The sequence below is a fragment of the Notamacropus eugenii genome, chromosome 1, assembly GCF_028372415.1.
Source record: "Notamacropus eugenii isolate mMacEug1 chromosome 1, mMacEug1.pri_v2, whole genome shotgun sequence".
NCBI classification, from domain to species: Eukaryota; Metazoa; Chordata; class Mammalia; order Diprotodontia; family Macropodidae; genus Notamacropus; species Notamacropus eugenii.
The window spans coordinates 159,312,559-159,384,647 of record NC_092872.1 but is presented as its reverse complement, the minus strand read 5'-3'; the positions used below and the strand labels follow the sequence as shown (position 1 = coordinate 159,384,647).

At 36.6% G+C, this 72,089-nt stretch overlaps 1 long non-coding RNA gene across 1 annotated transcript; it reads right to left on the bottom strand.

The window, feature by feature from the left end:
- Positions 1–29,831: 29,831 nt before the first annotated feature.
- Positions 29,832–54,392, bottom strand: LOC140509577 (uncharacterized). The gene is made up of 2 exons (XR_011968825.1): positions 54,112–54,392; positions 29,832–30,148 (listed from the first exon to the last, which is right to left on the bottom strand). It is a non-coding gene; the product is annotated as an uncharacterized lncRNA (long non-coding RNA).
- Positions 54,393–72,089: the final 17,697 nt, after the last annotated feature.

The following is a 72,089-nucleotide window of genomic DNA, read 5'->3' as shown; positions in this document are numbered from 1 at the left end:
CTTCTCCAAACTTTGCTGCTTCCTGTTTTCATATTAAATTGAACATTAATGCTTCTACCTTCATTTCAAGATCATTTATGATGTGGCCCAATTTTGTGAATCCAATTTGAGTTCCTATTATTCTCCATCACAGTGTCTCTGCTCTGGTTTTATCACTCTTCTTCCTATCCTCTGACTGTTAGATATTGAATTCCACCTTTATATCATGGATTATATTGTTCTTTTCAAAGAAAATAGTCTCATTTGCCTATTTTTTTCATGAAGGTCTACTTTTTGGATGAAACTTCCATGAAGGTTAGTAGGAAAAAGAGGTGACCAGGGGAAGGAGCTGATTACCAGCAATAGAGTGAATGAACAAAACTCTTTAACTTTTGACTTATATATTCAAATCAAAGACCTTTTCTACTACCCCACACCTAATCATTCAGAGGACAGCTCTTAACTCATTCATTCATTCATTTAACAAATATTTGTTGATTACATACAATGCATGTAGTATTTTCTATGTTAGTCATTGTGGAAATTAAAAAAAAAATAAGTCACTGACTTTAACAAGCATATAATCTATTAGGGAATCTAGATAAAATAAGGAATTCTTATGAAGGAGGAGCATAATGAAATTTTTTGGAACAGACTGAATTTAAGGTAAAAACAGAATGTCCTATTTTCAAGTAGAAATGTCTAGTATACATTTGAAGATATGAGGCTGGAATGGAACATTTGATATCCCCTAGTTTGTTATACAGAGGAGGCATATGCATAAAGAGGCTAAAGAGGGTTTCTAAACTTGTGCACCATTAGTGAATTTCGGGGGGGGGGGGAGGTTCATGAAGTTAGTCAAGAAAAAAATTAAAATTTTTTCTTCATTAATATTAATTAAAATTTGATATTTTCTTCAATTATGAATTTTGAAGAAAAATAAACATAATTCCAAGGAGTCCATATGCTTCAGTAGACTACCTAAAGGGTCCATGGCACAAAAAAAGGTTAGATGTGCTAGATAAACTTTCTAACTGAGAGAATGTCTTTAAAGAGGAGAAGAGGCCTAGGAATAAGTCTTCGGGAAATGTCCACAATAGGAAAAACAGGATTAAAGATAAAGAGGATCCCAAAGCACAATTAGAATTAAGATAGCGAGGGTAATGCAGAATGGATCTATAGAGACTGATTTAGTACCTACTGTGTGGCAAGCATTGTGCTATGCACTGTGGATACAAGTACAAAAAAATGAAGTAATTCTTACTCATAGCGAGTTTATAAATAGGGGACACTATCAGTACATATAAAAATATATAACATAAGTATAAAGTGAATAAACAGAAATATATAGTAGTCAAATGCACAGCCATTTGGGAAGGAGGGCACTAGCAGTTAGGGAAATCAGGAAAAGTTTCATCCAAAAGATGGTGCCTGAACATCATCTTAGTGGAAGAGAGGAACACTATGGAGGGGGAGGTAAAGAAGGAGTCCATTGGAGGATGGTCCCATAAAGATGGGACATAGAGTGTTGTGTTAAGAATGAAGAGAAGGATAGTTTGGCTGCATTATAAAGTGTAGGAGACGAAGTAATGATCAATGAAACTAGAAAAATAGGCTGGGGATGATTCTATAGGGCTTTTAAAAGATTAACAGAGGATTTTATATTTTAACCTAGAGGCAATAAAATGTATCTAGAGTAGGGAAGTCACATGGTCAGATAGATCTGTGCTTAAGGAAAATTATTTTGGCAACAGGATGTATGAAGACAAATGAGACAGGGAAATCAATTAGGAGATTTTTGTAATAATCTAGGCAAGAGGTAATGAGGACCTGAATAAAGATAATAGTGGTGTGTGTGTGTGTGTGTGTGTGTGTGTGTGTGTGTGTGTGTGTGTGTGTGTGTGAAGAGAACGGGTTGCATGTGAGAGATGTTGTGAAAATATTGTAAAACCTCTATCATTTTTTACCATTAACATAGATGAACTGTCAGACGTACTTCAGCACCTTTTCAAGACATGTGGGATGTTTCCTCTGTATTTGTAACTGGATTATAACTTCTTGTTACATGGGATGGATCTCACAATTGAAGACAATGATTGTGGAAGATTTCAAAGATAAATACTCTATAGCTAATTTTAATTTTAAGAAAAATATAGTTATTAAATAAAATATTGGCATGGATTTTAAGAATAATAATATTACATACTTAAATATTATGTATATATATAAATTATATACTTAAGTATTATATATTCAGTAATATAATATTTAATAAAAGTACAATTTAATAATAGTTAATATTTAATAACAACACATAATAAAAAGGTTATAGAAAGTAAGATACAATTTTGAAACTAAAATGGATTATAAAACCTAGGTCCAATTTTTGGCTCATCTTTATTAATACTGTGTTTATCTGATGTTTAAGTAAGTTTCTAGTATACTTCAGTCTTGTTATAGTTTTATCCTGAATCCCTTTATGTAGAATTGGTGGCTATCTGTATTATATTCACTCTAGAACTCAACAAGTCCCTGAAGCTCTAAGCAGATTTGGCATTATTTTTATCAAGCTGTTTTGGCTCTTAGAAGTTTTTTTGGACCTGCCTATTTCCGGGCATACCCTAGATGTGCTAACTTCTCTGATCACATCTTTACCTTCAGCTAGTTCTTACAATTCCCAGGAATCACCACTTTACCTACCAATTCAATTCAAACCAAAGAAGTATAGCATCTCTGATTCAGAAGGGATGTCAAATGTCATCTAGTCAAACCTATACCTGAAGGGAAATCCTTTTCTATACTTTGCTTAAACCACATCTAGTCTTCTATTATATTCCTACAAAATGAGCTTTATCCTTAAAATATTCCTTAAAAAATATGTCTTCACATATTTTTTAAGATAACCTACCAAAAACAGAACAACAATTTAGTGAAGAATTTGTATAATAGTTTTCCTCCAAAGACTAAAGCAGGTCATAGCTTCAAAAAGGAGGGGACAGTAAGGTCAAGATTATAAAATACTGAAGAAAACTCTAAAAGAGCAGAGACTGGAAAAAGGCCATTGAATTTGACAACTTATGGTTTAATGATAGTCTGGCCCCCAGTCTAAGCTTCAGACTGTTTTGAGCACTGGATACTTCCATATCATCAACTAAGAAAAACCATTTATAAGTTTTCATTTTGAAAAGATGAAAGGGAAAAAGTGACTTGCATACATTTAGTTTTAAATATAGTTTTGTTTGCAACAGAGTTTTGTCTTTAGATAGGTTCAGAGCAAATATTAGCGCCATTCACATGAATTTGAAGCGTCTCTATTTCAAAACATTATCACTTTCACAAAGAGCAGAAAGATAGCTTGAGCAAGAAATTCTTGATAGTTATAAATATGTACATTTCAAAAATATCCTGGTGAAACTCAATTGTATAAGAAAAAAAATCACTGCTATTGTTTTTTTCATTGATAAATGGCAATTTAAAACAAATTAAATGACAGTTTGAAGGGCTTTTAAAATATCGAATGCTCTTGATTTTCAACAGGCAGTGAGCCCATCCCTGTCTTAAAGGGACAGGCACTTTATTATACTTTCTAATTCTTCCAAAGTCTGTCTTTAGGATATATGAGCTGGCTCTAATATGACTACTTGGTTCCCATCCTCCAGTGGTATACTGTGGTCTCAGCTCATAAATCGAAAATCAAGGATCAGTAAATCAGGGTAAACTATTTCAGAAGGCCATTGTGAATTTCCAGTCAAATCTTCCAGTTTATCTTAAATATTTCATCTTAATGTCACCTTTAGAAAATTCTTTCATTCAAGTAAGTTACAACATCGAGTTCTAAACTCATTCTACTTCTCCACTGACCTCCTGCCAGAAGGCTTACATTTTAGCATCAGTGTGCCTCTCTGCTATCCTATTACTGTACCAAATGTGGGCCTTTTGCAACAGCTCAAATCATTCCAATGTTAACAGATTAAACACAATGCCAAAAGGCATTCAGCTACAGACCTCCTTCACTATCCGCACCTATAGTACAGCAAACAGTTGAAAATGTTCTCCCTTTGTTTATTATTCACCTACTCCCTGAATAACCTGGCTAATATTCAAACTATGCTGTGGTCTGAGGTGAACGACTCGGGTTAAACACTAAAACATTTATTTCTTTGAGCCAATTCTTGTTGCCAAACATCTGTTGTAAAAATTAAGGATATTCAATTTTACTCTCTCAGAATATGCGTAAGTACATGAACTTCTGCCAATTTTGATTGCCCTTAGATGGCTTTAAAAAAGTCTCTTTTCACTGAAACTGCTGCTCAACAGGTTCAATGAAGCTAAAGATATTTTCATGTCTGTTTGTTTATATAGGAATCAATGTATTCCACCCTTAATTCACCGTCTAACAAGTCTGATGTTGAATTTTCTTGTCAAATGATCTAGTATTTAAGAACCTGTCAGTTTGGAGGACTTTAAATAAACTTTTAAAAAATAATATTTAATACAATTCAATAGTGCATGCCCTTAGGCCCAGGTTGCACAGACAAGAGTTCCAGACCTACCTCCTAAGTAATACACGTATGCAAATATATACTCCATACATACTAATCCCTTAGTCCTTGAGACTTACAGGCAACAGTTCTGTATTCACCAGGATCCAAAAATAAATAGACAAGTTATATTATATGTGATTCAAGTTTTCACCTTTTAATTGCATCTCTCTAAGTGCTTTACATCCCCTTCACCCATACAATATGCAAGGAACAAGAGTATTTTATTTTGACAAAATAGTTTTATCACAAAACTTTATAATAAAAAGTTTTTTAGGCATATAGTTTTCCCTAACAAAAGAAACGCCATTTGGGACAAAGTTGAAGATCTCATTTCCTAATTAATGCCATATAGTCACCACTATAGCTGAAGATAGGGAAAGCAGATTCATTAAAGATGTATTTACTAGGCTGAGCTAGACTATAGACTGTAAAACAACCCATTAGCTTTCCAGAGTTAAGAACAACTGTGCTAAGAATAACAAAATGAATACATACAGATTACAATCATGAAGTTTTATCATGAAAATGAGTCATATTGATCTGGGTCAAACGTATTTTGCAAACCTTGATATATTTTTCCTATTTCATCTATATCCCACCAAAGGATGACTTATGTGCAGTTCAAGAAAGGGATGAGAAGACAGGGTTTTTTTGCATTATAATTGTCCACTTCTTTTGTCAACTTGTAGGGAACTTGTTTCTGCTATGAATAATCATGCCACAGAAATATTACACTCACATCATAAAATAGATGAAAATATCAATCTGAAAATTTATTATAGGAAAATTCACAGAATTTTGTTTTCTTTTATTTTTCTGGGAGAGTCCATAGTTCGTAACTTACACTGTTTGTTCCTTGTACTGCCTGAAGCTTATAGTCTTTTTTTTAAAAACCTTCCAATGCTCCACTCTGACACAGATAATTCTTTTTCTTTTCATTCTCTATACTTAACTTGCTCAAACCTCAAGCACTTTTTCCTTAGACCTCTTCCACTGAAGTTTAGGGGGAGACTAGGTAGCAATCTAATTACTATTGCATGGGCCCTTTGGAATCATGCAGCACAGAAACGTAGAAACTAAAAAGACTTTAGAGACATATTATCTAAAAATAAATCATCATTTTATATATTAAGGAACTTAAAGTTCAGGAAAATGAAGTTGCCAAAACTCAAGAGAATATCTATTCAATAAACAGTGATTATTATAAAATTTATATATTAAAAACATAACTAACATATACAAAATACAGGTCTTTTGTGGCAAGGCTTCAGAGATTAAAAATAGTACTGTGACTGCCATAAAAGGAAAGGAGGACATAAATATGGCATATACAGAGACAAATATAATAAGGGATAGGAAATTAAAACTTAATCTTCTCATGTTTAGAGTGAGAGCAACTGGACTCTTATCTTTTCCACCTCTGAATCTATGATCCTGTGATTCTATGGTGGGACAAAGGAGAAAACTAGACAAAAGACTTTTAGAACATTAAAAGAGGGACAAAGAGTTGGCATACTGAGTTCAAAAAACAAGAAGTTATATGTTTAGTTTTATTGAAATGCCTAGTACAGGAAGGTGAGTAATATGAAATGAGGTTGGAAAAGTAGGTTGATGCCAGATTGTTAAACATCTTGCACACCAAGCTAAGATTTTCTATTCTGTCCTAGAGGCAGTAGGGAATCCCAAAGACGTTTAGTCAGAGGAATGATTTAGTCAGGCTCATCTCTTAGGGGAAAAGAATAGCAGCTGTGTAAAGGGTGGAATGGAGGCAAGGAGACCAATTACGAGTCATTCACAATAGCTCAGAGAAGAAATGATGATAACTTGGATGAGGATAGTGACAGCGCGAGTGGAGAAAGGTAGATGGATGTAAGAGAGGATACGAAGGTAGAATGGACAGCTTGGCAACTATCTAGTTGGGGTTAAGGCAAAAGAAAAGGTAATCATTTATCAAGCTAGATTTATTTTGTTTTGCTTCTGTGACTTTTATTTTTTACTTCAATTTTATTTTATTTTCAGTTCCAAATTCTCTCCCTTTTACTTCCCACCTCTTGTTTCCATTGAGAAGGCAAGAAAAATGAGGCTTTATTACAAATACCTATAGTTATGCAAAATAAATTTCCATGTTAGTCATGAGGGAAGGGATGGGAAAGGAAAGGGAAAAGGGAAAGGGCAGAAAGGGGAAGAAAAAAAGGAAAGGAAAAGACAAAGAAAGGAAGAGAAAAAAGGAAAGAAAGAAGATGCTTCAATTTGTACTCTGAATAGATCACTTCTCTATGTGATGATGGATAACATGTTTCATTATGAGTCTTTTGAATTGTGGTTCATCATTGTGATCAATCTAGATTTCAATAGCTTGTTAAGTTCTCAGTTTTGGGGAAAGGAGTTTAATAATTAAATGGATCTGTGAACTCATCTAGATGGATACTCCTTTTTCAATGGTGCAAGTAATCTGTCCATGCCTTCTTGTCCTGTCCTTTATGGCTTCTAGTCTATTTGTCCACATACACCCTTCACAGGGGTTCCACTCAACAAAGTGGTAGCCATTCTAGAGATTGCTAAACTGCTTAATGTTGTAGTGCATACAAATAGAGCAAACAGGCTGTTGACCAGTTCTCCCTCCCTCTTGCTACAAAATGACAATTTTAAGACTTTTCTGAGGCTGTTACTATTTGTCACTATTCTGTGGGTAACCCACAACTGTTTCTCCAGAGACCATAGAACTTTATTGGAAGAATGAAGTTCGAAAGAAAGGACCTTGTTTGAAGGAAAAGCTTGGAATAGTTAGAAATATTGTGTACTTTCTCAAATGTAGTTCAACATGATCTTCATTTTCCTTCTCCACCTCCTTCTCTTCCTGCATCTCTTTCTCCTTCTCCTCTTCTTTATCTGGGCCCAGTTCCTCATCTGTGCAGGTGGCCTTTGTGAGATGTACTTATTACTACCAATGCTAAGGGACAGCTAGGTGGCACAGTGGATAGAGTGCGGAGCCTGGAGTTAGGAAAACTTCCTTAGTTCAAATCTGGCCTCAGACACTTACTAGCTCTGTGACCCTGAGCAAGTCACTTAACTGTTTGCCTCTGTTTACTCATCTGAAAAATGAGCTAGAGAAGATAACAGAAAACCATTTTGGTATCTTTGCCAAGAAAACCCCAAATGAGGTCACAGAGTGTTAGACACAACCGACATAACTGAACAACATAAAGTGATGAGAGAGTTCTATGACTGTCCTTCTGGTCATAATCTGGACAAAAGGAATCCTTTGTTCACTTGGCTTCCCTTGTATGTAGGTAGACTGAACTCTTTGGAGACAACAAGAATGTCATTTAAGAGTCTCTGCAGTCTTCCTGGCGCTGATTCAATCAGCCCAATGAGAGCTACAAAGAAGAGCACCTGAAGGACGTTGCATCTATAAAGAATTAGTTTTCAATTTGAACTCTGAATTGAATATCCCTTATAAGAATGGCAAATAACTTTGGTAGACTTCTTCCCATTTTATATCTTAACTAATATTCATAATTAAAGGTCATCAAACAGAGTCAGGTCTATTGTTCCATCTCTCAAGAAATCTTATGTTATTTTGACACATACATGGGAGTCCCCTTGTTGGAGGACAGTATATAAGGCAGTATTTTGCTTTATTAGATCAGACAGTCAACAAGCATTTATTTAGCTCTTACTCTCCACCAAGCACCATCGTGATGCTCCTAAAGGGCAGTTAGGTGGTACAATAGTTAGAACACTGAGAAAAGTCACAAAGATCTGAGCTCCTGGGCAGAGCAATTATCCCCTATTTGCCTCAGTTCCTCATCCGTAAAATGGGGACACATTAGAGAAGGAAAATGGCAAACCACTTCAGTTATCTTTGCCAAGATAAACCCATGACAAAAGTCCATGGGGTCATGTAGAGATTTAACAACAACAATTTACCAGGCCTATTGCAATAATCTAGGCAAGAAATGATGAGCACTTAGACTAGCTAAGCATGGAATATGTGAGGGGAGAGAAGTAGACACATGAGATATCATGAAGGTAGAAATCACAAAGATTTGATAATGGATTAAATATGTGGAGTGAGATGGAGGAGTGAAGAATGATACTGGGTGACTAAGAGGATGGTGGTGCCCTTGACAACAATTGGGAAAGGTGGGACAGTGTTGGGAAAAGATGAGTTCTGTTTTGGACAGTTTCAACTTGAAATATTGATAAAAGCAATTTGTGATGGGTGACTAGAGTTCAACAGAGAGTAGGGGTGAACTATATAGAAAGCTATGAATCATCAGCACAGAAGCAATAATTGAATCCATGAATGCTGATGAAATCACTAAACTACAGAGTAGAAAGGAAGAAGAGAAAAGGATTCAGGGTAGGTCCTTGAGGGATAACAGTATTAGAATGTATGATATGGATAATTAACCAACAAGGAAAGCTAGGACAGAGTGGTCTGACAGATGGGAGGGAAACCAAGAGAGACCTGTCCCAAAAATTGACAAAGGAAAGATTACCTAGGAGGAAAAGATGAGCAGCAATGTCAAAGACTGCGGAAGAGTCAAGAAGGATAAAGATTGAGACAAGACCGTTAGATTTGGTGATGATATGATCAGTGGAAATTTTGGCGGGGGTAGGTTCATTTGAATGAAGATATCAGAAGAAAGATGATATCAGAGAGAGCTCAGAAGAGAATGAGGAGAGAAAGCAGAGACAATAGACAACAGAAGGATTTCTCAAATTTAGCTATGAAGTGGAAGAAAAGTAAGGGACAATATTTAGGAAAGATGGTAGAATCATGCAAGGATTTTTTGAAGGATGAGTAAGAAATCTTTATAATTACATACTTCAAATTTGGTATTGTTTTATTTTTATAACAATTATTTCATTATATTAATTTGGAAGTGACTCCTACACTGAGAGCCAATCATGTCTTGTCTGTTAGAATACATATTCTAATATATATCAAATTTTATAATATTCTAAATTTAAACAAATTTTATTTTTGTGATGCTATTTGGTGCTTGCCTCTCAGGTGCACCTCAATATCTCTCAAAATTGAATACATATTTTATACATTCAATGAAGAAAATTACCAATGAAGAAAAGTGCACTACCAACGTAGATAGGAAATTTCTCTGCAATTAATTTAGAAAATGTCCTGGGCCATTGAAAGGTTAAGAGATTTGCCCAAAGTCATACATCAGAGGCAGGAACTTAAAACTCAGGTCTTCTTACTCCAAGGCCAGCTTCTTATCAGTTATACCATATATACTGCCTTTCATTTAAATTGTATTATTCTGAGGGGAAATATACTAGGATTCTCCAGGCTTCACTCATTGGTTGGCACTGTCACTTGATGACCCATTTAGATTATAATGAGCTACAATATTTTATTTATTTCCCTTCATTTACTTCCTCCCAATTTCTTAGATCTTCCAGCCAAAGAAAAAACAAGTTTATTAAAGATCCAACATATGGGGTAGACTCTTTAGGAGTCTGAACGTTTGTGACACATGTATTGACAAGTAGACCAGAATGAATCTGAGCACTGTCATGAAGACAAGTTGGACCTTATATACAGAAAGACTGTGGGAGGAGTCTAGGGGTGGTCAAGTAATCTGGGGTGACTGGAGGAGGGATCCAGGGGGGAATCTTCCATTTTTCAGCCTCATTTGCAACTCTACGTAATGGTACATCTTTTAAATACAAAGTATTTTTCTTTGCTTCGCACATAAGTATTACTCATTTCTTCTCAAATTCATATATTATCCTAATCTAAACCACTATCCCAACTCTGCTGCTAAACTGCTCCAGTTAGCCACATCCCATGGCTGACGGCTTGGGAAAACTCACCAAACTGAATTGTTGATGGCTTTAAAATTGGGGGAAACGCCTACTGTTGTTTCTATCTGAGCACTTCTGCTCTTTCGGATAGATACACACATATACACATATATACACACATACACACAAATATACATGTACACCATATATTTCATATATATATATATATATATATATATATATATGTGTGTGTGTGTGTGTGTGTATGCTACAATATTTTGCCAACATACCACAATAATAGCACATGTTATAACATATTGGACTAATGGTATATAATGCTGCAAAATCATTTTTTATAAGGATTTATCTCAGCAGGAAGCAGCAAGGTGACCTCCAGATGCAAAACTAATGGGCAACAAACAGTGGGGGTAAGATCAGGTTTTTCTCACAAGTCAACAGGGGCTTGTTGGCTGGAGTTGGAATCTCTCTAGCAACCAACTAACTAGAGTTCTCTACCTGGCTGGGTTTAATTTGTTATTTATGTCAGCTTTGCATATTTGTAAGGTTCAAGGGTTTATTGCCCTGGCCTGACCCTTGCCAAGTCAGAGTTAACATGTGGTTCCCTAGTAGCAATTTCTTTCTAATAAACTTTACTTGAAAGAACATATGTGATAGATTTTGTTCATGATTAAAAAGAATGACTCTATGTTCATTGTTACCCAATTTGGTTTTGAAGTTCTGTTAAAAGTTGCCTCTGTGCTTTAAAATATGCACACAAAATATTTTTCTCTTTTAAAGTTCATTGCAAACCTTTATTACACTTTGTGCTGTAGCATGTAGTTGTATTTGTGTCTGTTCAGAAGGATTAATAGGGCTCTGTAAAGCCAAATTAAATAATATGTTTCTAAGAGCTTAATAACATTTGGGAAATCGTTTATTTTTGTCATTAGAATTATTAAAGTTCATTCAGCTTTTCCAAAAAAAAAATAGCTCAGAGTGGCACCATATTAGTATGCAGATAACAAATTGTTTCCATCTAAAGACTATGCCACAGAAAAGAAATTGAAAATTGGCCTCTGCTTGCCAATTTTTGTTGAAATCATTTTTGCTAATGTTGGTTCACTGCTATTCAGTTCTTTTCTATTACCTCTAGATAGAACACATCTGCATTCCTGATGTCAAGAATCACACACTGGAATATATCTCTATACTGTCTGATGTCCCAAATGAATGGAGACTCAGCCACCTGCCATACAGGGAAGCCCCCATGGGTCTGTTTCTATAGTCCACCAGACTCAATCTGTTCCATTGAGTATAATGGGTACATTCAAAGCTGCTGAATTAATCTCATCAGATCAAAGGGTAGTTTGGAAGGGTAGGAGTCAAGTAAAATAGCTCTAACGGAATCATTACTGATATTACATTACTAAATATTTGCATGGGCAGGTTAACTGACAGGCAAAAGTGGACATCATAACCTTTGGGGAAACACTCAACTATGAAGTTGACCAGACAATTGAATACCAAACTCTAGGAAATCAGTTGGCTTAATACAACAGCCTCTTAGGTTTGGTACATTTACAAGTCTTTATTAATTGTACTTTTATGCCTGCCTCCCCACCTTGCTCCCCAAATCTCCTTGGAAAAGGCACGGACCAATAGCAGAGTAGACAATTTTAATGCTGGAGGAATGTTGAATTTGGAATCTCACAAGACTGGGTTTGTATTTCACCCTGGATATTTTCTAACTATGTAGTCATGGGTAAATCATTTAACCTCTCAAGGACCTCAATTTTCACATCTGTAAAATGGGAATAATATCACCCTCCTTACATAGTGCACACAGTTGTTGTGAGATAAAGCAACATAACATATGCTAAATACTGTGCAAACTTTAACATGCCATAAAAACTTTAAGTCATTATAATTAAAACAGAAGTTTAGCCATATCTTCACTTTGATGAAAGACAATCTTGGGAACTGTAATTCAATGCATGCAATCCAAGGAAGTAAATGGACAATATGTGTGAAATCGTTACACAGTTTGTAAATACCCTACTATCTCTAGTCAACCAGAATGAAAATGCACCTCAAGCTTCAATGGTCAGTGGCTTTGAAGCAAATTGACCACATGGAGGTCATGTTTGGACCTCTGTCTGCCTATTTACGTTCTGTATCATAGAAAAGAGAAGAATGATAATGATAGTTTCTACAGTCAAGATAAAATGACCAAGTATGAGGTATATCGTTTCAGCGTCTGGAGTGGAAAGTATTTTCAGAATATATTCAGTGAACTAGCTTTGCTGAGAAAGAAAAAAAACAAAATAAGTGTTTACCATCCAGCTAGAACAAATAAACATAGATTTAAACTGCAGCAAAATGGATTCAGGTTAGAGAAAAGAAAATGTTTTTCAACCTTGTTTGTAAAAGGTAGAAGAAACTATAAAAGGTATTAAAGGATTTTTTTTTCTAGAAAGATTTTAATAATAGGATATTCACCCATCTGTGGTATGATTTAGGAGCAATCCTGCCTGGGGACAAGGAAATGGATGAGGTGACCTCTCCCTGTCCTCTCTGAGCCTAGGATTTATGATCTTATGGCCTTCTTTTTGCTGCTGTCCACTCTCATGAAGATACTCCAAGTGCAAGACCACCTATTTAAATCATGGAAATGCAAACTCATCACAGTGTACATGTTTGCCGGAAGGGGAGAAGCACAACAGAAAAACGGAGGAGCTAGATGTGAATTGCACCATAAGTGCATTATTGGGGGTTTATATCTTCTTTGGAAGTATACAACATTAGCCATTGTCAGAGAGAAGATACCAAGCCAGACAGTAATTGCAATAATGGAAGCGACAAATGGTCTATGTTCCCATTAAAGTCATCAACACCTCTAATTTTTGAAAGGGGCTTTTTTGAAATACAGTAATTGTGATTATGTTGCCCATAAAGGCTATGGAAGATCAGCAATCGTCGGCATGCCTCTTGCTAAAAAGTTACGTTGCCTTTCCAATCTGCTCCTGGCTTAACAAACGCAAATCTAAATGCTAATGCTTAATTTATTTCCAAATACTCTTATAGATGAAATGTTTTATAGAATTTACAAACTATACATAGCATCTTATTGTTATTTTTCCAATTCTTTCTGATTTTTTAGATATCTGTGCTTTTGAATCCTATGTTTTGCAATCATTTTGGTCCTTTTTTGGGGTTTCCCTAACCTTAAAAAAAAAGCAATTATCTGTCCCAGTTCTTCCTTGATAACCTCCCCCACCATTTTTTATCTTTTCCCTAGTGAATCTCCCTTTCTCCTTCTTTTTCTTGGATTTCCCTCTTCCTTCCCAGTGATTGGCATCTCTCCATGTTCTTACTTGAAAAACAAGACACAGCACATCAGGCATGGAACTTTTCAATGGAGATATCCAATAGACTAATACCAAAGGCAGAGTGGTGATCCTTTTTAGGGGCAAACTCTTCAGCTCTTGTTCCCTACCCTAGGGTCTAAATCTATCCACAAACATGCATAGCTCCTATTAAAGGCAACAAAGCCACAGAAGTCAATCTCATTGGGGAGGTCACAGGGAGTTGTGCATCAATAGCTGAGAGTGGAATGTGGGCCATCAACATTATTAGTTAATGCCAAATCCATCCTTTCTGCCTGCTTCAATCCCAAAGGAACAAATAATTCTATCTATTGTAGGCTTCAAAATCAAAGGGTTGATTGGTTATTTTCCCTCAATTTCGAAGAAAAAAATTAAAGCATAGTATCACTTCATTATTCATGCTGCCCCTTTTTCAAGAGTGTTTAGAATTTTATAAGCCAACCACTCCGGCACTTCATTAACAAGATTCGTTCATTCTGACTCTCTCAGCCAATCAAAAGACAAGACTCAACTCTGCCTAATTTAATCTTTAACAAGGTTCTATTCCATTGAAAACAGTATGAAGTGAAATTTATGGACTAACATTCAACTGTTAAATTATTCTCCACATCTTTTCAGGTCTACTCTCCACTCGGCTGAAGAATCTTTTATTGGAAAGAGTAAATATATAAAAACCCACTGTTAAAACACTTAACAAATCTCTCCTGTCAAGGCTGTGAACTGCAGTGTGTCCATTCAGGTCTGAGGCCTCTGCTTCTCTTTTTTCTTTCTTTGTTTAAAATATGCTGACCACACAGTGACCTCTTCTAACCCATCGGTCGAAAATTACAACCAGCCATACAAACAAGCAGCTTGAGGTCAGAAAGAGCAGGGTCTGCTAAAAGTTAGTAATCATACATTAATTCCCTGACATAATTAATCAAAATGAACCACCGTTATCTAGCAAGAAACCTTTAACCTATTACAAAGGGGTCAATTTGCAAACCACTTGAGCCTGGGAGTTTGGTACAAATAGCATACGCCCTTCATCCAGGATGCCCTGAGTAGGGAAAAATGCCTTTGAAGTCCCAAATCTACTAGATCTAGATATAATTTCATCAGTCAAGTTAAAAGGCTAACTCCCTCCAAAAGGATTGCATGTAGGTCTGTCATCTAGTTCCATTTACTAGGTGACTGAACTATCCATTTGATAGACTTTTTTTTTTTTATCAGAATTGAGTAATCCTCAAATGGTCCCACCTACAAAAATAACAAAACCTATAATATCAAGGTCTAAAAGGAATGATTTGTATAAGAACCTGTTTGGGTCTATCAAGACCTATTGGAGGTTTCGTATACTGATAATCTTATAATATTTCTATCTTCAAGATTAAGAATACAGCATTCATATGATACATACAATTGCTAAAAATAGAAAAACCTGAAGTTTCTTTTATTTACCTATTTTGAAGACAAGTTCATAGGTACTTAGAGCTAGACATTATCTATTCTTACCACTTCATTCTACAGGTGAGGAAATTGATGCCTAAGGAGGTGAAGGACCCTATTCAAATCTTCCCTTAGGCATTATACATTAGTCAAAAAAGGATCAGTATCTATTCTATAAAGTCATTTCACTGAAAGGATGTATGCGATCACTGACAACATAAGAGATAGAATCAACAATGCTTTTACGTGCAGTCATCCTACCAACTGCTTCTTCCATATCCCAAGATTTATACGTTTTCCAGCATGCCAGATGTACTTAACTGGAAGGAATTCATGATATCATACCTTTTATTTGGAAATATCCACATTATAGCACTGTTTACTAGTTTGGGAATATTAAACACAAGGCTTAAACTTATTAACACAATACCAAAGATTGGAAGAGATCCAATTTATTCTTATCAACTGTCAAACTTGCAAAAGGAAAACCATAGTAAGTAGCTTTAGAGTCAATATTTTTTAATGCAGCATGATACTGCTGAATGTTCTAAAAATGTACATCTAAATAATATATATGAATTCTAAAAAAAAATAAAAAACATAGTTGGGAATTCTTGATAAACTGAATGAGTATGGCATTTCCTTGATAATCACAGGATTAGATTCTGGACCTTAGCCTGTAATGATATGTAACCAGTGGATCAACCTTAAAACAGAGCAATTTGTTCCTATTTTCAGCCTCTGGATCACTGATTTCTATGCAATTGGATTGTTTGCGTAGTCAGCCAGATATAATCATACAGGATTTTAAGGTTTCATATTTTAATCAGTGTGGGTAATCTTGCCACTGATACAGAACAAGCCCCCTCTATGTCTTTTCAGAAGTTCTTCAAGAATTTCTGTGGTTCAAAACTCCAGCACCCCGCAGTCATGGAGAACAAATTTTTAAAACATTGATCAGCTGGTTTTCAAACAAGAGATAAGGTTCTATCATCGTGCCATACTAGAAAGTCTTTCTAGATTTCAGTTCAGGCTTTGCTTGACCCAGACTTGACTTCATGTTATATGCCTCCAAGAGATAAGTTAGATAACTTGGGAAGGATACTAGGCAATTCTTTCAAGCCAACCACTGCACTTTAACTTTATGAGAAGGAAGCTAAGAAAATTAAGACTATGTCTTTAGTTCTGAAGAGTGATCCAGGTACAAGAAAAATATCCGAATATGATAACATGCCATCTGAAATGAAAGTCATCAAATCCTGCCTACATATATCAGTTAGCAAACATTTCATGAGTGCCTAGTAAGGGCACTGTGCTAAGAAGCACAGTGAAGATAACAAAAAAACAGTCCCTACTCTCAAGAAGTTCAACCTGATGGCAGAGACAAGATGAAAACAGCTTTGCACAAACAAGGCACATACAAGATAAATTAGAAATGATCAAAAGTAGTACTAGGAAAAGCTTCCTGTGGAAGGTGGGATTTTAGTTGGGACTTGAAAGAAGTCAGAGAAGTTAGGAGGTGAAGATGAGGAGGGGGAACATTCTAGCTTGGGGGACAAATAGCTGGTGAAAATACCAAGAGACAGAGTTTCTCATGCAAGAAACAAGTGTCACTGAATAGCAGAGTATGTGGGGATGAGTAAGACATAAGACTGGAAAGGCAGAACGGAGCCTGGTTCTGAAGTCTGTATCATCTCATTTTGTCTTGTTTGGACTGGCCTGTGAATTCAATGGTCTAGGGAACTCTTAGTGAAGAAACTCTTTCCTATCAGTGTAGATCAATGACTACTCTGGAAACTATAGTCATAGAGAGGTGCCCAGACCATGGAAAAGTTACGTAACTTGCCCAGGGTCACATAACCAGAATGTATCAGAGGCAGGACTTAAACTAAAATGTTCCTAACGTCAGTCAGGTCACTATCTACTATGCCCCTACTACCTCTTAAATGTAAAGGTGTATGTGTATGTACATCCAGTTTGGTTTAAATTACAAATATGAAATACATTGAACCTAAACATCACTTAATGTTACTTTGCTAATAGGTTGTCAAAGTAAGCCTCATGTAGGTTAACTACATTGAATTTCATGACAAAATATAAACTGCATGTATGTATGTATATGCACAGACCCAAAGGACCTCACTCATTGCCTCTCTTCTCACATAGAAGAGCACAGAACCAGAAAAGAATAATCCTTCTTCTACATCACTTTTGCGGTCTTTGCTCAGATGGATCTAGAAATGTACATAGCTGCTGGGAAGCAAACGTGTTTAAGTGTTTGGGAGCGGGCAGTCAGGAGTGGTCACCATTGTCCTGGAAAACTAGAAGGCAACGTTGCTAACCTTTTTATGATATACCTCCTATGGTGGTTTTCTTTTGGTGAGCAAGGCCACTGCAGAGAATGCCACTTCACCTAGGTAGGAGGGAACGGTCCTTCTCTTCGCTTGCACAGAGCTAAAGATGACTTCAACTTGCAGGTTTATTAAGCTCACTATTCTACATGCCAGTTGAAGAGTCACACTCTTCTCCAAATACTTCCAGAAGGCAACAAGATACAGCGGCTGCCACAGTTACCTAAAAGTTAGACTCAGCTAGCACGATACTGCATAAATCCAAATGACCTCTCTGAGTCTCAGTTCCTTAACCATAAAATAAAGATAGCAAGACACAACCTATTTACACAGTGTTATCCTGGAAAATGGCCTCATAAACCTTAAAAAATAAGCAAATATTATTCTGTGTTATTGTTATTAATAACGTATATTCATAACCACAATGATGATTAAGAAATTGTATCTTTAATCACACCGTTACAGAACAATTAATTAAGTTATATCAAATGAAAGATAAATCCTAGATATAAAATATTTTGTGAAATAGCATCCCCTTAAGCAAAATATTGGTGTGCTATTTTCAGTGAAGCAACATGAAATCAGGACCAGCCTTAGTTAGGAAGGCCTGGGTTCAAGTATCACCTCCGATCCATATTATCTGAGTGATCACTGGGAAAACAACCTCTCAATGCACTAGACAACTCTCCAAGACTATAAGCTATGGAAGTGAATGAGGAGGGGATTCTTCCCACTGGGAACTGTCTATAACTGATGAAAAAGAGGTCCAGACCCTTCTCCTCTTAAAAAAAAGAAAACAAAAAAGTAAAAGAATGCTATGAACCCCAATAATGCATCTATTAGGGGAAAACAATGGACCTTACATTCAAAAACTATAATATTCTCAGCAGTTACGCAGACATAGAGTTCAAACATGCCCATCCCTATACGCATAGCACTTTCTGACAGCATTCTGCATTCCCATCCTAATTCTGTCTCCAATAGCAAGAACTCTGAAGTGCTCTGAAGTTATTTATCATGGTAAAGAGCTTGAATGAATTAGTACCTTAAACTGACAGTGTTTCTAAAAAAGGAATAAGGGTCAGTCACTGGAAGCTTGCTCTCTAAAACTGCCCCGAACTCCAAATGAATCATTTTAGAAACAATGCAAGGAGGGGGCAAAACCTCCCATTTTCCAGGCCAGTCACAAGTACTGCTTCAAGTCGGAAAATCACACATGGTCCATTGTTCCCTCCCCCAGGCTGCCTCCTTAAGCTCCCACAGGATGGTGAGTTTATTAGCTAATGCTTTGGTTCAAGCCCTCATCAGGCAATGCGATGAGCAACCAAACCCCATTTTCCCTTGTCCTGTGAAGCTCACACACTCACACACACACACACACACACACACACACACACACACACACACACACACACTTCACTCCAGCCTTCCTGGGAGAGATGAATCCCTGCTGGGGAAATCTGAAACCTGGGCCACCCTGTTTGTCCTTCAAACGGTAAAGCATCTTTCCTGAGAAAATGTGTAGTTGGAATGAAATACACTGTTAAGCAACCTCCTCAGAGCTGTACAAACACGGGAGGGAAAGCCAAAAATGCCCAAACTCCCCACCCTAAGATAACAATAAGACGTTGTTTGCATCCTCAGAGCAGGCTTGTGGCTTTATTCTTACTAATGTTAGATACTTTACAAGGATACAAGGCAGGCGACATGACTTTGTAAATATGGAAGGCCTTCACACCTTGAGACAAGATCCCCATTGTAGGCTGGAATATGCAGAGAATGACAAAAAATCCTAAAAGCAACTCCAAAATTACTTCTATTCTCAAGGAAGACACAAATCTAGGCCAAAAAGACTACTTATTACAAGCTCATAAGAGCCCTTCTAAAAATTTCTTGTCACATGTGAAATCTTAGTAAGGAATGAGGAAACCATATTAGGTTAAATTTATATCATCTTTCCCCTCCCATTAAATCCTTTATTTATTTTTAGAAACCAACTTGGACATTCCTCTAAGAGAGCCAGCAAAGACAGACCAAAATATTGCTCTCCATTTCCTCTCCTCAGACTGTGACCACCTTTTGCAAAGAGAAGTCCCAACCCAAATAGTAAAATGTTAAGCATCTCATTCTGCAGTTTAGTTTTGGGGAAGGATCAGTCTAACTATTCTTCATTTCCAAGGAGAGATGCATTTTGCAGATAATACCACTAGTTTAGAAATTAGGAGAATCCTAAATCAATTTGTATTACAAGTTGCACCAATGGCTACTAGGTGACCTACAGTAAGTCTGGATGTGCCTCAATTTCCCTGTCTTAAAAATAGACCTGTGTTAGTTGAACTAGTAAGGATTAATTGTAGAGGTCTTCAGTTTTCAGCTGCTTGAAGAAGTTTGTTGTTGTTGGTTTTTTTTTTAATTCAAATGCAACTTAAAATGATTCCATTTGGGAAACACTGCAGCTATCTCTCAGAACTCACAAACATTTCTCTAAAATAAATTCAGATTCTGATCCTCCTGGGTTTTTCCATATTGTTTTAATTTTTCACAGATGAAAAGTTTGGATCTGAATCTAAGCTATCATACCCTAAGGGATTTATCTGTAGTATAAGGACTTGGCCCGAGGTCTTTACAGTCTTTTTCCCCCTAGCATAGAGATTCTCAGTCCTGGTTGTCTGTAATTCTTTGTAGGGGTGACTAGATATTTTAAAATAAGATTTAAAATAATAAAATATTTTCTCCAACAAAAATCAATTTGAATTCACTAATTTAAAAACAAATATATGCCATTCAAATCTTTCAGGGTGGGTAACATTATGTGAACACATGGAAATGAATAATATCCCAACTCCGAAAAAGTTGGCAGTGTACAATATTATAATGGAAACACAGCTATTTAAAAAAGTAGATTCCTACTTGCTCTGCAGAGTTGCCTATTTTTCAATTAGCTTAGTCTAAAGTAAAATGAGATACAAGATTGGAAATCTCAGATAAAGCCATAAACTTGGCTAGGGAGTCCTTTAAACAAAAAAGGGTAGCATTCTCTCTCCCTCTCTCTTTTTTCTTCCCTAAAATAGAAGCCACTGGTTATGATAAGTCTCCTCATGCGGATGAGAATTACTGAAATAATAAAGCCATCTTTCACTAGTCCTATGTGGGGTAATGGAAGTAGATTTACAATTATATTCACTGCAACCGACTTTAGGTGAAAGGTACAGTGTGTGTGCAAATCTCTCCTTTTTCCTTCTTCCCAGGGTTCTTTGTACAAAGCTTTCTTTGGTGTTTACCTTCACACAGTAGGCAATTGAGCCTTACTACTATTGGTTGTAAAATGTCTAATGGGATGACTGCTCAGGCAGAAAGTTTTAGCTTCTCTCAGATGAAATTCTTAGCCTCTCTTGTGTCCCTTAGCTACAGTGCTGCCACCTCCAAACAAATGCAACCATCACCTTTCCAAAAGAAAACCTGAAGCAATTAGCAAAATCAAACAAATGCCACTCACAAGCAAGAAACATTCTCCTCTCTCTCAAAATAATAAGTTTACGTGATGATATGTGCTAGCAAAGAACTCTCTAAATTAAAAAGTAATTCTAATCCTAAACAGATTGCTGTGTTTTTCAGAACCAGGAGAAGCTAATTCAATGCCCAAGATAGATCCACATCCATTCTTCAGTTGGTGAGTTATCAACACTCATCTTTTCCACAAGTCATATATACTGTATGAGGAAAGTTCTAGACAACTGCAAAGAACTAAAGACACCCACTACTTTAGTGATGTCCAAAATGAAACATTAGCACCTTGGACTATTACAAAGAATGCAAAAGGTCACCCTGTTTAGGATCTCAAGAGACTGCTGATTCAGAGATGATCATCATGTTTCCAAATTACTGAAAGAAATTTTCCTCTAGCCACATGCCAAAACATGCGAAACTCATTTTACGGAAAAGATGTGGTAGAAATAGTGTTTTTAGAATTATTATCCTCAAAAGAATCAAGACAAGGTAACTGGTAGAGAATATTAGTTTTTTCATATATAGATGATTAATTTTAATAAAGGACACACAAAATCTGATGTCGAGTACTTATTTGGTGGGAATTGTAAGAGGGTGAAAATGGATGGGGAGGAAGATTTTAGACAGAAAACCATCCATTTATTTATGTTTTTGTCCATCTTTACTATTCTAGCCTCTAAGTTGTTGTAGATCTTTAAAAAGTTCTCCATCATTTTATTCCCCTCCCAAAAAGACCTTACAACTTCTCTGTACTCTAGTATCCTGGCTCTTGCTGGTTTGTGTCACAAGTTCAATTAGGTTATTTAGACACTTTGGACATTTAAATTCCTTGTTTGTGTATGTTTAAAATCAAGGCAAAGTGTCAGGGAAGGTTACCAAAATCCATGTAATTTACCTAAGAAACTAGTCTACTGGGTAAATACATATTGAGGCAATTTTTTAAAGTCATATTTATTTACTCTGCACACCTCTGTCTGTGGAATAAATAAATATTTGAGATGTGCACTTTGTGTGTTAAAGTTCCTCATGAAAATGTATGTTGAGGCTGCATGTGTGAGAAGAACCTCTTTCCAAAGTTTTATATCTGAGCTGTTTGACTTGTTTGAAAAAAGAGCCAATGGAACCATTTTATGGGCATAATTACTTGCCAACATTCTTCTCTTTTTTCCCCTTTCAATTAAAGCATTTTCAAGCTGCACATCTGAAACTGTCAACAAAATCTTTTCCTTCCTTATCAAATTCAATTCATTTCACATGCACCAGAGAGTATGTTTTATGATTCTTTCCAGCCTGCCTCCCCTGTCAAGAAGGCTGGCAAACAATTTTAACTTGGGCAGATGCGCAGATTTAGGTACGTTTAAATGGATGAACCTTATAAGCTGGTGCCATAAAGCTCCTTTCCTTTGTCCTATTCTGGAGACCTGTGAGTAGTACCCTTCAGACATTTTATTGATCTTTCTCCCCCTCTAGCTCATACATGCTAATTGTACCTCTGTAGCAAAACAATCTTATTATCATGTTAATTAGTGGGAGGGCTGTTGAGGTTTTCCACTTCATTACCTGCTAATTTCAAGATAAATGAATCCACAGGTTACTAAGTAAATAAGGTCACCTATCAAAGTACTTGTAAACGTGTTTGTAAACAAGGGGAGGGGGAGAGTGGAAAGGATACATGTTTGGTTTTCAAATGAGTGGGATGGTCGAGAATGGCTTTGGATGGATTTGGCCATCCCATGCTGGGGTGGCTGCTTCCCTTGAACTCATTTGTAATGGAAAGTGAATGTTTGCTGTCCACCTGGTTTCCCAGTGGGACATTTCCTTTACTGCAACTACTTTGTCCTCTCAAAGGGCTCTTTGTGAGAAGCTTACTCATTCTGTGGGTTGGGCGGGTTGTTGTCGCTTTTGTGGTGAGAGCCAGAAGTAAGGACATGCACTGGGCACAAGAACATTGGGGGTGGGGGGCCTCAAGTACAGTGATTCACAATACTCTCCATTTCCCACCTCCAACTTCAGTCTGTGCAGTTCATATTTTCTTTTTAGGTGGCAGGAAAGACTTCCATGGAAAGAGAGGGAGAAAATAAGGGCTAAAGGAAGGCAAAAATTATATAGGCAGCAGGTTTCATAGGCAGGTAGGAAAAAGAAAATTGAGAGGAAGTGGAAGAACACAAAATTTTGCCAGCAAGCTATTTAGAATCAAGAAAGAAATGAAGGTTCTAAACGAAAACATTGATGAGAATTCAATATATGTGGCCGTCTGTCAATTTCATCAACAGTGTCACAAAACAGAAGTAAAAGAATTGTTTTACTTTGAGCGTATTATTGACGCTGGTGCTTATTTTTTAAAAAAATTATATTTTTATTAGCAAGGGGCAATTATTTTTGGAACCCTGTACATGTTCACACTGCTTTGTGTGTGGATCCTCCAGGGGCATCATCTCCTAACAATCCAACTGGCATCCGAAACATTGAATTCTCTCTTCTTTTTTTTAATTAAGATAATAAATTGGTCTTAAATTATCCCTGAAATCAGACCAGTGTTGATTACAATGGGTCTCATGCTGTGACAGCTCAAGATGATGTTATTTTTATCCCTTTTCAACGAGATCTTAATCTCTCCCTGCGTGTAAACAAATTGTCACAGTAACCTTGTTCTCTAATCTCCCAGTTGAAGACCTTTAAAGCATTGGGAGATAACAGATCTGACTGAGATTTCATCAGCTCTTGGGCTTTTACAGATATGCCACATCTCTCTCCCACTGCCCAAGTCTTTAAATGTTGAAGGAGAGTAATAAATACACATTACATAAAAAAGCTTTGCTTAAACCTTTGAAAACAGTATCTGTCGTCTAGTTAGAACCACTTACTTGGAAATGAAATACAGTTAGGTACAATAGGGATGATCTCAATCAGCCCCTAGCTTCCATTACTGATTTTCCTTTTCCCAACTTGCCTACTTGGCCATATTGGCTCCAACTAGGGTTAACTTTAGGCAGAAAGAAAGAGGAAATGGCTGGCTCTAGCCTGAAGTTCACCAGGAAAATAGTTAACAGTTTACCAGCAATAGACTAAGAGAAAAAACACGTATTAGAGAAATGAGAACTATTCTTATTGGATTTTTCTTTTTGTTTTTGGTCACTTTGCTTATATAAGAAAAACATTACACAAGGGGAAGTTCCCAGTTTTTTTGCTAGTCATTTCAATAAGCACAGTTTTTGTTTTCTAGTGAAAAAAAATTAATATTTAAAAAAACACTTTTTTTATAGTTGCCAAAAACTTCAGTACTTTCAAAATAAATTTGTGGCATCAGGGAAATATGATGCATTAGATTTGGAAAGAATTTCTTCTCTCTCCCCATCCTCAAATATACATATTTGTCCACAATTAAATAGCTAGACCATAGATCATAGATTTAGAGGTCATATGGTCCAACCTCCTCATTTGCTATATGAGGAAACTGAGACTCAGAGAAGTTATGTAACTTGCCCAAGCTCACACAGGATAAAAGAACCAGATTCAGGATTTGAATCAAGGCCTTCAGTCTAAAAATTTAGCATTCTTTCCATTGGACCACACACAAACTTTCTGTGTATAAGTTTGGCCAGATGTTGTAAAATTATGAAGTAAAATTTTTCCATATAGGAAAACATGGGAAACTAGAGAACTTCTGTTGTTCCTCATGTACAGGTGGGGAAAGTCATGTTCAGGTAAGTGAAGTGATATGGCCACGAAAGAAGTGATATGGCCAGGAAAGAAGAAGGAAGAGAAACTTATCTGAACGCTGGCCCTCTGATTCCCAGACAAGTGAGACACACACAGAGAGAGAGAGAGAGAGACAGAGACAGAGACAGAGACCCAGAGAGAGAGAGAGACAGAGATAAACAAAGAGACAGACAGACAGAGAAAGTGAGGAGAGACAAAGAGAGAAATACAGCAAGAAGAGGCACCATCCCGGAGGAAGGGCTAAGGTCAGAAATCAAATGTCAAAGGGCTAAGGAATAAATGAGAAAAGAAGAGGCAGTAAGAAAGGACAAGTTTTTTTTTTTTTTTCAAGGATTTGATTTTGAAAGAAAGGGAAATATTGAATGATAGCTTAAGGGCAGGGTAGGATAAAGTGATGGTTTTATTTAAATATGAGTGAGACCTTTGACATGTTTGTAGATGGCAGAAAAGGAGCCTGTCCAAAAGGGAATTAAAGGTTAGAGAAAAGGGATGATTGGGGTGGCAATCTGCTGAAAGAGACAGGAGAGGGTGGAATCAATGGTACATGTGGGAGTTTATTCACCTATGTGAATAAAAGGTCACCCCCTTTTCATGTGTGTGTTTTGTCTTTTGTTGCCAAAGAAGACCATGCCATCAGAGAAACGATGACATGACTTGCACTTGATTTTGTTTTGTGTGAGGGAGGGCTGTGCAGGTCACCAGCCTCACTTCTCCTTCAGAGCCATCTGAATCCAGTGACCAGATACTCATCAGGATGACTGGAGATGACCCAGGATGAGGCAACTGGGGTCAAGTGGTCACACAGCTAGTGAGTGTCAAGTGTCTGAGGTGAGACTTGAACTCAGGTCCTCCTGACTCCTGCACTGGTGCTCTATCCACTACACCACCTACCTGCCTCTCCTTTTCATAAACTGATGTAGAAGAGGAGAAAATAGGGGATAATATCAAGGAACTTAGAGAAGGGGAGAAGAAGGAATTCACTATGAATGATGTCTATTTTTTTCCTAGTATATGAGGCAAGATTTTCTGGTAGGGGGAGTTATATGGGAGACATGAAAAGAGAAGACTTGATTTTGAATCATCACTGCGGAGAGTGAAGTAATCAGTGAGGAATAAAAGGAACGCCTTGTCACAATGAGGGCCTAGTTGTTAATAGATAAATTTGTGCTATGTAATACAGATTAGTAGCAGATCCAGACAACATAGCTGCATGACTTCTTTCATCACTGCTAAGCAGCACATGGGTAGAAAAGGCAGATGGTAGGAATAGTCTAGGATGGAGGGTTAGCAAGGAATAAGCCAAGTAGGATGAAGGAATTCAGGGTACTAGGGAGATGTGGGAGATATTAATCAAGTTCTACTTTGGACATGATGAATTTGAGATGCAGATTGGATATCCACTTAGAGGTCTCCAGTACATATTTGACAATCTTCTTCTAGGACAGCTTTTCTTAAACTGTGAGTTCTGACCCCACATGGGGTCAAGAAAATTTGGCAATAGTAAAAGGTTTCTGAATATGCAACCACCAAAAAATTAATTAAAACCTAACACATAAAGAATCTCAGGTATTTCTGTTAGCGCTTCATCATGTTGCATTGTATGACTTCACTGCAGCCTTGCTTCTGAATACAAAGCACAAGGACTTGGCACTGCACATGCAAAGTCAATCAATGCTGCCAACCAGGAAAGAAGACCTCCAATGGAAAAAAGTTTAAGAAGCCCCTTTCTAGGAGACAACTGAATCCATGAGAGCTATTAAATCACCAAGAGAAAGTGTAGAGTAGAGAAAAGGAGACAAAACAAAGCTTTAAGAGGCACTCATATTTAGAAGGTAAGAGTTTAATAATGCTGAATCAGAAGAAGCAGAACTTCACAGGCAGATAAGAGAAACCCCTTAGAACAGGCACAAAAGTCATGGAAGGAAAAAAATATAAAGGAGGTTGATAGTGTCAAAATGTGCAGAAAAATCAAACAAAATTAGAATGGAAAAGGGCCATTAAATTTTTTTAAAGTATATTAAAATTTTATAGAAGTCAATTGACCAATATACGTGTTCCACAATAAAATAATCTTCCCTTAGATGGATTTTTACCACATAGTACCCATAAATTAGCTAAGACCATAGGATTTTGACATTGAAATCATTGATGATCTTAGAGAAGATTCAGTTACATGATAACATCAGAAATCAGACAGTAAGGGTCTAAAAAAAATGAAACAGAAGTAATGAGCATAGACAACCCTTGCTTAAGAGTTTAACTTTAGAGAATGGCTTGGTTTGGTTTGGAAACGACCAGGGAGATGTCAGTGAGTAAGAAGAGGATGAAGATGAAAGAAAGTGAAAGAATGAGGACTCTTTGTGCAGATAAAAACCTCTAAGTAGATAAAAGTATAGTAAAGATGCAGGTTATGTAAGTTAAGGAGATTGGTGAAATAGGTCAGGATGTTCAAGTGGACCAATCAACGTGTTTAGTACATTCCCCACGGATGATGACAGGAGTTTTTGTGGAAAAGAAGAATAAATTCCATGTCCTTGAGATAACAGGGAGAGTTACCTAGAGGGTAGTAGATGATTGTGACTGAGTGATATACTATAAATAGTATGAGATTGCTGAGTTATGACAAGGAGGAATAGAGGTATTCCAAATTCCTCCTCCTAGTCCAATGTGTTAGGAGAACGTAAAAGGATCACCCAATTGAAGAAAGTAGTGTTCTGGAAAGAGCCAGATTTCCATAACTCAGAAAAAAAGAAAGAAAGAACGTGAAGTAAACAGAACTAGGATAATGAGAATATTTTAACACCAGAGTTGTTTCCTAAAGACACAAATGAAAAAGAAAACTGAGGAGGATAAAAACAAGACTGATTGCAAGAAAAGGTGGGAGAGAGAACAATAGACAGTCATTTCGAATCCACAAGGATTAGGTGACAAAAAGCTTAAGCCTGAATATTGCCCACTGAGAACTAGGGAATCAGGGTCCTCTCCTTCAAAGTCCAAGGATGACAGCATGAAATTAGTACAAGCCAATGCAGCTAGTTCCTTGACTGGTCTCTCCAAACACAAGGGACATAAGGATGGAAGCAAATGGACAAAGGAATGAATCTGTTCAGATATCTGAGTCAACAACAGCCCAATCTCATGCCAGATGCCAGACTTGCAACTTTTCAGCAAGATGGTGAAGAAAAGATTCACCAAGAAGATACTTTCTATTTGATAAACCCAAGGACCCCAGCTTCTGGGATAAGAACTCACGGTTTGACAAAAATTGCTGGGAAAACTGGATAACAGTGTGGTGGAAATTAGGCATAGACCCATGCCTGACACCGTACACAAGAATGAAGTCCAAATGGGTACATGATTTAGGTATAAAGATTGATACCACGAATAAACTGGAGGAGCAAGGAATAGTGTATTTATCAGATTTATGGAGAAGGGAAGAATTTTTTACTAAAGAAGAGACAGAAAGCATTATGAAATGCAAGATGGATAATTTTGATTATATTGAACTGAAAAGTTTTTACACAACCAAACCCAATGCAACCAAAATTTGGAGGGATGTAGTAAACTGGGAAAGAATTTTTATGGCTAAGCTAGGGGATAAAGGCCTCATTTCTAGAATATATAGAGAATTGGCTCAAATGTATAACCATACAAGTCATTCTCCAATTGATAAATGATCAAAGGATATGAATAGGCAATTTTCAGAGGAAGAAATTAAAAATATCTATAATCATATGAAAAAATGCTCTAAATCACTATTGATTAGAGAGATGCAAATCAAAACATCTCTGAGGTACCACATCACACCTATAAGATTGGCAAACATGACAGAACAAGAAAATGATAAATACTGGCGAGGATGTGGGAGAGTTGGAACACTAATTCATTGTTGGTGGAGCTGTGAGCTCATCCAACCATTCTGGAGAGCAATTTGGAACTATGCCCAAAGGGCTACAAAAATGTGCACACCCTTTGACCCAGCAATAATGCTACTAGGACTGTATCCCCAAGAGATCATAAAAATGGGAAAGGGTCCCACATGTACAAAAATATTTATAGCAGCTCTCTTTGTAGTTGCCAAAAACTGGAAGTCAAGGGGATGCCCATCAACTGGGGAATGGCTGAATAAATTATGGTATATGAATGTAATGGAGTACTATTGTGCCATAAGAAATGATGAGCAGGAAGACTTCAGAGAGGCCTGGAAGGACTTATATGATCTGATGCTGAGTGAAAGGAGCAGAACCAGGAGAACTTTGTGCACAGCAACGACCACAGTGTGCAAGAGTTTTTCTGGTAGACTTGGAACTTCGTAATAACGCAAGAATTTATTAAAAAAAAAAAATCCCAGTGGTGGTTTTCTAAGGCAAAATGCCTTCCACACTCAGAGAAAGAAATATGGAAGTCATTGGCAGAATGTAGCAGATCATGTTTGTGTGTGTGTGTGTGTGTTTTTGTGTATCATGTTTTGATTTCTTATATGATTTCTTCCATTTGTTTTAGTTCGACCACATAGCATGACTATAGTGAAAACGTACTCAATAGGAAAGTATATGTAGAACCTATACAGAATTGTATGCTGTCATGGGGAGGGAGGGGGGTAGTGGGGGGTAAGTGTAGGGGGGATAAAATCTTAATTTTATGGTAGTGATTGTAGAACATTAAAAAAATAATAATAAAATTAAATTAAATTTAAAAAAAGGTGCTTTCTATGTGGGGAAGCACTCAGTTCTCAACCTTCAGTTCTCTGGAAACCGGGAATCTATGATAGATTCAAATTTCTTTAACTCGTCATGAAATCTTGATATGAATTCTTAAGAACAGACCTTCTGAGAAGACTTCAGTCTCCTAATACATGCTCAAGTCAGGTTGGCACATTCTCATCCCTGACCCTACTTCAGTCATCCTCCTCTAAGGACTGTGGATGCTTAGTTGTCCTCTGATGTCAATCAAATCAATTTGCAACATCTCTGCATGTAATATGTAATAATATGTAATATTACAATGTAATATTTCTACTGAACACAAAGGCTTCTTTATTATTTGGACAGTAGGGGTAAAGGGTGAGGTGGGAGTAGTTAAGAAAAGACAAGTGAAAAATCAAACTCAGTACTTTACTTCTACTGACTGAAGCAGTTCAGTGGTCTGCAAGGTTTCTTTATTAGCTAACAAAATCCTTTTTGGGTTCCTTGTAGAGCAAAAGGATGATATGAATCAATCTGGAGTGAACTCAAGAGGTCCACAGACTAATTGATTTAAGGGACACTCCAGAGGAAAGGTTTTTGAGGGAAACTGTGATGTATCTAGGGATCCAAAAATCACTTCTGTCCCTTGTTCAGACTTTCATCCCAAGGTTGAGAGCTAGAGGTGGACTTTGGGGGGCGCTATTTCAGTGGAGTTTTCCAGGCTTCTCATCTGTCCCTTGAGACAAAAAGGTTGATGTAGGTTCCAAAGGTACCTGGATTTTAAAAAGAAAAAGAGAATTAGGCATGGAAATAATTTGAATGATTAGATTTATTGATGTATACATATATATATGTACAAATACATATATATATATATTTTTCTGTTATACAATCTGGAGGAAACTGTGATATTGTATGGAAACACTAGCTTTGGATTCAAAAGAAAATGCTACTATTTATTATCTTGGGAATATCACTAACTTCCCTGGGCCTCAGTATCTTCATTTGTAAACTAAAGGATCTACACTAGATGATCTGCAAGGTTCTTTCTGTCTGTTAATCCTATGATCCTTTTTTTCTAAAGCCTAGATTTTACCATGTTGACTCAAACAAATCAAATATTTTGTGTACAGCTGATCCTGCTGAAGTCATGTAGGTAGAGCCTAAGTTCTGTGAAATATAATAGCCACTGTATAGATCAATGAGAAAGGGCATGATGTGAGCTCTTGTGAAGTTTACATCCCAAGGATTATCCCAACTTGAGCCTGGATCATTTTTACAATAGTTGTATATCAAAATAGACCTGGAGGGAAATGATCTAAGAATATGCCTACAACTGCAGGAAAAGTAAAGATTTCAGTTAAGTTGCTTATTTGGCATCATTACAGATCTCTCAAGCCTGACGATTATATGACAGAATTCAGCTGTTTTTGTTATGATTAGTAATAAATTCATTCAAAATAACATCCCAGATGCAATGCAATAGAAATTTGGCATGCTTCTAATTAAGATGATTAGGGAAGCTGGGTGGCTCAGTGCATAGAGTGCCAGGTCCAGTCAGGAAGAGTCATCCCTTGAGTTCAAATCCAGCCTCAAACACTTGTTAGCTGTGTGACCCTGGGCAAGTCACTTAACTTAGGTTTGTCTCAGTTTTCTGATCTATAAAATAAGCTGAAAAAGAAATAACAAATCACTCTAGTATCTTTCCTAAGGAAACCCCAAATTGGGTGAGGAAAAGTCAGACACAACTAAAACAAGTGAACAACAATACATATGAAAATAAGATGGTAGCATGAAACATCATAGAGAATCCAAGTTGCTTTTTTTTTGTTTGTTTTCACACATATACTTCAGCAGTGATCTAAAAGGAAAAACATCAATAAATTCCTTCATCCAGTCTGAGATTGAACAACAAGATAGCCAGAAATCAATAGAAGAAGTGTCCTGCCAAGAAATCCAACACAAGCTAGGGTAAATAAGCTTAAAGTCTGCAGAAGCACACAGGCCAGTGAGGCCCCATGGGGAAACAAAGCCTACAGTAAAACCCTGCCCCAAGCAGAGTTGACCCTAGAGCTCTGATCAGACCATTGGAACGTGTCATTACTCTCAGTGCACACACATTAGAGTTTGAAATCAGTTGCTGGAATCCTGGAAATATAGGTAGGGACCAAATGAGCTCTAACCACCCCATCGAAGAGTACAGGAGAAGGTAGAGCCAGACCTTGACAATTAAAAAAATAAAAAGGAGAGGGGAGGGGAGGTGGAGAAAGAAGAGGATAGAAAGGACAAGGGGAGGGGAGGAGCAATCAGGTTCTGATATTGGAGACAGGAATAAACAGAATACACTGAACACCATGGAGAAATATATTATAAGTCAAGAGGTAAAGCCAGAAGACGAGAGTGATTACAAAAACAATTACAGAACAGTAAAGCAAAAACAGGCAGCAACAAAGATACAAAGAAAGGTTTGACTAGGATGAATACACAAGTCGTCCTAGGGGAAAAGAAGCAAGATTGAGAATAATACTAGATGGGACAAATTGCATGTTCAATGGAACAGACATATTTAAGACCTTCCTTTAAAAAGACCAGAGCTGATTAGAAACTTTTAATTGCAAAAATAGGAGTCAAGGGAAACGTAGGAAAGCAAATACTTTTAAACAAAAAAAAAGCAACACGAGAACAATTTATATAACATCATTATAAAAAAAAAAACTTTAGGAGTTAAAAACTTAGTAATATAGTGACCAGCTATGACTACACAGTACTGATCATGAGGCATCCTTCCACTTCTTGAGGGAGAGGTGATGGATTAGAAGTACATAAAACACTTTTGGACACGGTTAATATGTAAATTTGTTTTGCTTCACTATGTTAACTTGTTTTAAGTGACTGAAATGTTGTGGGGGGAGTTGGTGAACGAGGGGAGGTTAGTGACAATTTTTTAAAATAATAACAAAGAAACATGTGGCAATGATACTTTTGAAGAAAATACACAGACAGCAGAAAGTTCAGAAGGCAACACAGAAGTAGCTCTGGCTTTAACATACTAAGTTGAATAAATACTTTTTTAAAAAGTCAACGTTACATAATGAGGTTTGATATTCTGTATAAAGGTTTCTTTGCAAATGGAAATTTTCATGTTTAAGGCTAGGATAACAAAACAAGTTGTTGTTGTTTTTTTATACCCCTCAAATCCCAGGTGAATGAGAGCTCATAGGTCATCTAATTGGATCAATTAATTAAAGTCTAAAATCCCTCTAACAACATATCTGGATAGCTGTTATCCTACCTCCACCTAAAAACCACCAATGTCACTACCTCCTGAGGCAGTCCATTAAACTTTGGAATGTGTCTGATAACTTCCTTACTGAGATGAAACCTTTCTGTAGTTTCCTTCCATCAGCCAAGCAGAATAAGTTTAATACCTCCTTCATGCGACAATCCATTATGATTCCATTATACAATGTAGCATAGTGGGATGTGTTAGATTTGGAGTCAAGAAGGACCCTGAATTCAAATACTGTATCTGATACTTCACAACCATATGTCTATTTAATTTCTCTAAATCTCTTTCCTCATCTGCAAAATAGTAATTGCTGTAGTATTTATCTCAAACTTATTCTAGAGATCATAGGGAAGAATAAAGCCTATAAAACACTTTGCAAACTTTAAGACGTGATGAAATTTCAAGCGCTATCCTTATTATTCAGCTATTTTAAGATAGGAGTTATATCTCCCCCAAATTCCTCTCTTCTCAAAGCCAAACATGTCTAGATGTTTGTATCTCTAGAGAAGGATATTGTTGGAGAAATGCATGAGTAAAAAAAAAATTGTAAAAGGGCAATCACATAGTGAGAGCAGTGCAAATCCATTAATATCCATGAAACTTCAAGAGAATGTAGGGACATCCTCTAGAATACTGGGGGAGGGGGGATACAATATGGATTTATGGAAGAGTATGAACTAAACAGAATGACAGACGTAGTTGGAAGAGGTGCTTATATTGATAAAATCACAGATTCATAACAGTATAAAAATGTGATCTATTATTTTCCCTCCTTTAAAGATCACAAACAGCAGTTCAGTAATCACTTCTTCAAATTCTTTTAATATCCTTGATGTTTAGAATCAGTGTCCTGAACTCATTGAGGACATGAGGTACTCTTACCTCGGGTTTCAATTTTTTAACCTCTTACTCTATCTACTCTAGTTTGAAAAGCATCTTTCAAATATTCGTGCACCCCAGATTATTGGGACATATTGCCACCTCACCTGCCTGCCACTGCTCCCTACCTCGGTCCTAATCTAGAATAACATCTTTCTCTGGATCAGAAACTAGTTGTTACCTTCTAGAATGAGCTAATCCACTGTGCTTTGGAATTCTTCCCTAAGACCAAGTACAAACTCATCTAACTGATTACATATAGTTGTACCAGAATATGTATCATTATCAATTTAACCCAGATATGTCACATTACCTCTCCATGGTGCACATACACTGGTTCACCCACTCTACCCCCCCACAAACATGTATCCCTTTCCACTTTTTACCTTGAAAATATTAAACTACTATCACAAATGCTTCTGGAAAGGGAATGTTCTGTGGCTCAACTCACTATTTCTATAACTCTCCAGACAAAAAACTTTCTCCACTCACAGACCCTCTCCTTTCTATATCACCTCCCCCATTAAAATATAAGATACTTGAGGACACTAATTTTTGTAATTGTGTCTCTAGAGCTTAACACAGTGTATGACACATATTAGATATACAATAAATACTTTTATATTCAATCATTCTCATAGAGATTAAGGAATTAATTTGGTCAACCTTCTTTTGGTCTGGTTAGTCAAGTTCCATAACCTTCAAAATGTGTCTTAGGTAGCCAAATACATGTGCATAGAAAAATACATTTTCTCCAGATGCCTGGGGTGAGAGGGGAATTCTGGGGATAGAATGCCTTTATCAAATGCTTAAGTACCAGTAGAATGTCTAGGACTGGGGAACTAGTTTTGATCTCAGACACATATTTTCTTTCCTCTTTTCCCCCTACACACTTTCATCTTTTTGAAACGTAGTGGCAAGAAACCTTGGAGAGCAAGAGGGAAAAGAACTCCCTGTGTGACTAGAAATGAAATCATAGATGCTTTCTATATGTTTTCTAAGATTCCTGAAATCTCTCATATTCAAATATGGTCTATGTTCCTTTTCTTTTGTCTATACCTACGATATCTTTGGTACCAAAAATTCTTGGTTTATAAATTCCCTCCATGGATACAGATCTATATACATATCCAGATACATATAATTTCTGACTTAGAGGCAATCATTCAGGATGAGTTTATTAAGTACCTACTGTGTGCCAGACATTTTGCTAAACATTAGGGGCACATGTAAAGTCTGATAGAGGAGACAAGTACATATAAAAATACAGACAATGTAAATACATATGCACAAAGTAGTTTTAAAAAAAGGTAGGTAGGATACTACCAGTTGGTGGTGTTCAAGGAAAGGCTTCATATAAAAGATGGAGTCTGAGCTGCAACTTAAAGGAAAAGAGGGATAGAGGGAAGGAGGGAAGGCATTCCTGGAAGAGGGAGTGATGGCTAATGCAAAGGTATAGAGGCAGGAGATTGATTGTCCTGTGTGAAAAATGCCTGGGACATTGAGAGGTGAAGTGATTTGACCACTCCCACATACCTCTTATGAGTCAGAGATCGAACTGGAATCTAAGTTTTCCAGTCTCCAAGGTAGATACTGCCTACCTATATCTTGGAAAAGAGAGAAAGAGGAAGAAAGAGAAAAAAGAAAGAAAAAGAGAAAGAGAGAAAAAGAGAGAGAAAGAAAGAAAGACTATTCCAAATAACCTAGTGAAAGCTAGCATTTATATAGTACATTTCAAAACACTTAACTATTATATCTTCACAACATCCCTGTGAAGTAGGTGCTACTATTATCCTCATTTTACAGATAAAGAAGCTGAGATACATAGAAGCAAAGTGAACAGCTAATAAGGTGTTGAGGCTGGATTTAAAATAAAATATTCCTGATGGGTTTAGCATTTAATGGACTGTGCCACCTATCTGGCTATGAGTAAATCTGATGATCCGTAAAATACAAATTATCCTTGGTATATCTTGACCCCTCAAAGGCATACCTCAAGGACCAGTCCTTGACTCTCTTGTACCATATTACATTGTTTTCTCTTTGGAATCTTAAAGTGCTTACTATGTGTGTATGTATAAATATTTCCGCATAGTCCCTAGCTTCTCTTTTGGACTTTTTCTACTTCTAACTAAAGTAGCATTTTTCATACCCTCCCCATCCATAACTTTGGCGTTACTCGTTTGGTGACTCTCCTGTCATCTTCCCCTCTCATCAGTTAGCAAGTCCTGTCATTTACATTTCTGAAACATGTTTCTCATCTATCCCTTCCTCCCTAATCCCATTGCCACCCCAGGAGTACCTTTATTAGCTCTCTAGAAAATTAGTGAAATCTCCTTCCTTCACTCTCTTCCTGACTTTCAACCTATCCTTGATATAACTGTCAAAATAACACATTTGGTTATGTCCTTCCACTCCTCATAAATCATCAGCGCTAATTCTTGTCTCCAGAGTAAAAGTCAAGTTCCTTTACTTGTTATTCATAGCCCTACATAATCTCAGGCCGACCTGCCTTTCCACACTTTTCTAATGTTGCTCCTCTCCATGCCTACTCCAAGTTACAGGCAAACTAGACAATTCTTTGACCCCAATAATTTCCTCTGATCTCTTGCCCATATGCCTTTTCTCTCACCTTTCCCTATGTTGGAATGTCCTCCCCGCCCATCTTCATCCGCTGAATTCCTACCCGTTCTTTCAAGTTCAACCCATCTCTCTCCTCCTCCATAAAGTCTCCCTTCCTGATTCCCTTTTCAGCAACAGTCCTCCCCTTTGGACTTTACATAACACTTTGTTTTGCAACTATCTATTATACTGGTCTTGAAATATTATCTAATAATTGACTAAACTCTATGAGGGCCGGGAATATGTCTTATCTACATTTTGAATCCCCAGAGCCTACCACAATGTTCTTTCCATATTAAGTGCTCAAACTTTTTCAATGAAAGAAAATTAATCTTTGAATAAAATAAGAGAAGGCTTCAATGATCTTTTAGTGATTTAATATATAAAATAAAGTTTTTATCATTTAGTAGCTTCATTAAGAAAACATCATAAGAAGTTATAAAAAAGACTATTCATATCTTACAAAAAATACTTTTATTTGGGGTATTTCACAAGATCTCAACCAGCCTTTGACTTTGGACATAAGTCCTAGGGAGTTACCCAAATCTCGTATGGGTTAAGTCATGTGGCTAGTGTCAGACAACTAGTAAAATTCAGAAAATTTGAAATTAATCTTGCTGTTACCAATTCTAGAACTCAATGCATCATACTGTGCTGTTTCTGTTCACCATTGCAGGCCAAACTAAAAGCATATAATAGAAAACCTTTTATTCTTCATACAGGGAGAAAAGAAACAAACAATAAAGAGATGATAAAATGGTCAGTGTATCTATATTTGGCTAGAATAGGGGCTCTTGTGGGTGTCATGGAACTCTTGGGCAGTCTGGTGAAACTATGACCCTCTTTTCAGAATAATGTTTTTAAGGAATTGAAAGAAATACAAATTATCCTTTATAAGTTAGTAAAAAATAAAGTTTTATTTTTTTTTTTCAATTCAAGTTCACAAATTGTCTAAAATCTCCCCATGGATCCCGTTGCATGCTGGACTGCCTCTCACGAGGCATTGTTAAATTCTCATTGTGAACATTCATTCATACCTTAGAAACTAAAATCAGCAAATATTATATGCCAAGTCTTTATTATATTGTTGATCACTGAGATTTTAAAAAATCTCAATTTTTAAAGTGAGGTAGAAAAAAGGTGGAAAATATTAATAATGCTAATTAAACTTAAAAGTGCATTATGTACATTCCCATCTCAGAGACCTGGTTGTTGAATATTTACTACCAAACCCATGTGTGGAATCCAAGTTAAGAACTCCAGATTAAAAGAACATCCACGTCTACTAGAACATAAGAATCATACAAATAAGGACAACCTTTAAAAACAGAAAAGGCATCACATGTTTTTAACTTTGTAGGAAATTAAGCACTATGAAAATATCTGAATGGCAGTATTTTAAAATTCAGTCATCCAAGTATTCTGTGACGCTGGATCTCTAGATTCATTCAAGTAGTTATCAAGATATTTGATCATAACATGCCACATTACAACATTTTGATCCATTTCAACTCTAGGTGAAACCTCAGAGGACTGAATTAGCTAAAGGTTTGCATGGGGATAATGGAAAATATGACCTCATTAGCACCAGGTTTGTGTTTGTTCCCTAACACAAAAGTAAATTACAAAGTATTAATGTAGTTAGTGTAGTTTTAATGTGCATTGGGATACAATAAAACTTTTTATTAGAGAAGTGAGATGGCATGTTTGCACCACTGTATTAGCAGCCACATTCTGATAGGACAGCCAATCGTGTGGCCCAGTGGAACCCTCTTATAATGATGCTGTAAAATTTGACTCTGATATAGTAAAATCTGTTTATGGTAAAACTGCTTTTTTTCATATGGTCCCATCAGGGCAGGTGCCTAACCTATTATATTTTGTAGTCCTATTTGTGTAGGATTTTGAAACTTGCAAATGCCTGAGTTTAAGACTGGATGAGGAAAAGAACACACTATAGGATGCTATGATGCACTCACTGGATTTACTCCCTCCCCTCCCATTTACACTTGGCACACAGTCACCATCATTAGGGTCCAGAGACCTGGCCTAAACAGAAGTATTGTAACTTAACAGATTTTAATAGGCTTGTTTTGTATTTTTGCACTACCACTGGGCTATTATAAAATAACCACAGGTGCACTTACTTCTGTAGGGGGAAAAACTTCAAAAACTCTTTTTCCTTGCTTCTCCATGTTCAATAGAGTGCTACCATCTTGCTTATTTTTTGCCCTTTCAAAAATGCTGGCTTCTAGTTCTTCTGTCCATGAGTCATTATTAAGTGACTAACTACATGTTTTTAGCATTAATGAATGACTGCAGGTGCTCTGGGTCGATAGCTTTGAGGCCTCTATATATAATTTTCTGCTTTTGCAATGGACAAGGGATTAAAACAAATCTCTTAACACAATTTAAATGTATCTAAAACAGCTCTGGGCAGGAATGAAGATGCCAGAAGTTCTTAACCTTTAGGGCCAAACCCTAATTTGTAGATTTAAGCTATATCCCATATACCTTCTTTGTGTCTTTACTCAAAGTAAAGTACTCAAAACTGGATGTAAGTGAACATAGAAAGTGACCCCTATCCAGTCTGAAGATATGCAAGGATATGGAGCTAAAATTTTTGAAGGACGACCATGGGCTAGTACCTAGGTCTCTAGATATTCAGTGTAGTACAATATATTGTCTCTTGCAAGATAGTACTAGAGAACCAATGATCCAAACATTGATTAATCAATGGGGTCAATTATTTCTCTAAGTGACTCACTACTTTATTATTCTTTAGTGAAACATTTAATTTTAAAAGGAATATTTTGTATCTTCCTCATCTATTAAATTAAATAATATCACATTTAATAGCTTATATTTATTTTTTTCCAAAATACAAAGGGCCATCCTCATTCTCCAAGTTTACAATTTAACTATAATAAAACTTTGATTAAATGGAATCCTCAGGGAATAAGGGATTCTGGTTAATTGCATTTTATGATAAGGTAAACTAGAAAAAACCCCTTTTATCCCCAACCCTCATTGTTGAAAAATCTTTCTAAAACATTATAGGTACATTATTCTACCAGTAATGCTAAACGTAATTGAGTTTTTCTTTGATGACTGAGGATTGTGCAATGCCTCAGGGTCATCACCTCTGAGCACCACTGATTCTGACTGTACAGGGCTGAAGTTTGAGATGCAGATGACACCAAAAGACTGTGATTAAGGTAGGACAACTTCCTGAAACTTTATTTTCAATTAACTAATTATTTCCCTAATTAGTTTATCTTCCTCTCACTTACTTTTCTTCCAATAATATACCACAGAGAAAAAAAATCTTCCAGTTAATCCAATATTCCCTTTTGTGGGTTTAGATATCTGAGGTTTTATTGTGCTTTCTGTTTGTTTACTTGTATCATAGCAGATTTAAGCAATTTTGTTTCTATTTGCTCCTATTCTAATTGTCATATCTCTTATACTGCATTACAAATTCCATGACAGCAGAGATTATATCTGATTTTTCTTTGTTCTGTATTTCCCTAATGCAGTATAACGCATTATGATTACTTAATATGTTTCCTATAAGTGGTTGAAAAATTCATCGTTGTTTTGTTCCCCTCCGCGCCCCCAAATGGATGGGTAAGTATAGAAACAATGGTTGAATTCAGTCAGGCCAAATGTTTTCAAAGTTCTTTAGTTTCGATACTGTTGCCCCAAATGGTTTATGTTTTTAGGATAGCCAGGATTATTTATCACAGATAGCTCTCTATTCTCTGATTTATTTTGTTTTGTAATAATATTCTCCTTCCTATATAGTACTTCAAGAGTTACAAAGTATTTTCTTCACAAGTACTCAGTAAAATAGGCTGCCAAGTATCCTTATCATCACTTTGAAGATGAAGGAGCTGGCTTTTTGTGGTGGCCACGAATTGGAAATTGAGGGGGTGCCTATCAATTGGGAAATGGCTGAACAAGTTGTGGTATATAAATGTAATGGAATAATGCTGTTCCACAACAAATGATGAGTAGACAGACTTCAGAAAAACCTGGAAAGATTTACATGAACTGATGCTGAATGAAGTGAGCAAAACCAGAATATTGTACATAGTAACAGCACCATTGTGCGATGACCAGCTTTGGTAGACTTAACTCTTCTCAGCAATACAAGGATCTAAGACAATTCCAAAACAACTCATGATGGAAAATACTATCTACATCCAGAGAAAGAACTGGGGAGTCTGTATATCAAAACATACAATTTTCTCTGTGGCTTTTTTCTTTCTTTTTCATAGTTTTTTTCCCCCTCTGGGTCTAATTCCTCTTTACAACATGACTAACGTGGAAATATGTTGTAAAGAAATGAAGGAGCTAGGGTTTGGAGATTAAGAGAATAGTCCATCAAATATTAAAAGATATGAACCAAGGACCTCTGAGTTTCTTCATCTGAAAATGAGAGACCAGTGTTAACTACTAGGCTATACTATTAGATGAAAAGATTTCTAAGCAAGTATGAAAAATATAAACTCTCCAATTGAACTAGGCATAGTATGGGCATGGATGAACATAAATTCATTACCACACTGGGAAATTTCAAAGACCATTTTCTTCTGTTGGTGAGTCAATAGTAACAGCTTACCATACCAAGAACAATACATATACTTCTCTGGATCAATGATCTAATTAATGTGGGTATTTCCTCCTCTTGTGATGATTTCAATCTATATCTTCTAATTCTGGGCAATTTTTGTCCATCCATTCTTTTTGTAAAGTAAGTTTTTACTGATATCTTCTATTTCTTACATCATCATCGTTATCCCAAATCTCTCTCTCCCTCCTCAAAAGCCCTCTCCTATAACAAATAGCAATTTTAGAGAGAAAAAAAAATCAGCACAATGGATCAACACACTGAAAAAGTCTGAAAACATGTACATTGTGTAACACCTGTGGACTTTTTACCTTTATTAATGGGCGATTAGGTGTATCCTCCCATAAGGAGTAAAATTAAAATTAGGGTGGAAAATAAAATTATTGGACTTACAAGACTGAAGAAAGGTCATTAAGAAGACTTGAGTATCAACAAAACTCTTTAAATCTATGCTACTTGTAATGCATAACATAAAGCTTACTGGAAAACTAGAGCTACAAAAATTACAAATGGTAACGCTCTTATTTGGCATATAGTTGCCAAAGGCATTCAATATAAAGATTTTACAGAGGTGTCAACTGATATATAGCAAACACACAAACAATCTCAAACACTGTAAAATATGCAAGGAGAGCTGGAGCTAAATATTAAGCATATGAATTATATATTTTGCAATGTGAGCTAAGAAAATGCTTGCTAGGCACCATAGTTAAAATAAGCAATAAATACGAAGTTAATGTTCGTAATGTTGTGCTGTGGTGTGCTCCCCTCCTCTGCAAGTTTGGTTTTAACCCATGTTCTGGTGCTTTGGATAATGAAGCTATTAGAGTATTCCTTTCTGTTCCATATTTAAAACAGGTTTCAGTACTGCCTCATTTTAACAGAAGGACTTGTTCTGGGTGCCATACACACGAACCATGAATATCAAGAGATTGTTTTTCCCTCTGCCAAGATAAGGGTTTGCTGCAGAGGCCAAACATATGTCATTCCTTCTCCTCCCTTAGGACATTTCTGGATAAGGAGAAGGTGAGGACAGTATCCCACATTGACTTTAGACGTCTTTAAGATAGAAGAGACTTTTTCACATTTTCTTTTTGACAAAATCACTTTCTTTAAGCAGCAATTTTGGTTTGAACTTGAGATTCAACCACTCTAAGTCAGATGACCTGGTCAACATGGAAATGGCATGAGAAATTATCTAACTCAAGAGTTACCCAGAATATCCATTTTGACCTCATTTTCAGAATCATTTCACTTTAGGATTAATCTCCTTGAAAGATACTTTCACCATTCAAACTCACTGAAAAATGATGTTAAGGAGAAAAAAATGATAAAGAAAAAAACTGCAGGTATTTTGGAGAAATAAATATATAAACACAATAGAGATACTGACTGACAGATATATGCCATGCTGCCTTTGAGATGTATGTATATATTTGTATGTATATATTCACGTGTGTGTGTATTAAGAAACAATGGATGGAAGGATGTCCTTGTAATCACTACAGACCTGAGCTGACTATGGCCACCTCTCAGTGCCTTAGAAAATTCCTTAAAATTGTAAGTTGCAGAATTTCAAAATGCTTTGAAATTATAAGTGGCTCATTTCCATCAGTGCAAGGAGTTCCCACATTGGGAATTGTGTACATCAGTGAAATTGCAGGTACAGAAATTTCTTTATTATTATTATTACTAAAAGGGAATAGTGTAGATAACGCAAAATTAAAGACATTTGTTTTTGGAGGCTTGGAGACTCTAAGTTCCTTGAGGGCAGGGAATATCTTACTTTTCTATTTGTTTCACTAGCACCTACACAGAATCTGGCACATATTAAGCATTTGATACATCCCGGTTAATTAATTTGGAAATGAATTATATATTTTCCATTTTGCACTGTATATTTACTTGAGAAAGATAACATTATTCAGTTTGCATTCTCTGACCACGTATTATTTTAGTAGAGAAATTTAGCTAGATTCAGTAGAGAATTTTAGCTTTCTTTTAGGAAGGCTTAGAATTTAAAGTCTAAAGCATAAATTATTAAAAAAAATAACAAGTGACCTATTTAGCACCATGAAGCATTAACTGTACTGGTGTGCCTCACTTTAAGAAACCTCAGTATCCTATCACACGCAAAATCCTTGTTTACAATTTGAATAAGCTAGGACTGTTATCTCTTGCTTTATCTATTTTAATTAATGAGGTTGCCACAGGATTTATTTAAATGGTAAAAGGTCCCTAAAATTTGATTTTGAAGTATAATTTCTTGTATCAGCCAACATTCACTCATATCATTATTTCACAGAATACAAGAATGTTAGAGTCTATCGCTTTCATTTTTCCATGTTTCCAAAGGTGAGTATGGCAGACATTTAGCTACTTACATGCATCTGTATTACTGTATTAAATATCATAAAATACTGTTACTTCAGTGAATCGCTTCTAAGTCATTTGACAGTTATGTTAATGTCAATAATGAATAAAATTAAAATCAAAGCATTAGCATCTTCATAGATAGGAATGCAGTCAGATCAATTTTGCCCAAATGAAGATAACTTTTGCCCAACAAATTGTGAATGAAATGTAGCCAGTTGACATAAATGGAAATCTTGAGAATATGACCAATAAATTATTAGCATAACATGATGTAGTGTCCAGGCCAAGAGGGTTATCAGGCTATTACCTCATATCATTTCTTCACTTTTATTTCCAAATCCGAGTGATACACAAAACTATTCTAATAGGTACAAAATTCATACCTTTAGCATAGAGAAAATTTAGTCATTTAGATTCCAGCTAATGCATCAATGGTATAGGTATTCTGTGCAAGCATGCACAAAAATTATTTTGTCTCTCTATGCATCTACACGTGTGTGTATGTGTGCATATCACATGTGAGGGTGAGAAAGAAAATGGGGGAGAAGGCGAATAAGAAGCAACCAGAAAGAAAGAACAAGAGAGAAAATGAGGTGGGGGTGGGAAGGCAAGAAAGATCCAACAAGAGGGGCACATGTAAATTATATTTCTTCCCCTTGTTCACAGGGTCATAGCGGGAAAAAAACATAACAAAACACAGCATGCAACACACTTTCACAAACGAGACCTCTCCTCAGTCTCTCTGCCTTAGGCTCATGAGGAGTCTGAAACAGCCTATCAAGCTCATGATAAATAGGGACGAAAACCATGGAACTAAACTGGGGGGCCACCAGTTACCAAAACTGAACACTGCTCCAAGCAGGGAAAAATCACCAGTGCTAGGAGAGGAAATGGGCACAGGCAGCCTCTGTTGTCAGGCCCTTATTGCATGCCTAAGGCTTGAGTGCCTCTGACAAGCTGTGGGAAGAAAAAGCTTTATCTACATTTGGTGTAAAAGGGAGAGGAGTAACTAGAGAACAGGGATTTTTTTCTTATCTTCTTTCTGATGTTTGTTTTTTTGTTAATTTTCAAAGATAATAAGTATAATTAGAAGCAAATTAAAAAAGGACTTCAAGGGATCAGCCCTTTCCCTCCTCCAGACTATCAATATTGTCATGAACAACAGCACTGAATCCTTGATTTTGGGATTTTCATTTATATTGATTGAATTTAATTGTTTATTTTTATAATGTTAATGTCATTTCCCCAAGAATGTTTTTATTAATAATCCTTAATAAATCTGAACTTGACATTTGGTTCCTTTTTTTTAAGATACTTCATGGGAATATTCTGATTTTCTACTGTTGGATTTGTGAATATAGGGTTGATCAGAAATGTTGCAAACCTTTATTTTTTTAAAGATTTATTTTGAATAGCTGAACTTAGGAAATATACACTTTTTGTTGTGTCTACATAGAAGAACCTACATTTAGAAAAGGAATTAATCAGTGCATAGATGAACTGATTTTGTCACATTGTCTTTTCTTTTTTATACCAGAATTCTGTTTCATACAGGCAGTTTTTGATTTATTTAGAAAAGTTTTTTCCCAAAAATGTCCACAATGGCCTATCACTGAGCTATACTCAGGTAGATTTGCCTCACTCCACTGAATAAGCGCTTCTTAAACTGGGTACTATGCAGGATCCTGGGCAAACAAGGACAACAGTGAAATAGCCTGTACTCATTCATAAAGTGCACATCTCCTGTAATGCAGAGTTAAGAACACTGACTTGGAGGTACAGGGACTTAGTTTAAATTCTAGTTTTGCAACTTACTCTTTTTGTGACTTTGAATAATTTAGGTAACTTTTCTAAGCCTCAGTTTTCTCATATGTAAATAAGAGGGTATTACCAGTTAACTTGTAAAACCAAGATTACATCTATAATTGGTTGGTTCATGGGAAGAAGGGAGATCAAGAAGGGCCCCCTAAGAAAAAGACAGAAACAAAGAATATGGATGGAAAAATGTGATGGGTACCAAAACATATAACATAATACATGGATTACAGCCTTAGACATCAAATAAGTCAAAAATTTACAGTGAGATTTCTGTACCATTTTCTAAAACTATTCTAATATTTCAAACCATTGAAATTCTAATAGGAGATGGGGTCTATTGAAGATTAACATCCTTATGTTGAAGAATCTGATCTGGGCTTTCCTAGAAAAAAGGCCCAACCTTACAGCCCTACATTCACTTGTTCTAACTAGAAGGATCATTGGAGGTAGTACCCAAAGGGGATCTAGTAGATAAAGGATACTAGGAATGCAGATACTTTAACTATCTCACTGGTTCCCAGGTTGACTCTGGAAAGTGAAACCACACACACGCTGTGTTACATTGGTTTAACTTTAATGATTGTGGGAACAGAATTGCTCATTTTTATAACATTTTGAGGATTATAATCTTCTTTCCATCACAACAGCTCTAGTTGGTAGAGTACAAATATTGTCTCTATCCTACAATTTGCGCCATCACAAAACGTGAGAGCTGGAAGGGACCTCAGTGATCACTTTGGTTCAACCCATAACAATCCACCGACAAGCATTTTTTTTAAGTATTTCCCGTGCACCAGAAACTGGAATAAGGGTACACAAGACAGGATTCCTTACTATAACATATCTGACAAGTAGTCATCGATTTTTAGATGAAGAAACCAAGTCTCAAAGAGGTGAATTTATTTCCCCAAAGTCATGCAACTAGTAAGCAACAGAATCAAAATTCGGACCCAGGTTTTCCTGACTTTTCACCTGTGATCTTTCTAATGTACTATACCGTCTCCCCATTGAAGATCACCAAGCTCTTCTTTAGCACAAACAACCAAGGCCAGATAAGATCTTATTTGGAAACATCAAAAGGCTATCATCCACCTCATCTCCTCGTCTTTCACCATTTCTTTTGTTAACACACTATAACAAGGTCAAAAGCAACAAGTAGGTAGCTAGTAGCTAGTAGCTACGGATTCATTGCAATTATTTCACCATCCAGAACAATCTCGATAAAGGAAAACAATACTCTGATTTGCTGATCTGTTTGTTTTTAGGTCCAAGATGTACCACACAGAATATTGAAAATATTTTGGCCACCACTTTCAGTTCCTTGTGGTTGAATAGGAGAAAGAAAAAGGAGATTTCAGAGAAATGATGACTCTTTTCTGATCCAGCACCATTTTTGAGTAGCTCTAAGGTTGATGAGACCTAGTAGTGTTGTAGTGTCATCTCTCTAGCATTTTAAGGTTTGCAAAGTGCTTTGTAAAGTCTCATTAGATTCTCATAAAAAAACCATTTAAGGGAGATACTTCAGGTTCTTTTATTTCCATTTTACTGATGACTGCACAAAGATCTTGACTCTCATTCATTCAGGTAACATAATGTAGTTATTTATTGTCAATGAGCTCAATGGATAGAGCACTGGAGTTAGGAAAACCTGAGATCAAATCTAGTTTCAGACACTTACTAGCTATGTGGCCTTGGGTAAATCACTTAACTTTTGCCTGCTTTGGTTTCTTTATCTATGAAATGGGAATAATAAAAATAAATGCTCTCAGGGCACTTGTGAGGATAAAATGAGATAACATTTCTAGAGCACTCTGCAGATCTTAAAGCACTGTATACATGCCGACTATGAGTAATAACAGTAATTATTATTAACAATAGCTGGCAGTTATCTAGTACTTTGTGGTTTTCAGAAATAATTTACATATGTCAGTTAACTAAATTCTCAAAGAGAAGAAGAAAACAGTTACAATTTGATGGTCATGCTTCTTGTCTTAGGTTCATTATGTTCAAAATAACCTGGTGCAAGAGAAATTTTTGACTGCCTTCAAAAGAAGTGGCCAATCAAAGACAATATGGGTTATAATTGCATGGCTTTAGTTAAGTTATTTAACATCTTTGGACATGGGTTTCCTCATATTTAAAATAACAGTGGGGGTAACTGGACTATTTATGGGAAAGATTTCAAACGTAAGTCTACTTTTAAAAATTGTTCTCTCCATATTCTGATGCCAACAGACTCTGTTTAACTTCCTTGTTATCCTTGCTTATCTTCATAACAAGCCTCCAAACTCTCAGCTATTGAAGCTAAGGGCAAGATATTCAAATCATTGTATATTTAGTTCATATGTATCGTGTATTTGCATTTCTGTGAACATACTATGTTCACAGGTGGCGAAATATATAAATAAATAAATATTAAAAATAATAAAATAGGTGGAGAAATATTAATTGTTCCTGGGTAGGTCAAGCCAATATAATAAAAAAAATTTAAAACTAGGATCCAATGAGATAATACTTGTAAAGCTCTTAGCACATTTCCTAGGACATAGTAAAGGCTATATAAATGTTAGCTCTTACTATTGTTACTATGTATTTTTTTTTAATTTAGTGCTATACCAAACTCCCAAAAGAATAGATTATAAGCTTTTTGAAGTCAAGGTCAATTTCATTTTTTGTATTCATATCCTCAGGACTTAGCACAGGGTATTGCAGAAAGTAGGCTTTTACTAAATTTTTATTGACTGACTGAGGGCCTATGGGAGTTTCATTGTTATTGATGTGTTTGTCCTTCATTCTTGAAGAGGACCATGACATCAGAGAAATGATGACATGACTTGTACTTGACTTTGTTTTGAGTCAGGGAAGGCTGTGCAAGAATACCAGCCTCACTTTCTCCTCCTGAGCCATCTAGATCCAGTGACCAGATATTCACCAGGATAACTGGAGATGGCCCAGGATATAAAGGGAGACCTTGGCCTTTTTAGGCTAGGCCTTTTGACTTACTTCAAGGGAGGTAATGTCCATTGTGTGAATAGGCAGGGAATGACCCTTTTAATGAGCAAAGGGAAAAATAAACTAAATCAAACTGGGAGAGAAAGAGCAACTCTTACTATTGATAATCACTCTAAGCCATCCATGAAGTAGATCTTGGGCAGGGACCTCTTGTGGTACAACCTATGGGCTTCAGAGTGCACTGAGAGGTCCACTAGAACACTATGAAACAGGATGTTACAAAGACTGCTAGTCAGCTTGGACCCTCAGGCATTCACCTACCCCAGAATACCAAGTCACCAAGAATAAATTTGAAAGCCCTAAGGAAAGCAATCATACTCCATCCTAAGTCCCCTGAATCATCATTGGTTTCTCATTTGACCTAAAAAAGGCAAAGTACGTAGCAATGGCTCACAAGCCACTTAGTGCTCAAGGCAAGCTCTACTGTCCCAACAATTCCCTGACCATTAGTATTAATAATAATCAGTATGCTGTCTTGAACCCCGTTCCCCTCTCTTGTGCCTTTCTTTCTCTCCTACACCTGTAGGTATCTGAACCTGAAACTTCCATAAAACAAAATCAGGAAACTGACTTAGAGCAAAGTCAGCAAACTATGGTCTAAGGGACAAATTCTTTGAGCTATAGGTTGGCATTCCCTGACTTATACTATAAACTGTTGCCCAGGCCTAGGTGGAGTCTTCCTACCAGCCTCACCTCAAAACTCCTCCTTTAAGGGAATAAAGAGCTAGACCAGGAAGATAAGATTTGTGCTCCAATAGCAGGGACATCTCGCCTTTCAGGCAACAGAGCTTTGGCCAGGGGGCTCACTTCTTCATTTAGTGCTCCTGAGGCTCCCTGCCCGTCCCTCATGCTTCCACACACAACACAAGTAACAAAGGGAAGAATGTTTTTTCTATTTTTTTCTTTTTTTTAAATTTAGACTCAAATACCAGAACACCAGAGAAAAGCAAAAGAAGCATATCATAAGCTTAAATACAGCGTAAGAAAATTTTAAAAGCATATTATGCTCACAGCAGAACATAAAAGAGGATTCAAAATATGTAGCAATAAATTTTCATTTCAAGAAAGCCTACATGCTGCCTTGAGATCTGAGCGGAAGAACATTTTACAGATACCTTTGTTTTATCTTTGGTAAAATTCTGTTTTTTCTTCGAAATTTCATATAGGATAAGAATGTTTAAAAGATCAAGACGTCAGCAAGTGAGAGAATAGCATGTGGGACCCTCTCCAAGATGGGAAAGCTCTTTGCCTTTCAGGTTGAATTTTTTTTTTTTTTAACCATATAGGGAGAAAAAAAAATCTCTTCAGAGACATGGTTTGATAATTTTCTGGAAAAATACAAGGCAATACTTAAAGTCCCTGTAGATTTATTTAAAAATCATTCTAGCACAATCCTATCATAACTTGGATCTTTAAAGGAGATGGGAAAAATATCTGTCAAAAGTTTTCAATTTCCACCTAGGAAGATTTATATTATCCAATGCAAAGTAACGTAAGCAGAACCAAGAGAACATTGTACACGGCAACACCAATTGTTGCATGGTGACGATGAAGAATTGTGAACGACTTAGCTATTCTGAGTAATACAATGATCCAAGACAATATCAAAGGACTTACAATGAAAAATGCTATGTACCTCAAGAGAAAGAACTGATGGCACTTAAATGCAGATTGAAGTATAATTTTTTTTTTTACTTTATTCTCTCTTGGGGTTTTTTGGTCTATGTTTTCTTTTGCAATATGGCTAATATGGTAATACGTTTTGTAATCTATGTCAAATTCCTTGCCTTCTCAAGATGGGGAGGGGAGGGAGGAAGAAAATATGCACCTCAAAATTTTTAAAAATAATCTTTAATAAAAGATTATACATGCAACAATTAGGAAAAACAAAATATTTTTTAAAGTTTTTGATTTCATTCTTCCATTGAAGTTGAGCCATACCAGCAGCTCCAAATGCTCTTCCTGATACTTTTCCATCTTATTATTACATAGCAAAATAAAATTTTAAGCAAATGATGTCCATTACTTATCAAAAAGTTGAAGCAATGAGGGGGAGAGAGGTTGGCTATTTCAAAAGTTATAAAAGGAAATTTGCTTGATGAGCATGTTATATACCTGTAAGCCAAGAAATCTTCTGATTATTATCTTTACATAAGTTATAGTTTATAAATTGCTGAATTAAATAGCTACATGATTCAGAAAGTAGACTCCTTGTCACATCCCCATCCAAGAGAACCTGCTCTTTTCCTGAGGGGAAAAAAAAAATAAAACTTGTCACAATTAGACTAGGTTTGAGTTCAGAGTCAGGGGGAAGCTCCTCCAACTTCTAAATCACACTGGTAAACTTTTAGCACCATTTGTAATAATAATAATAATAAATAGCTAGCATTTCTATTGCACTTTAAGATTTGTGAAGCACTTCACAAAAATATTTTTTATCTTTATATCAGCCATGGGAGTTAAGGGCTATTATCCCTATTTTACAGTTGAGGAAACTGAGGAAGGCAGAATTCTGATGATTTACCCTTCAAATGGTAGGAAAACAGGAGTGACTGGGTCAAAAAGGGAAGGGCAAAATGTCAGATATGTGGAATGTGTTCTGTGAATTTGCAGGTAATCACATGTTACAGTTATCTCACTAGTTCTCAGCCAGAGGTTCCTTTTCATCAGACAGTAGTCAGTTTCTCTAACAAATATCTGCTTACTGCAATAAGCCCAGGTGAGTTTGCATTTTCTAAGGAAAAGCATTACTAAGGAAAAGCTACTCCATCTGAACACATAAAATGAAAAACATGCTATGTACTTTTAGAGTCAAATGACCTGAGTTTTCTCCCACCCCTGTCACTTACTACCTATGTTACGGTGAGCAAGTTACTTATGCTCATTGGACTCCAACTGTAAAACAAGGGGGTTTAGAATAATGGTCCTTTTGACTCTAGATCTAAAAATCTCATGACCTGTGAGACAGAGTCTCAAGTCACCACACAAACTCCATCAAAAATCAACTACCTTAAATAATCTAATTCCAAGCTTTAAAATAATAGCATTCCTGAAAATCAAAATCTTATGGAAGTGAATGTCAAAAACTAAAAATAGGTTAATTTTAAAAAATAGTAACATTCCTTGTGAACAATCAAACCTAAATTCCTAAACCTGAAAGTCACTGAAGCTTAGCATACTGAGATTAAGGACAGGGCACCCTAGAAGAAAGAAGGGGCTGAATTTTATAGAACTACTTAAACCCCCTAAAAACTGTAAACATTAAGAGTTAAAGGAGGGTGATTTACTGTTCTATCTAAAAATCCAATAATACCTTGTAGCAGATGTGAACATAGTCATCAGCCTTTGAAGTGTGGAAATGGAATAGGTGTTGAATGTGTCCAGCAGTACTCTCTACCAAGCCCCTATTCTGTACAACTCTATAGGAATTCCCCAAGTCTGTTTGCCTGCAGAAGTTCCATAACCAAACATGGCCTGTTTTACGATGAACAGCCATAGCCAAGTTTGCAACTTTGGCCCCTCCTCACTCAGTCTGGGCTATTAATCATAAATGCATTTCCTATGGACTCCTTCTGATTGCTTTGCATTGAAAAAAAAAAAAATCTCAAAGATCATTGTTAACCCTTAGCCTACCAGTCAACCCTACTTGTTATCAACTTGGATTCCTAAAGGGTCAAGAAGAAAGCTGCTAGAGTCCCCAAACGCTGGCTGGGAGAACCAGGAGGTGAGGTGGGTGTGAGGAGAACATTCAGAGGTCAGGCCACTGGTTGGAGAGAATGCCAAGAAAAGGGAAAAGAAATAAAACTATTGAAGGGTACTTTATCGGAGAAAAGACACTTCCTCCCTTCCTTTCTGATGGGGAGGAACAATGCTTGCCATCAGGCAAAGACACAGAAATCGAGGATTCTGTGTCCCAACCCACCCAATGGGCTCGGGCCATGGAAGAGCTCAAGAGGAATTTTGAAAATCAAGTTAGAGAGGTGGAGGAAAGACTGGGAAGGGAAATGAGAGGGATGAGGGAGAAGCATGAAAAGCAGATCAGCTCCCTGCTAAAGGAGAACCAAAAAAATCTTGAAGAAATTGGCACCTTGAGAACTAGCCTAACTCAGCTCGCAAGGGAGGTGCAAGGGGCCAATGAGGAGAAGAATGTTTTCAAAAGCAGAATTAACCAAATGGAAAAGGAGATACAAAAGCTCACTGAAGAAAATAGATCTTTCAAAACTGGAATGGTACGGATGGACGCTAAGGACTTTATGAGAAAGACAGATATCTCAGAACATAGCGTGCAGATTCAAAAAATGGAAGATAATGTGAAATATCTTATTGGAAAAACAACTGACCTGGAAAATAGAATCAGGAGAGACAATGTAAAAATTCTGGGACTACCTGAAAACCATGATCAAAAGAAGAACCTAGACATCATCTTCCATGAAATTATCAAGGAAAACTGCCCTGAGATTCTAGAACCAGAGGGCAAAATAAATATTCAAGGAATCCGCAGAACACCGCATGAAAGAGATCCAAAAAGAGAAACTCCTAGGAGCATTGTGGCCAAATTCCAGAATTCCCAGGTGAAAGAGAAAATATTGCAAGCAGCTAGAAAGAAACAATTCAAGTATTGTGAAAATACAATCAGGATAGCACAAGATCTGGCACCCTCTACATTGAGGGATAGAAGGGAATGGAATAGGATATTCCAGAAGTCAAAGGAACTAGGACTGAAGCCAAGAATCACCTACCCAGCAAAACTGAGTATAATACTTCAGGAGAAAAAATGGTCTTTCAATGAAATAGAGGACTTTCAAATTTTCCTGATGAAAAGACCAGAGCTGGAAAGAAAATTTGACTTTCTAACACAAGAATGAAGAGAACCATGAAAAGGTGAACAGCAAAGAGAAGTCATAAGGGACTTACTAAAGTTGAACTGTTTACATTCCTACATGGAAAGACAATATTTGTAACTCTTGAAACATTTCAGTATCTGGGTACTGGGTGGGAGTACACACACACACACATGCACACACGCACACATACATAGAGACAGAGTGCACAGAGTGAATTGAAGAGGATGGGATCATATCTTAAAAAAAAAATGAAATCAAGCAGTGAGAGAGAAATATTGGGAGGAGAAAGGGAGAACTTATATGGGGCAAATTATCTCTCATAAAAGAGGCAAGCAAAAGACTTATTAGTGGTGGGACAAAGAGGGGAGGCAAGAGAAAAACATGAGGTCTACTCTCATCACATTCCACTAAAGGAAAGAATATAATGCACACTCATTTTGATAGGAAAACCTATCTCATAATACAGGAGAGTGGGGGACAGGGGCACAAGCAGGGTGGGGGAGAGGATGGAGGGGAGGGCATGGGGAGGAGAATGCAATACGAGGTCGACACTCATGGGGAGGGAAAGGACCATAAGAAAATAGAAGTAAAGGAGGACAGGATAGGATGGAGGGAAATATAGTTAGTCCTATACAACACAACCAGTATGGAAATCATTTGCAAAACTAAACAGATATGGCCTATATTGAATTGCCTGTGTTCCAAGGGGAAGGGGTGGAGAGGGAGGGAGCTAAAGAAGTTGGAACTCAAAGTGTTAGGACCAAATGTAATGTTCTTACCACTGGGTAACAAGAAATACAGGTTAAGGGGTCAAGAAAGCTATCTGGTCCTACAGGACAAAAGAGAAGACGGAGACATGGACAGGGAGGGAGGATAGAGGAGAGAGCAGATAGGTCACAGGGGCAATTAGAAAGCTTGGGTTTGGGGGGGGGAGGGGATAAAAGGGGAGAAAATTTGTAACCCAAAATTGTGTGAAAATAAATGTTAAAAGTTAAATAAAAAATATATATATATATATATATATATTCTATAAAAAAAAAAAAAAGAAGAAGAAAGCTGCTAAAGGAATTATGTAACCCATCAGGTGCCATCACCTGTCTCAAAAGTTTCAGCCAAAATCAATTGCTTCTGTGACACCCAGAAGAAACCTAAAGTATCAGCAAGGACCTTTAAAATAAAGAAGCCAAGTAGATATTAGCAGAGGGTCTGCTATAATGCCCAGATCTGTGGAAGAGAATGGGGTACGGCCTTATTACTCACCATGTAAGAGTGTTGTACGATTCTTATCAGCCAAATTCCAGCTGCAGTTGGCTAACCAGCCAGCAGAAAGTGACTCCCTGGGGCCCCAGCCCTGAACAGCTAAAATAAAATGCAAAATGTGCAACAACACCCTTCCCCCCACTACAGATAAAAGGCAATGGAATATGTAGGCCACATTTTTAATAGGGCCTCAGCTAGGCCTCTGTTTTTTGCACCCCCAGCTAACTGCAGGGGCAACTGTAGGCATACAATTGAGCACGTAGTTAAGCAGCCAACTAACCACCTGGCTTGCACACACAATTAAATATTTGCACCTGCAAGAGTAGTATGTGTGAAAGTTATCCCTGTAATTAGTTGTGGGGGTAGAAATTGGAGTAATTTTCAAAAAACTCCCTAGTTCAATATTGAGTTATTTAAAAATAGATATTTTGTAAAAAGCTACTAACTAATTACTTCTTTAAAAAAAAAAAAGATTCCGCACTGAGGGTTTCTTTTTTTTCTTTTCTTTTTTTAAAAGTTAATCAGCTAAAAGCACAATATTCAAGTGTTTCCACGTGTAGATTAAATATAGGGCCATCACTGGCCTACATATCAAGGCCTTTTCCTGTCTTCCAGCTTAGTGTTTCATTGTTTTGTTCTCCCTGCTTTATGCTGACATATAAATAAGTTTCCTCTAAACATCTTCTTTAAACAAGTAATAGTTAGTGTATTGGTAATTGTCTGTGAAAGAAATATCTCTGAAGTTTTGCTGATTTTACCGGACAGTTGTGTTAGAAAACTTGATTATACTAAAAAATGTATTTAGCAACACTGCTCATAAGGAAAGGAAGTCATCTATTCTTAGCATGCGTGCTTCATGGAACAGAGAACATAACTAGAAGATTTCATTTAACTATCCCATTGTCCACTACATGACATAGAATGCTTGGATTAAGTGCCATCCATGGGAATTATGCTCACCTATTGAGATGGAATAAATGCCTATTTCAAGCAAAGACTTTGAGTAGAAATTCAAGTCATCCTAACATTCTAAACAGCAGTTTAGACAAAAGGCAATGTCTGAAGTAGTAAATCTGCTACATTTTGATTTCAATGGTAATTTTTTTTCTCTTGGCTTTTTATTTGACATTGTGATTACTGCTTAGTTCTAAGAACTTACTAGTTCAGGAACAATATAATGTCTCCTGATAAACTGGCCTGCAGTTTGACCTAGAGCATCTCTTAACACAATGCCTTACTATTATCATGCTGTGGAATTTTGACCAAAACATTCTGTTTCTTCAAGAAAAAAAAGCCCCAAATAAAACCCACTCTTTACAATTCAGTGACCTGTAGGGAGTCAGTGGGACTGATAGGATGCCAAAACCCAATGGGACAAGAGAAATATCAAGAGAGGGGTTGTGGGAGTTCGGATCAGCCAAATAGACCTTGAAGTACAACAGCTGTGCGTTGTCTTTGAGGCAGAGGATCAAGTAGAGAATATGAGATAGGCAAACGTTGGCTTAAACTTTCTTCTCTCTTTGATTGTCCTTGGACATCTGCCTCATCTCCTGTCAAGAATGTTTGGCAGCTGTTAGCTCAGAATAACACTGCTGCTCAGCCAAGCCGCCATCCCTGTCTTCTAATACTTTAAGCCAACTAGTCTCTGTTGTGTGCCTAGACCGTTAGAGAGCTATGCTAATGCTTTGAGCTAACTAGCCTTTCTAATAGCCATGAAATACATAGGAGTGGAGTCTTTGGTTTATTTTCCTCACGTGCTAATTGGCTTTAATTGTTGGCCAATTGGATTTCAAGTTTAGAAAAGAGTGGCCCACACAAAAGAAAAGTGTTCACTTCAGACCGTGGGAGAGGCTGTTTGGTCTCTAATGGAGTAGACTTTATGCAGATGCACATATTTCCCGGCAATGGGTGTCCCAGGGAAAATTCTCAGTTCAATCATCATGATTTTGGGAAAATTCATATATTTTTCTCCGGTCAAATGTCACTCCCTTGAACGATTTGTAAAAGGACAGAAGGCTGCCCCAATCCCACTCTCTAGTCCCTCCTCCCTTCCAAACACACACACACACACACACACCAACTTTGCTGTATGGTATCAAAAGTGAAAAGGTACAGAACTTGGAATGATTTGGTACATGTACAGTATTGAGCTTCCAACCTGAAAACTTCCCTTTGATATAGTAAATAAGTAATTTTAGTTAAGAAGGCAATAGGCTAAGTTGAGAGCATTGGCAATAGAATATTTTTTACCAAATCCAAGAAATTAGTGTCCCTGTGGATGTTAAAAGAAGATTCCTTATCCATGATTCTGCCCATGTTTCTCAATACTAGCCTCAGGCCAATGCAGTAGAAGTAGGGTCTTAGTTGACTCCAAGACTTCTTAGATCATCTGCTTAGAATACAAATTAAATTCAGGGAGGCAAATTTGTGGAAATGATTAGAGAAGAACAAATAACACTGATTAAAATCTAACAATGACTTTGGAATAGCTTCAGGTAGAAATGGAATAATTGTTTATTTGCCAAAAATCTGGTATTGGTTTTTTTTTTCTTTAAATCTACCAGTCAAGTTAAAATATTTCTCATGGAATTTTTTTTCCATTTTAATTCCCCAAATTCACCATATCTATGGGGAATATGAAACTATTTCATAAACAGTTGAACTACTTTAATTTAATTGACTAAATATCTAATTCAGTAAAAATAAACAAATAAGAATAATAGGAACCTACATAGCCAGTTGATCAATTTGGTTATCTCTTTGTCTGAATCTGTGATCATTAAAGAGAACTCTCCTTGTTAACATTCCCTCCATCAGTACCTATGCATAGTTTATAGTCTTCAAATATTGCCCAGGGCACTGAGGAGTTAAATGACTGGCCTTGATCATAAAGCTGGTATGTGTCAGAGACAAACCTTGAACCCAACTTGCCTGACTCCAAGGCCAGATCTTCTCTCCAGTAGGCCATACTTCCTCTCAGATATTAGACTGATTGAATTGGATCAACTCTTTTTACTTCTAAGAACCCCTATCATGCAAGTCTGTATGTAGATAAATCCTGGATCTACGTTCTTTTCAGTTTTGTTCTTGATATTCTGTTAAAATATGCTGTTTTCTGAACCCTCATGAAAATGTAATCCTAAATTTGATATATATTTAAATACAGTTTTATGGTTGATCCCATGTTTAGTAAGCAGGAGAGAGGAAACTTGAACTTTCTTCTAGCTCCACAAGTAGGGCTTCTTCCTAATTTATCTCACAAAGGTTCCAGTTGACTGACTGTATATTTCTTTCTTGGAAAAGTTCAAGCTATCCATTTAATATCTACTACAGAAGCCGAATCCTGACTACTATCAGGTGTATATAAGTCAAAATTCATTAAAAACCATTTGTAAGTGACTATGGTGTTTTAATACTCTATAGTCCAAGAAAGACTTGCTAGAAAAAGAGAAGTACACACCTCATCACTGATATTTAGATAGTACTTCAAATTTTGCAAAACATTTCAATTTAATAATTGTCTATCCAGTTCCTACTACCCATCAGATATTGGGGACAGAAGGACTCTCCCCAAAAAACTTTTCCATATACTGTGTCCCAAAAATCTTAGTGCAGGTTTGCAACACTGCATTAAGATTTTAAGCTAATAAAACTTAAATTACATGAAAGTTTTGAGAAATTTGTAAGCTATGTCATTTAACACTAAACTTTTGGAACACTGTATTCACTCTTGAATACATTTTGGTTGGTAAAGAGTGGTTTCTATATTCTAACGGTGAGTAGGAGGAATGGGGGAGGGAAATGAAAGGGAATAAGCATTTACACCAGGCACTGTCCTAAGCACTTTACAGATCTCATCTGATCCTCACAACAACTCTGGGAGGTATGTGCTGTTGTTATCCCAGTTGAGGAAACTGAGGCAGACAGGCATTAACTGACTTGCCCAGGGTCATACAACTAACAAGTGTCTGAGGCTGAATTTGAACACAGGTCTTCCTGACTCCAGGAAGGGAGTGAAATCAGTATTTCTGCAAATTCTGATTCTCCCATACATACACACTTATATTTGTATATGTGTACACATATGTACACACACATATGTGCATATACCCATATAAACATATTTATATATTAGGCATCTAACAGATTGGTTCTTAAGAACCATATCACCAGAAGCCTATACAATCAGTTCATTTCGACTATTTCAACTCATAGGGCCTGTACTCTAACAATTAAGAGCAGAAGTATTAATTAACACACTTTCCCCATATAAGTGCAGCCTGAATGTCCTTTAGACCCATAGTTCAAATTATATGAACTGTCCATAGTAATTTGCCTATGTGGCTCGCTTTTTACTTCTATGCACTTTGCAAACCTGAAACTTCTGAAGTTGTCTTGTGCTCACCAGGCTAAAAGCCACAGCCAAAGAATGAATAGTAGTGAAATAGTAAAGCATTCAAATGAGAAAGAAATGCATGACTGAGCAACAGAAAATAATCTCCATCATTTTCCCAAGTAAGTGCAAATTTGTTCCCCTTCCCTCCAAACCCCAGTAGCCCAGGATATTCATTCCTCCAAAGGACTCAAAAGTAAAATAGGACAAGTTTTCTTTCTGAAACCAGAAAGAGGGAGTTGGAGCTTTCAGTGCAGACAGCCTTGGCCTCCCTGTCTGAAAACTACTCTTGCCAGTATCTTGTCAGCTATTTATCACTGCAGCCACTCCCAGTTTCCATGAAGCTCCTGTGTTGGCTTGCATCAGGCACTACTCATAGTTTCCAGCTGCAGTCATCTCCAGGCTTTCCCTACTCTCTCTCCTTGATCATGAATCCCAAGAAAGACCTCCATTACTCCATGCTGTGGCAACCAATCAGAACCACAATTTACAAATGAGCATTTGTGTTCTGGGCACAGGCATTCTGGGAAAATCCTTTCCCCACTATGGCAATCCCTGCTACATAAGCAGTCTTATGCCAATTTTTTTGGTTTAGAACTAGAAACATTGGTAATAAAAAGTGCTCAATGACACTTTGTCATTCAGTAGCAGTCTTAACTAGAATCCAAAGTTACAAATATCAGTCTAACATGAGTCTAAGGTCATTTTTAAGTGCACATTGCTTTCTATAAACTACATTGACCTAGATGTGTATTTTTAAGATATTTTAGACTTTAGAATCTGTACTTTTGTTTACAATGTACCAACTATCTCTTTCACGGGAAAGTTTCGCCCACTCCCCATCTCTCTTCCCTTAGTACAATCTGTCTCCAGGTCATCTGACCTATCAGAGAGATTAACCTACAGGTTCTGTCATTTTTACACTTCTAAGAAGTATAAAAACACATCATTTCTTGGTTCTTCAAACAGCTGCATTCATTTTCCTTCCTCAGCTTTCTAGAGATGTAAAAATCTTCTGACAAGCTAAGTGATATCTTAAGTCACACTTGAACAGAACTTTATATTTCATGAAACAATACTCCTTAGATGAATATGGTCATTATCTTAAACCTTTGGAAGTTCTCATGGCATACCCTCTTTTTCAATGGCTATTTGGGGGAGTATCTTTACCTTTGACTATTTATATTGAGAAATCATTTTTGCCCAGTGCTTTGGATTATAAAAGAACTTCTCTGCTCTAAGTTGCCATATTCTTTGTCTTTTGCTCAAAGTTGAAAGGGAACTGAGTTTAGAGGTGTTCCTCTGTGCTCCCATTTGGGTACTTTTTTCATGTTTCATTTTCATCTACAAAATACCATGTCACAGCATTCACACTGAGAAAAAGTACTAGGCCTCCTCAGGTAGAACCAAGGCAATTTTGTACAATCTGTGGAGGGACAGAAAGAAGTCTTAGTCAAAAGACTCACAAGGGCATTCATCATCTACAAATCTACAACCCTCTTCTGCCAGCAGTGAACATACTGACATGAAACCATTTTTTAAAAGAATACTTGCAACTCAAGTTATCTTTCAAAGAATATGGAAGTCACTTCCAAAGGATTGGGAACAATGAAACCCAAGCAACCTGGGAACTCACTTTGGAGACTGAAACGCTACTTTAGTACCCTCCCCATGGCTCTGCTTTATGACCATCACCATCATCACCTTAACCAAGATTCATTTATTTAGCAACCCCATGAGAAATGTTCTGGTCACTGTAGAAAATTATACAGTTAGGAAATCTTTGAAAAGGCATCTCTGAAAGTAGATGAAAAAGAACTCTCTCTAGCTTTCTGTGTATGTGTATATATATATATATATATATATATATATATATATATATATATACACATACACACATACATACATATATACATATACATATATACATATATACGTACATACATAGAGAGTCTACATATAGGGTCTTATGTATATACACATACATATATATGACTCTATGTATACAGATTGGAATATGGAAGGACAAGGTTAGAAACTCTGAATTCTGAATTTGAATTGGGCTTATGCCTATGATATTTGCCAAGAGAAACAAGCTGTCTTATTTTTTTTTTTGTCCTGAAGAGATTGACTTGCAATTAATTAATTTTCATGAACTACTATCAGTCATTAGAAAAATAGTAATTAGAAGACTACATCTCAATGCATACTGCCATTGTCCTCATTCCTTATTCCTTTCTTAAATACGAAGAGTTCAGTCTAGCAGAATGGTAGAGACCTCCATTAGGGAACAGTGAGTAACCTTTTTGCTGTATGAACTCATCTTAGACTTCACAATATGAGGCACTGTGGGTCCACTTTCAAAAGTACTGGGAATGCCAACAAAGTTTGCGTGTTTTTTTCTTAAATTTTTCTCTTGACTATAATATCCATGAGATCAGCTTCTCACATGATGTCTTTACAATTTACAATAGAATTTGAATATTAGAAGAAATGGAAAAAATAATGGAACAATTTAAGATTTTCTGCTTCCAAAAAACAGAGTTAATCTTCGTTGAAGGTGAATATATTTTATGTCTGAAATGTAATAATACAAGAGAACTGTAATGCAAAGACATTTCTTCTCTAACGCTCACTAGAAAACTTGATCATCAGTGCACGTGTTACAGGATAAAATCTAGGCTTGGCTGACCCTCTTTCTTCTCCCTTCCCCCAGTCCCTCAGAAAAGCAGTGTCTTCCCAGGTGGGTCATTTTCTTTTTGAAGACTGATGCTTGGAACAGAAATCTGGAAAGACTCCTGCTCTCTGCCTTTCACTCTGCACAAGACAAGACCACCCAGAGATTTGCCTGAAGAAATATTACACCAACTATTGGGCCAAGAGGCCTCAAATTGGCCCAGAGAGCACAGTGAAATTGACAACTCACCCAACATTGAGGATAGAAAAAACGTTAACTTGGATAGTATGATACCAGACAAAAATAGAATTAGAAATCAATCCAAATTTATCCTTTCCATTCCTTTATTGGGCCATTTTGTGGCTAAAGTGCTATCAATTTAAACAACTTAGTAAGTCAATAAATATTTCAGTTCATTTTTTTTTCTGACTCCTTTCACCAGTTTTTGGTGGCAACTGAGACATTTCCTTTGCTCCTCATTAAATGAGTTAAACTTCCTTGATCTTCCTTTAAAATATACACCTCAAATATCTCCTTTATTCAGTGACAAATGTAACTTCAAAGAATTATGGTTTTATTGGCACTACACTTCCTGCTATTCTCCTTCTTTCCATTTCATTCTGCCTTCTGACCACCAGAAGATCTCAGAAGCTTCAGATGTTTTCCTAGTTGTTTTCAGTCACCACCTAGACAGTTCCAGCCTAACTGATAATCCAGATCACCTTGAGTAAGCATAATACATCTTTGTCATGTCAGAAGAGAAATTGAAGAATCTCTTTACGGATAGATGCACTGAGATTTTGTGTTACCTCTCAAGGCAAACTCATTAGTCTGTTTCACTGGAAGAATAAGTCTACCCAATGTTCATGGATGGACCCTTGGTGGATATGATGGTATGCCTTTTTTTAGGTTTTCTCAGATACAAACTCTGTGCCATAATAGAACTTTAAAGCATAATAGAGGTGAAGAAACCACAAGTTTATTATACAGGTCATTTTCTTTCACACATAACCATAACAAGAAAATCCTATACAATTACAAAACTATATTTCCTGTTTGTATTACTTCTTTTTTTAAAATTTTTCTTTACTCTCTCTCTCCCTATCTTTCTTTCTTTCATCTCCTCTTCCTCTTCTCTGTCAACTACATTTATTACTATTGAAAGAGTGATGTCATTGAATAGGCAGAACTTGGTGACATCTGGAAATTCAGAAATGTAATAGAAAAACCAGTTTACATAATGTCTGAAAATGGATATTATGTTTTAGAAATATAGTTCAACTGATGGTTATCATGATCATTTATATGGAATGACTACATTTATATCAAACGTATGCATGAACACATTCCTCTGTTTTGAGAACCTCTAATAAGACTCAGTATTTATGCAGCCTTGAATATCTTTGAGACATAAGACAATATTATTATTCTCTATGTTAGAATACTATCATAGATCATGGGACTCATACAGAATGAACCTATATCTCTGACCCTAATAAATTTTTAAATGGAATTTCCTAAGTTTCCATGGATCAGAAGAAGCACCCTACTTACAATGTCAGCTGCTGATATGGGTCCAGCTCACAGAGTGAAGCCTCATGGAAGAACATAGAGCCCCATCATTTTCCAGATTTTCCATATACATATATAGGTGTGTATGTATATATGTATGTATGTATATGTGTATGGGTGTGTTTGGTTTCCAGAGCCATATACAATCTTACTTTAGCTTAGTAGCTTCAAAGATTACCAGGTAAAAGAAATCAAAGCAAATTAAAAGAAAATAAAACAAAATGTGACCCAACAGCCAAGAACTTTTCCTTTCAAATCAAAACCATTTTAGAGAATCAAGGAATTGGATCAATATGGGGTTTTCTCTCATCCAATGCTATGTAGATCATATTGTTGAACCCTGGTGAACTTGGAGAGAATCAGATCATATTTTCACTTGTACTCTTCAGATCAAATTAAAATATATGTATATATATGTATATATATAGTTCTTTATGGACTTTAAGCTGCTATATAAATACAAATTTTTATGGTTATGACTATTATAATCTTATATATTCATATCACATATATATTCATATCATTACATATTCATAATTTTTGTTATACCTACTATGTGCTAGGAACAGGAGAGTTAAAAAAAATAAACACAACAAGATTGTACTGGTCCTAAAGAAGCTTCCTTTGTAACAGGGATAACTTGGATATAAGACACTCAAGATTATTCATAGCCAGATTCTTGATGGTCTTAGGACACAATAACTCCCAAATATATAAGAAATTTTGTTGTGTAATATGGATCATAAATCAGGTCACAAGTTTTGTGTCCAAACTTTAAAGGACTATATAAAATTGTTATTACAGTCTAAAGATGATGATTATTAAAAATAGCTAAGTCTATCACATAGAGAGAACCATGGACCATTTCTGGTGGATGGCAAGAGTACTATACCGGTTTAACTGTAACAGTAAAAATCCTAGATCAGTGGTTCCTAAAACATGGGTAATAGACGCTGCTAGCCTTTAAAGTAAGCAAAAGATAAACTCACATTCATATGTGCCATAGGCATTGTCCTTATGTTATCCTGTATTTTCTCAATTAATACAAACAAATCATCCAAATACTATTACGTTAGCATTTAGAAAATTTTTTACACTTAAATTTTGCTTCCTTTGCTATAGAAGGTTAGGAACCAGTGACCCTAGCAGAAGACCATCAGAATACTGGCTGGATCCTTCCTGAAGATATAAAGGCTTTGAAGAAGTCTGTCTTGCACCTGGCATGCATGAATGTAATACTTGGCATGCTGAAGGGATACTGAAGTATAACACTAGTGTCAATCTCATGATCAATCCAGAGCTTAAGCAATCTTTTATGCATTCTAGAAGGCTAAAAAAGAAAAGACAAGTTTCTGTTCTCATGAATGTTTTTGCAAGGAAGCATTGTGGATAGGGCAATAGAGTGAATCAGAAAACCTAGATCTGAAGACCTTAAAGCCCGTATAAACTACTCCTTAAAAGATAAGATATGGAACAATTAAAAGATATGTTTGTATGTAAATGGGATAGTGTCACATAACTTAACATCAATTATTGAAGGAAAAAGAAGGGTCAGATCAAAGTGGTCTGAGGTAACCAGGAAATGCCTCATGAAGAGAAGTTGCACCTTAATTGAAGATTTGAACAATGGACAGGATATCCACGAGAGAAAGAAAGAAGGAAGTGGGTTTGTGACAAGAGATACCAGATGAATACAGTCAAGGAAATGAAGAAGATTTTAAGACTCTAGGATTTAGAGCTGCTAGGGAAATGTTTAGTCCAAGTCCTTTGTTTTCTAGATAATGAGAAAAAGAAGTTTCATACTCATAGCAGCATCTTCATCTTCCGCTAGCTTTTTATTTGTCATCCTTCTCCTCTTCCTGCTCCTTTCCCCCCTTTTCTTCTTCCCTTTTCTTTCTTCTCTCTTTCCCTTCTTTTCCAGAGGTATCTTCAATATATGTCTAATTTCAAGCTCCTCAACTGCTGAATGACTTGTCTTTTATATATAGACCCCCAAATCATGACTAACACTCAGCCAATGGCAAAATGTTTCCTATGTGGCATATCACTTGCTTTTGTCCAATAGCCCAACCCTTAACTCCTAACCAAAATAGAAGTCAATGCAAGTCAGTAAGTACTTATTAAGTACTTACAATGTGTCAGGCACTGTTCTAAGTGCTGGGAACAGAACAGAACCAAAAAAAAAACCAATGATATTAATCCCTAATAGAGGGAGATAATGCATGAAAGCAAGCTAAAAAGCGGAGAGTAAGAGAGGGTAGTTGAATAGCAGAGCAACAAGTCTGGAGAGTCAAAGAGATGGGCCTGGAGAGGAAAGAAATAAACTTGGTTGATCTGGGTCCTTCCTTAAAATGGATATTCCAAAAGGAATTGATCAATAAAAGGAAGGGACCAGAGAGGCAGTGGGATCTTCCAGGGTGAGATGGCTGTTGAACCATGGTGGTAATGACATTTTACATGTAAAAAGGCTTTTTGGAGCAAGTGGATAAAAAAGTCTGGAGGGAAGTCAAGAAAGGGATGATATAGGAGATAAGACCTGAAAACAAAAAATAGATGATTTTGAATCGAGATAACTAAGATCTTTTCTTGTGAAGAGTCAAAGAGATGAGCAGGACTATGTTGTCCAGATTCTCAGGCTACTGGTCTGAATGAAGAATCCTGTGAAAGACCTAAGGGTACTACTGTAGGAAAAGTTGCCCATGCCCTACCATCCCACTCCCATAATTAGCAGATCAGGAAACAGATTCCAAAATCTGAAACACAGAGTAGCCTGTCCATGCAAATTCAAAAATGAGGCAATGATAATGGTCAGGCAGAAGAAGCTTAGTCAGTAGGAAAGAAGGAACTAAACACTGTCTAGTAATTACTACTGAAGATCAAGGTGGAACTGTAATAACTTTTTCAACTTTAGAGACATTACTTTTTCCATCTATTCATGTACCCACCCAATCCCCTCATCAGTTGTTACTGTTAAATTAGATTCACAACTCAAAGATCAATCATCTGGTCCAAACCCTTCATTTTGCAGAAAAGGAGAATAGAAGGTTTCATCCTTTCATCAGAGCATCTTCATAGCCTCCACTTCTTGAGTCTTCTTTTCCTCTTTGTCGCTCTTTTATTGTACATCCTCTATTGTGACACCTACGAGACTGTCTGACTTTTCTAAAATGGGATTTGGAGGTGGAAGAAGCATGGGCAAAGAAAAGTAATCTTATGGATAAGGGGTCTTGGTAGTAGCCAACTCAGGAAAAAAAAAAAACAAAACTAGGCAGCTGCAACCTAGTAGAGCACAACAGATGACACACTGAGACAAATCTCCACTCAAATCTGAGTAGTGAGGTATGGCTTAGTGGCTTGGGAAAAGCTAGCAGTGCTTCTCCCTCTAGACTATGTTACATGGCACCAAAGGTAGATTTGGTATGTCTAGACTTCTGAATAGTGCCAGTAATTCTGTCAACAGGAACTAGGGACAGTATAATGAAAAGAACACTATATTGGCAGGACAAAGAAAGACCCAAATTTTAGTCTTAGCTCTAATAACTAAATAATTTTGTTACCTTGGATGCATTTCATAGTAAATGTCTTTGGAAGAAACTCTTAGTAAACTCTTTACAATTGCAACTCACAACTGTAATGTAGATTTATGGGAGGGATTTTCCCCTCCCCACTTCAGTTGACATAATCATAGAAGACCCAGAATATAAGCACAGAGTATAAAAAAAATTGTTAAGGAGTTTTCTTATGACCCCATAATATATGAATAAATTTTTGTATTACCCTGGAAGATCCCTCTGCCACTCTGTTCCCTTATCCTAATTAGTTAGTTCCTTCTAAAATCTCTATTTTAAGGAAAGGGCCAGGCCAGCCATGTTCACTTCATTCCTCTCCAGGCTCAGCTCTTGACTATGTACACCATGTCCTTGTACAGGTACCTTTTCTCCCTCTCCTCTACTCAGCTTCCTTTTGTACATTGTCTTCCCCTGTTAGACCATAAGCTCCTTGAGGGAAAGAACCATCTTCCTTTTTGCTTCTATTTCTATTTTCAGCAGTTAGAACAGTGCCCAGCACATAGTAAGTGTTTAATAAAAGCTTATTGGTTTGACTTGAATTCTGGTTAGTTTAACTAGAGCAAAACCTACAAAATAGATCTTTCTTGATTGTCTTGGCACTTCATAATTAAATCACTCTGTTTACCTGAAAAGTCAGAGTCCCCTACCCTCTAATATTGACATGTCCTAGGAGAAAGGAAATAGTTCAAAAGGTACAATCACACAGTAATAGACCTTGGAACATAGATTTATTGCCACCAAATCCCTGTAGCTTGGCAGCACACAACAATCTCCCAAAGTATATAATCAGCAAAGGGGAAACCTACCTACAGATACACATGGAAAGCACCCAGGAAATCTGTTCTGATCACTTCTATCTGATTCACCTCTTCCTCTTCTAACACACTGTCTCTGCATAAACAATATCACAAAGACTAGTCTCAAATGCTAGAAATTAAAATCTCATTTCTCTCTATTTCTGTAAGTAACACATGAGTAGGGAAAAGACTTCTTCAGAAGTTTTATATATAACTTCTCTCTTACTGCTCCCACATCTCAGCTAACTGGCCTTCCTACAGTACTGGGGCCTGGTGTTCTGTGTTTTGTGACCCAGTTTTTTTTTTTTTTCCATATGTCTTGGAACCCACTCCATTTACCACAAGGCTTTTCCCTTGCAAAATCTGCTCTATACCACTGGATATACATAGCAACCTCTTGTCTTTACTCTGGTGTCCTCACTCACTGGCCAAGATGAGATCACTCAGAGTCCTTGGCCCCATTTAGATGCTCTTTCCTTGGTGGATTAAATTTAACCCCAAGATTCATTAAGTACCTACCATTCATTCAACAGTCACTGAGGATACAACAACCAAGAAGAAATGCTCCCACAAACTTAAATTGTACTAGGGGTGAGTAAAGGGGTAGTGACACAAAATGTATACAGATAAGTAAATATAAAGCGTAGATAAAATAATGCAAAATAATTTAAAGGGAGATAGAACATTCACAACTTGAGTTATCAAGAAAGGCCTTGTACAGGCACTAACACTGGAGGTATGTCTTTATGACAACAGGGATGCCAAGATTTTGAGATGAGGAAGGAGATCATTCCAGATATGGAGAAGTGGTTAGTAGTTTTCTGGTGGGAAAGGGAAACACATTCATTAAATACCAAATATGTGCCAGGCACTGTGTTAAGCATGTTACAAAAAGTATCTCACTTGATTATCATAAACATCCTGTAAAGTAGGTGCTGCTAATATCTCCATTTTGCAGGTGAGGAAACTGAGGTGGACAAAAGTTAATGGATTGCCCAGGGCCATGTGACTGGGATCAGAGGTTGGATTTGAACACAGGTCTTCCTGACTCAGGGCTCTGCATTGTGCAAAGAGTCTCCTTTCTGCAACTAGTACAGTTTGACTGGTTTGAATGGAATAGAGAGTATATGAAAAGAGATGATACAAAGTAAGATAGGAAAGGTTACATATTAGTAAGATTTTATATGTATAATATATATAAATTTTGTATATTTATATGTGTTATATATATATAAATATATTATATATTATATATATACATATGCATTTTATTTATAACCATTATTACAAATGTTAAAATGCATAGTAGGGAATGGGGAACCTGCAGTCTTGAGATCACATATGGCCCTCTAGGTCCTCAAGTGTGGCCCTTCGACTAAATCCAAGCTTCACAGAACAAATCTTTTTATTAAAAAAGATTTATTCTATGAAGTTGGTCCCCCATGAAAGGACTTGTTCTGTGAAGTTTGGATTCAGTTGAAGGACCACACTTGAGAGCCTAGAAGGCCACATGTGGCCTCAAAGCCTCAGGTTCCCCATTCCTTAATATGTTATAACAGTGTCATCATATTCTTCTATATAAGGATCATTTTATTATATTATCCCACTCTTTTCTAATAATTATTTTATATTCATTTTAATTTATATTTATTGAGCAAAATGATTAGATTTTATGGATGAAACATTTTTCAGCAAGGAAAATTAGTTCTGGCTTCATCATTTGAAAACCAAAAAGTTTCACAGGTAAAGTAGGACAGCAAGTCATCTTCAGTTTCCCAAATAATATCTTTGTTCAAATGAGCACCATGAAAACAAGATTGTCATCTGTGATGCTGGTGGAATAGCTTGTCTTCAACAGATTGGCAGAAAAGCTAAGCTTTTGATATAATTAACTTTAGCTTTTGGATGTGGGAAAGGCCACTCTCACAAGTAAGAAATTGTTTGACCATGAAACCCCTCTAGGGGAAAAACATGGGCAACATCTGGACCAAAGAAAATAGAGAAAAAACCTTTCAGAGAGAGAGAAGGATTGATAAGGACTGTGGAAGTAGAGGGGATGAATGGACAAGTGGAAGAGTTAAATGTTAAAAAAAAAGGGGGGCGTGGGGGTCTAAGTAATAGAAGTAATAATATAAGTTTAGCTAAGTTCTTAATGAAAAATCCAATTTTATCCTAAATTCTTTCATTTAAAAAATGCATCTTGGGATTCTAGAAGTTTTTCTAATGGAATTATTACTGTAATTTACCCCAGTTTATCCAGAACTAACAAACAGTGTGAAATGATAAGTTCTGGAAGCAGGAAGAACAAGTATTAGAATCTTAAAGGACTGCTTCTCTGGATTTCCCAAAGTTTTGGGCTCAGTCGAATTTAGAATGGGTTCTCGATCTTAGACAGAATTTCCCCTCCTCTTGTTACTTACACCAAGTGTCTTGTGGAGGGTAGCTCCCTTCCCCCTTCCTCCCTGCCCACACCCTGCTGAGCTGAAGGGGCATCCTTTAGCATTCCTCTATATGGTGGTCTGCACAGGACAGCATTGGATTACATCTCCCAGCAGCCACCAGTGCTTCCTTTGGTCTCAATAAACTTTGTTGTGGGCTTTTTCCCCCTTACACAGCATGCTCCTCTGCCTTTTTGGTTGCTGTGACTAAACCTGAGGATTCAATGGGAGAGAGACCTAGAGAATGATCACTGTGTCCATTGACTTTCCTTTTGCCAGTTTCACCTCTTTCATTATATTGGAGAGCTTTGTCTCAGAGCAGGAGATTATGCAATGGTCTGAGAAGGAGATGAGACTTCAGTAAGATATAGCACACAAAAAAGTGTGACCAATTGCAATGACAGGGCTGTGATGGTAGCTTGTGATGGAGTGAAATTAAATCCCTAACCAAACAATACAGCATTATACTATATCTATGGGGACCCTTGTTGGGCCTAGATTGAGAGAGTAAGTCAGAGGGAGGGAGAGAAAGAGAGGGAGGGGGAGAAAGAGAGAATGAGAGAGGGACAAAATTGAAAGGACATCTTTTCACATTTGTTAGATTTACTTTGGTCTTAAAAATGACAATATACCAGACACAAACATTCACAAAGAGATTAGACCTCAGTATCAACATGTTCCCAAAGATATAAAAATATGTACAAAGGGCTATCAACTTGGAAATCTATACATTATTTTAATAGTGAACCAAGATGCAGATTTTAAAGCCTATTCCAGAGTTTTGATCACTGACATTTCTTCTGCTTATGTTTTTATAAAAACAGACCTTCACAAGCCACTTTTTGTCCTTACTTTGTATATAGGCCATAAGCTCAGTTCTCTCAGGACCCTCTTTGTATTTGCATGTTTTATGTCAGGGCAGATAACATGGGAGGGACAAGCTTTGTTGCTTCCCTACTATGCATATTTGCTGATGCAACATCAGAACTTCCAGGCTGTATTGGGCCACACACCTCTACAAGGAGCACTGAGCAAAGTGGAGTAAAGAAAAATGATTAGATACATAGACATCAGTCTTGCCACCCACATGGTTGGCCTTCCTGGTCTCCCCAGGGGAGAGCATTACTTAGTTCACTTAGTGAAATTAGCAAGGCTGCTCCACTGTCAGCTGTTCAGTGTGACTTCCAGGCAATTCTGCCTTCCTTCCATGTAAAACCCTGAACTGAAAGGCAACAAGACAGGAGTAAAGGAAAAGTTTTACCCTGTGTATTCAGCAAAGCATCGTCTGAGTTTAGAGCTGCTTTGACTTTAACCTGAGCTATTAGAACAACCTCCTTACTGGTCTCAATCCCTCAAATATCATTCTCCTCTAGTCCAACTTTCACATCACTGTCAGGTAGCACAGATTTCTGTAGCACAGATCACATCATGTTATTCCCATGCTCAAAAGTTCCATTGCCTCCTGTGTGTCACAAAATAGTATCCCAATACTTAAAGCTGCTATTCAAGACCCTCTATGATAAAGCCCCAATTTATGTTTCTGGCCTTATTTCCTATTACTTTGCTATAGAAACTCTACAATCCAGTTAAAATGGACCAATCATTTTTTCTTAAATATATATATATACATATATATATATTTCTTCTTTTATATTTCATTCTTTTCTGATTCAACACCTTTCCTTCATGCTCTTCCCTTATTCTAGAATGTCCTTCTCCTGCATCTCTGCCCATGGAAATTCCCATCATCCTTCTGGATTCAGCTCAAAGGCCATCTTCTCCAAATACTCCTTCCCTGATTCTCCCAATGGGGTGTGATATCTCCTTCCTTTGAACATATATAACACTCATTTTGCTTTGTATTATAGTTATTTGTAGTGTGATTATAGTGTTTTCTTATTAATCTAAAGATTAACCCAAAACCAGGATTACGGAATAAGACCTAGGGAGGATAGCAGAGATCAGCTAGTAAAACACTATCATTTTATAAGAGTGGGAAACTGAGGCCCACAATCATACAAATCAGTAAGCAGCAGATCTAGGAATTAAACTCAGACCCAATCCTTTTCCTAGTTGCAATACAGCTGCTTCAGTATTATTTGAGGTATTAGAGTACCTCAGTTACTTGAATGTAAAAAGATAATAGCTGAATCTGCTTTCCTTCCCCCATTCCACAGTTTCTAGCAAAATGCAATAAGTATTTATTGTCCAATAAGCATTTATTTACTTATATTATATTGAAAGTACATAGTGTTTAAATTCTAACGAAATAATTCCATCACCGTACTACAAAGAAATTCTTGAGGGAAAGAATATCTGCTGACCAACAGGGAACATTTTTTCTCAGGGCAGAGTAAGCATGAAGCCTTAGGACTACCTTAATTTGCAATCAACAAGTTGTTAGAATCATATAATTCATAATTTCCTCAGATAAAATTGAGTCTACAACACAAATGGTTGAACTCACTTTAAAAAACAAATAATTGTATTCAGAAAATAACTTTTTTTCTAGTCTAGGTAAAATCAACCAGT